Genomic DNA, 66,673 nt, shown 5'->3' with positions numbered 1-66,673 from the left:
CTCAATTCTATGGGACCCTGACACCAGTAAAAATCACCCTCTTAATGGAGATAGCATTTTGGACCAATTCTGAGAGCAGCTCCATCTCTGATGTAAGTGGTCTAGGTAGCCAATAAGAATTTATTTAGAGGTTGTTTCTACCCAGGGAACACTGCAGGGAAGTGCCCTCATTTCTTCTTAGGTCACAGCCCACAAATACAATTGTGTTCTATAGCGCTGTTCCAGAAAAACCTTTCTAGAAGAAAAGATGGAAGCCTATAACAAACCCTATATTATGATGTGTAGACCACATTTGTCATTGCTATGGAACTTCTGAATAAGCATGTATCTGACGTATATTAGAGTTGTAAGGAAGTCCACTACTCATCTCAGAGCTACAATTAGCAGAAAGGTTTAGCAATCAGTCCCTCTTCACAGGGAACTCTGGGAACTGCAGCTCTGTGAGGGGAATAGGGTCTCCTCACAAGTCTCAGCACTCTTAACAAACTGCTTCCTAGAATTCTTTGGGGGGAAGCATGACTCTTAAAGTGACATAATAGTCACTTTATGTCTGGTGTGGATGTGGTTGAGAATCATGCTATTTTCCTGAATATTCCTGCATGTGACTGAATCCCACCCGAAAATAGTGACACCCCCCCCTCACCTTGGCCCCCAACCTGCCCAACCTGCTGCTAATCCCATCAGACCACTTTAAAATATTATGTTTCATAACAGACTTGTGAGGAAATGGAGCTTACTTCTCTATAGCTATCCCCAGGAATGATAAATGTGCACCAGAGACAATGAACAAAGGACAAACTGTATCGGTCTTTTTGCAAACCAACATAATTGAGCTCTACAGGGCTGGTGGTATTTCACTGAAAGATGTTGGTGTCCAAATTGGTGGGAGAGAACAAATGAGCAGAGGAAAAGACAGTGGTGGTGGCAGAACCACCCCCCCTTCTTCAGTCCCCCCCCCACATGGGGCTACCAGGTTTGTTCTTGTCTTCTATCCTCCTAAGAAACATATGGAAAGACTGGGAGACATCAGGGCACTCTTGGTAAACAAGAAAAGGGGCCCCCATATTTTTTTAAATTGGAAATTGCAGAAAAGAGTCCTTCATTTCATTGACAGCCTGATTTTGTTTTCTGCTATGCTTCTGCAGTATGAGAGCAAGGGAACGGAATAAGAAAGTTTCTACCATCCAGGGATTTGGAACCTGCAGTCCTCTAGATATTGTTTGACTAAGCCCACAGTCACCCCATAGGAGCTGGAGTCCAATAACATCTGAGGGCCACCGGCTCCACCAGCCCAGCACTGCATCATGGGTTCCACGTTTGACGTTTGCTCCTGCTCTGGAAAACTGTGAAATGTTTATTTGGCAGCAGGCAGGACACGGGTGGCGCTGTGGGTTAAACCACAGAGCCTAGGACTTACCGATCAGAAGGTCGGCGGTTCGAATCCCCGCGACGAGGTGATCTCCCGTTCCTCGGTCCCTGCTCCTGCCCACCTAGCAGTTCGAAAGCACGTCAGAGTACAAGTAGATAAATAGGTACTACTCTGGTGGGAAGGTAAACGGCGTTTCCGTGCACTGCTCTGGTTCGCCAGAAGCAGCTTAGTCATGCTGGCCACATGACCCGGAAGCTGTATTCCGGCTCCCTCGGCCAATAAAGTGAGATGAACACCGCAACCCCAGAGTCGGTCACGACTGGACCTAATGGTCAGGGGTCCCTTTACCTTTACCTATAGAGTACAGAAACAGGGACTGCAGAGGTGCTGGTGGTGTCATTTTATTTATCTATGTGGCAGTACTTAAGGACTGCTTTTCCAGTGGAACCCAGAAAAGCTGCAGCAGTGCTGGAAAACAGAGAAACCCAGAATTAGTAGGCAAGGAGCAGGTCACTAAAGGAATTACATAATAGATCAGGGATGGGGAACCTATGGTCTTTCAGATGTTGTTGGACTTCTTAAACAGAGTTGATTTCTTACTAGCTATAGTTATGCAATCTGAATGTGCCGGTTTGTGGTTAAATTCCTCCCTGAAACAGCAACACTCTGGATGCACCTTGTGTTCTGTTTTGGGTATGTTTCCATCAGGTCAAGACCCCTTATCCAGATGCAGAATAAACTTTTTGTATACGCCACAGCTGTTAATGCCTTGACCTCCCCCCACTGCAAATCTGAAATGGTTAAAACATTAGGTTTTAACTTACGTTGCCTTGGGCTTACTTCTCACCCTGTTCCGAAATGTCAAACATTAACTGCGACTTCTCATGTATTCTGGAAGCAGTGCAGGGTGAGGTTAATTCCCAAGGTCAAAGCTTGGTGACTTTCCCTACCCTTTTAATTTTCCGTAGCCACGGCATCCTCATTTGAATGATCAGTTTCACCCAACAGGACTTTGCCTAGGAATTTCGAAAGAGTGGAGAGCATAAAGGAGTAATTAAAGCAGTCTGTTTCTCCAGCACGTTCTGTCTGTTTCTTCTTTTCATTATTAGATGTGATGACACATTTGCCTGTGTGGCTTCCTGCAGATGGCACAGAAATTTTGCGATCAACTGGTAAACCAACTGTCATCTCGGATCACAGCTTTTCATATTGTTTCCCCTGTGTAATGGGTCTTTCTTTAATGAAGGCGCCTGTAAATCACGCCCCCCCCCGCCCAGTTCTTCAAGTGATACTGTAACAGACTAATAAGCAACGCTAGAAAAATTAAAGTTTATCACATTTAACCGGAAATATTCAGCACAACATGATACCCTGGGCTAGATGAGATGAGCAGAACGCTGTCTTTGGGGGAGAAAGCTCTCAGAGCAGGCAAGGGCCCAGGGTAGTCTCCAGACATTTTGAAGGTGACCAGCTGTCAGGAGCTGGAGTCAAGTGCAGGTCAGCAATAAAACAATAAAGCCTTCGATGGCAGTGAAGTTAACTCTTTATTCAAAGAAACAAAACACTTGTCATTGTCCCACCACCAATCCCCTGGCTCTGAACCTTCTTCTCCCTATCCTCTACATCCAGCCAGTCCATTACATCACCCTCATTGTAGCAAGAGATTTGCACTGCCCACCCCAATTATCCCACAATGCGCCCCCTTCCACACAAACGAGAAGCAGTTGGTGGGACATGGTGGTGGCACATACCTGGCCTCCTGTCACCAGTGTCGCTGCGGCTTACCAGGAGGGGTGAGATGGTGGGGAGATTAGCTGCACTGTAAGTAAGAACCCATCCTGTGTTCCTGCTGGCGTCCTTGCACCATGCTGACCTCGCGCCTCCACCTTCTCTCTCAGTGATGCCAGTGATGGGAGGTCAGGTAAGTGCTACTCTACTGACCATCACTGATACAAATACAGCCATGCTGCAGTGAGACTGACCATGTGTCCTACTTTACAGAGAACAGTCCTCTGTATGAAAGGAGTCTTCTCTTGGAAGGACTGTCCAGTCTGAATCCTGTTTACAGACAAAGAACTCTAAGGAGGGAGGGCAACAGGGGACTGAGAATGGCCTTCTGACAGCTGTCCAGCAGACTCAGCAGGCATAAAGGTGACTGGTCACAGCCTTCTCCGCTATGGTGAGATGCATTATTTTCTATTCATAATTTCTAATTTTGCACCTATATGTACAGGAAGTGCAGACGTGAGCTAGCTCAAGCCTGATCCCCTCTCCTGCTCTCTTCCACCCTTCATGGCAGCAGTAATAGTGACCAGTGGTCAATCTACAAAGCCTTTGTCTCAGGCTTCTCCTTGAGAACTGGAACATGGAAGCTGCCTTATACGGAGTCAGATCATTGGTCCATCTTGCCCAGTATTGTCAATTCCGACTGGGAGCAGCTTTTGGGGGGTTCAGGCAAAGTTCTCTCTTAGTCCAGCCTGGAGATGTCGGGGATTGAACTTGGGATGTTCTGCTCACAAGGCAGATGCTCTACCACTGAGCCGTGACCCCTCACTGACTATGTACATAAATATGTAAGAGAAGCAAATTCCATCCATTCCTGATCAATGTCTGACCAGTCAGACATTTTCCTTGTTATTCCAAGAACAGAGTGGAGCTTGGCAAACTTGTTAAAGCAAGTGATTCATGCTGTGATATAATTCTCCTCCACTCCCCCACCTCTACAAATGATCCAGGGATAGACTCCGCGTTTGACAAATGTGTTTGATATTTAAAATGGCGCTCCCTCCACCCAAGCTGTGTTTCTGCCTTTTGTTTGCCAACTATTCTCTTCAGAAAACTGCACTTTGCAAATGATCGCCTAACACCAGCGACTCTGTTCAAGTCCATTAGCTTTCCTTGTGGCAAGGAGTGTCACCGGTCTCTTGCGTTTGATCCCTCACTGTTTAAATGTTTGTTAAAACACAGGGTGTGATAGGCCTCAGTAAGAGTTGCCCGCATCTCCCTGTAGTAGCTTGAGTGCCTGGGATTCTTGGGAATGAGAATCAGGATACAGAATAAGCTTAATAATATATAGTGTGGATCTACCCTCAGGGATGTGGGCGGCACAGTAATCGAAACCACTGAGCCTCTTGGGCTTGCCGATCGTAAGGTCGGCAGTTCGAATCTGTGTGACAGGGTAAGCTCCCGTTTCTTCGTCCCAGCTCCTGCCAACCTAGTAATAATAATAATAATAATAATAATAATAATAATAATAATTTATTATTTATACCCCGCCCATCTGACTGGGCTTCTCCAGCCACTCTGGGTGGCTTCCAACAAAATATTAAAATACAGTAATGCATCAAACATTAAAAGCTTCCCTAAACAGTTCCCTAGCAGTTCGAAAGCACACCAGTGCAAGTAGATAAATAGGTATCACTGTGGCAGGAAGGAAAATGGTGTTTCCATGTGCTCTTGCATTTGTCACTGTGTTCCGTTGCTCCAGAAGCGGTTCAGTCATATTGGTCACATGACCTGGAAAGCTGTCTGCAGACAAACACCGGTTCCCTTGGCCTGAAAGCAGAGATGAGCACAGCACCCCATACTCAAATTCAACTGGACTTAACTATCCAAGGGTCCTTTACCAACTTTTACCTTGCACTCGTGGTTTACAATGTTAAGGAAGGGTTAAGGAATAATTTTCATAACGTAGATGGCATACCCTCCAACATTTCTCCAGTGAAAAAAGGAACATCCTAAGGAAAAGCGGGACATTCTGGGATCAAATCAGAAACAGGTACGGCTTCTCCAAATTAGGGACATCCCTGGAAAATATGGGCACTTGGAGAGTCTGAGATGGACACATTATGTTTTGCCTGTGATGTTAATAATTCATTATTAAAAATTGACACCAGAGGATGCTGCAGAGCAACCAGGAACTAGCAATTGGGAAACTGTGTTGTAATGGACCAAACATGGTAAAGAAGGTTTTTAATTTACCATCATGCCCTGTGACATTTTAGAACAATATATCTAATATCATTCTAATAATGTTTAAAAGGTGTTAAAGTGTGTATTGGGGTGTGAGGAATTCAAATCTGCTATTATTGTTGTGACTGGACAGCATTTAGCTTGGTAAGCCCATGTTTAATGAAGAAGCACATAACCTGCTTTTGGAAAACTAAAGATTTTTAATTTTACCTTCTGAAAATGTCAGGTAATGCTAAATAATAGCAATAATAATAATATAACTGCAAGTACTTGACAAAATTTCTGTGCAATTTTGCAGACATTTTACTTGCAAAGCAAAATTAAATTATATTAATTTAACCAAATTATATTTTGAATTCCCAAGTCATGTTACAACTTTTTAGCACCCTTCATTTTTGCAATTTGAAAGCTGAAAAATTCAGCATGCTCTACTGCTGAAGTAAGAAGATGTGATACACACATACCTTAGTCCACGAAAGCAGAGCAAGATTAAACTCAGGGGTAGGGTGGAAATGTTGCGAAAATTAAATATCCACTCTATAATCTGACACAGTTCTCTTGTTTCTTTAATACGTTGAAATAAACAGTTTGCTCCAAAATCAAATATGTTTCCTTGGGGTCTTGTTAAATAGCTGAATGTAAATTGCAATTGGAACTGACTATTAAAGATCTTGGTGGAGTAGGTTAAACATCTGCTCAATTTATTACAATTTTATTTGTACTTTAGCTGTAACTGGTGCAATTAAGCCAATCAGAGCAAGTGAATCAAATCTAATTTGCTCTCTAATGGAGTAAAAAGGAATGAATAAACACAGTTCTACTAGATCCAAATGATTAAATATGTCTCTGAGGGTCTTCCCTCCTCCCTTCATCTCAGTCTACAAAAATCAGGGCGCTCGTGCTATAATTAACCACTTAGGAGTGAGGCAAACTAGTCTGAACAGAGATTCATTTTTCATAGGTTTTCACAAGGAAGCTAAGCATAGTGCTGGGGATTTAATGAATTGGGTTCTTGTCAGAAAACGGATAAGTTTACGCTTCTTGTAAAATCATTTGCTTGCTATCCAAATTTGTTATGCGACTGGGAAGAAAATGAGGGCTCTGTTAATATAGATTCCATTTTTTAAAAAGGGGAAATTGTGACGATTTTGGTTTTTTTTCCATAACCAAACAATGAAATAACTGGTGACACAATCCTAGGTCCCTCTGCTGAGTTCAGTGGGGAGAACATAGTGGACACACATAGGGCAGCGCTGTAAATCTGGTTCTTTTATAACTACTTCTTTTAGACTATGAATTGGGAACCTGGGGTCTTCCAGATGTTGGTCTACAGCTCCCAAAATCCCTGCTGGCTAGAGCTGATGAGAGAGAGAGTCCGAAAACCATCTTGAAGGTACCAGGGCTGCCAACCCTATTTAAGACCGCCACATGGTAAACGGAAATGAGAAACAAACTTGGAATGGTAAAGGGACTGAGTTATAATTCCTCATTCATTACATTTTGCTCTGAGAAAGCGCTTCACTATTTCTCTCTACTTTCCCACATCCCTGTAAGAAAAATAAAATCAGACATTGCGTAAGTGCGTGTATTAGTTTGGCTCTCGGGGAGAAGTCTAGGCTCAGCCTTTCTCTCTGAGATGATCGCTATGTGCGGAAATTATTTTTTATATGGTTGTTGTATGTTCAGGTTATTTATGTATTCATGTAAATGGTTTGCATTCCGCCGACAGCTGGCTCAGCCATTCGGTAGAGTGGGGCAGCTGCCTCAGGTAGCCGATTTAGGGGGTCCTGAAAGGACAGAAAGCTAATAGCTATTTAATTTAATATTATTATTATTGTAATGTTTACTTCTAAGGAGAGGTGAGTCTGGAATTTTCTGACTCAGGTACCAATATTACTTTGCCAGCCTTGGATACAACAATCCTTGATCTAGAGAAAGAGGCATTATCTGCTGCTGTGCATCTGGCATGGTTCTTGGCATGGGCAAAAATGTCAATTTCGATTTCTCATTTTTCCAGTACAGTCGTATCTTGGTTCTCGAACGCCTTGCAACTCAAACGTTTTGGCTCCTGCAAACGCCGCAAGCCTGGAAGTGAGTGTTCCAGTTTGCGAATGATCTTTGGAACTGTTATGTACTGAGTTGAATAGGATCCAACTGTAGCAGTCTGATTGGTCCTAGAACAATAGGATCCAAAAGGCAGCAGTCTGATTGGTCCTAGAACAATAGGATTCAGAATGCAGCAGTCTGATTGGTCCTAGAACAATGCAGCAGTATGATTGGTTGGCAGGAACCACCCAATCCTGCTCCAGATAGAAGTGAATCCACAACCTGATTGGCTTACAGTAGAATTCCAGAATTAGCCAATCATGTGCAGCCCATTGTGTAAATAATGTATATAAAGCAGATACTGTGAGGGGACATTTATTCATTCCTCCTCACCACTATGAGCTGAATAAAGAGCATGAAATCACTTTGCGACTCTGAGTATATTTCACTGGCGACGAGGGTGGGATCCCGCTGAGCTGACTGCCACACACAGCACCGCAGCACCGCCAACTGCCGCACCGCTGCCTCGCACCGTGTATCCAGGCTTCAGCTCCGGGGCACAAGGAACTCAGAATGGCAGCCAACAGCAGCTTCTCGCCATTCAACCCAGCATCTGGAGACTGGGAAGCGTACGCCTCCCGTTTCACCTTCCTCCTAGAAGCCAAAGGGGTCACCGACGAAGAAGACTCCAAGAAGAGGGCGATATTCTTCAGCGTCTGCGGAGAGGAGACGTTTGAAATCGCCCGGGCTCTCCTTGCGCCTGAAGACGTCGCTACTGTTCCATACAAAACAATAATGGAACAGCTGAAGGGGCACTTTTCGCCGCAGCCCTCAGTGGTGGCTCGTCGAAATGCCTTCTACGCAAAGCGGCAAGCCCCTGGGGAAACCATAACTGGGTTTGTGACCTCTCTCCGCCAAGCCGCCCGGTTCTGCAACTTCTCAGAGCTGGAGAACATGCTTCGTGACCGCCTCGTCGGTGGCCTGAAGGATGAGAAGCTGCAACGGCGCCTCTACGCTAAGAAGGACCTAACGTTCCAGGTCGCTCTGGAGGAGGCCCTGGCAACAGAAGCTGCCGAGAGGTCGACCCAAGAGGCACGGCCGAGCCTGCCATCCCAACCGAGGGTCCACCATGAAGACCTCACCGACGACTCAGGATCCGACAGGGAGGAGGTGCACCGAGTACAGCAGCGCACTCAAGCAGCGCACAGACCACAGCTGCCTCGACGAGAAGGAGGGAACTGCGCAAGCTGCGGGGAGAGTCACGAGAGGAGGACCTGCCGTTTCTGCAACGCAGAGTGCAGGCAGTGCAGAAAATCGGGACACATCGCCCGGGTGTGTCGGGCTCGGCCCACCCGACACCAGGCATCAGATGACCAATCCAAGAGCCCCAGGTCCCGGGGCCCAACGCACCAAGGCAACTCGACGGAGCTCACGGACTTCCAGGTATACCAGTTGCCCCACCCCAACGTAGAGAAAATTTATGTAGAGGTACAGATAGAGGGGGCCCCATGCCGCATGGAGCTTGACACGGGTTCAACTCTATCCATAATCTCGGCAAGGACCTTAAGGAAACTGTGTCCCACTGGGGGTCCCAAACTCAGGCCGGCCCCATTCACCCTCCGGGACTTCCAGAAACGTAAGGTCCCCACAATGGGGGTGGGGACCTTCAGGGTGCAATACCGAGGGCGGACGCGGCAACTGGACTTGCTTGTGGTCAAGGGCCCCTACATTAGCTTACTGGGATTGGCATGGTTTGGACCACTGGGGCTAGCTGTCACCGGGGTGAACCACACTAGCTTACAAGTGGACGTGGACGCCATATGCAAGGAATTTCCAGGGGTTTTCGATGGGAAATTGGGACAGTATACGGGCCCCCCCATTGCGCTACAGCTTGACCCCGCAGTACGACCGGTCAGGCTCAAGGCCCGCCGGGTCCCGTTCGCCTTGAAACCCCGTATAGACGAGGAATTGGACCGACTCGTAGAGCAAGGAGTGCTGGAGCCGGTGCCTAATGCTCCCTGGGAAACCGCAATCGTCACACCCGTCAAGCCTAATGGTTCGGTCCGCATCTGCGCAGACTACAAATGTACCATAAACAAGGCCCTCACGGCCCACGCATACCCAGTGCCAGTGGTCAGCCATGTCCTTGCCACCCTGGCTGGGTCGAAAATTTTTGGCAAGCTGGACTTGGCCCAAGCATATCAACAGCTGCCAGTAGATGAGGCCACAGCAGAGGCACAGACGATTGTGACGCACAGAGGAGCGTTCAGGGTAAAGCGGCTGCAATTCGGTGTCAGCGTGGCACCAGGCATATTCCAGAATATAATGGACTCTCTCCTTAAAGGGATTCCTGGCGTCACCCCCTTCTTCGATGATGTGTTGATTGCCGGCCCCACACCAGAGGAGTTTGAGGACCGCCTCCGCACCGTTCTGCACCGTTTCCAGACGGCGGGTCTCAAGGTGAAGCGGGAAAAATGTCTACTAGGAGTGCCTCAGGTGGACTTTCTGGGATTTATGGTGGACGCAGAAGGGGTCCACCCGACTGGGGACAAGGTACGGGCCATTTGTGATGCCCCAGCGCCCAAGAGCAAGACTGAACTTCAGGCCTTCTTGGGACTATTGAACTTTTACCATTCCTTCCTTCCCCACAAGGCGGCGGTAGCGGAGCCCCTACACAGACTCCTGGACAAGCGGGCCCCTTGGGTGTGGGGCCAGCGCCAGGAGGCCGCATTCCAGGCAGTCAAGGACTTGCTTGTCTCAAACTCGGTCTTGGCACACTTCGACGAGAGGCTGCCGGTGGTGCTAGCATGCGACGCCTCACCCTATGGCATTGGAGCTGTCCTGGGGCACCAACTCCCGGATGGAAGAGAGGTACCGGTGGCGTACTTTTCCCAGACACTCAACACAACCGAGCGGAACTACTCGCAAATCGACAAGGAGGGTCTGGCAATCGTAAAGGGAGTAAAAAAATTCCATGATTTCTTGTACGGGCGGCCCTTCACCGTGGTGACTGACCACAAGCCGTTGCTTGGCTTGTTTGCCCCCGAAAAGCAGACCCCCCAAGTGCTGTCTCCTCGCGTCCTCAGGTGGTCAATTTTCCTTGCCAGCTACCAGTATGCACTGATTCACCGACCTGGGAAGGCGATGGGCCATGCGGACGCCCTCAGCAGGCTACCACTACCGGAAACAGGCCCTGACCCAGCACCTGCACAAGAGGTTATGAGCCTGGAGCTGCTTCCCGACCGCCCCATTCAGGCACAAGAAGTTGCACACCATTCCAAGAAAGATAGGGTCATCTCCCGGGTCCTGGACTGGGTGTGGAGGGGATGGCCCAGCAGCAGCCCCGGGCCAGAATTCGCCGGCTACACAACCCGCAAACATGAACTGTCGGCCCACAAGGGGTGCCTGTTATGGGGAAGCAGAGTCGTTGTTCCCCAGCCCCTCTGCAAAAGGGTCCTCACAGCCCTACACGAGACACATCCAGGGGTAGTAAGAATGAAGGCCCTTGCCAGGAGTTATGTGTGGTGGCCGGGGATCGATGGAGAGATAGAGGCCTGGGTCAAACACTGCCAGGCCTGCCAAGAATCCCGCCCAGATCCCCCAAGGGCCCCAGTCCAGTCCTGGGAGTCCGCCCGAGCACCATGGTCACGCCTGCATGTGGATTTCGCTGGCCCCTTTCAGGGGAAAACATTCTTCATAGTGGTGGACTCCTACACCAAATGGCTGGAAGTCGCACTGGTACCGTCCACTTCCACGTCCGCAGCCATCCGGGTACTACGCAGGCTGTTTGCAACCCACGGGCTCCCTGACACTCTCGTCTCAGACAACGGGACTGCATTTACGTCAGGAGAATTCCAAACCTTCACAGCGCAGAACGCCATCCGCCACATCCGTTCGGCGCCGTTCCACCCTGCCACCAATGGCCAAGCAGAACGCATGGTGCGGACCACCAAGGACACCCTTCGCCGCATGACGCAAGGGGACTGGGAGTACCGCCTTGCCACATTCCTTCTAGCACAGCACAGCACCCCCAGCTCAACGACTGGCCGGAGCCCCGCTGAACTACTAATGGGTCGGCGCCTTGCAATCAGATTGGACCGCCTTCACCCCGATAGAGCTCAGGATGAGGTAGTGGTGGGGGAAGGCAGGAACCCCCGGACCTTCGAGGCCCAGGACCCAGTGTACGCAAAGAATTTTGGGGCAGGCCCAGCATGGGTACCCGCCACAATCACCAGGGTCACTGGCCCCGTGTCGTACGAGGTGCTAACGGATGGGGGGCAATGCTGGCGCCGCCACTGCGACCAGATACGGCGACGATTCCCGGGAGAAAACCAGGAGGAGGACAGGTCAGAGGAGTCCCAAGGGAACAGCGGGGCAGTGAGGCCCATAGAGCAGGAGGGGCCAGCAGGAGAGGCAGAATCAGTAAATACAGAGAGGACCCGTGAGGCCGAAAGGACACCGGAACCAGAACCACGACTGAGCGAGCCGGTTGCACCAGACCAAACAGCCGCATCACAGCCAGCATCCTTGGAACACGAGCCAGAACCCGGAGCCCGGACCAGGGAACACCCCAGGCCACAACGCACACGTAGGCCGCCGGCATACCTTGAGGACTATGAATGCGACCTCCCGGGCAGGACTGGAACTTAGAGGGGAGGGGTGTTATGTACTGAGTTGAATAGGATCCAACTGTAGCAGTCTGATTGGTCCTAGAACAATAGGATCCAAAAGGCAGCAGTCTGATTGGTCCTAGAACAATAGGATTCAGAATGCAGCAGTCTGATTGGTCCTAGAACAATGCAGCAGTATGATTGGTTGGCAGGAACCACCCAATCCTGCTCCAGATAGAAGTGAATCCACAACCTGATTGGCTTACAGTAGAATTCCAGAATTAGCCAATCATGTGCAGCCCATTGTGTAAATAATGTATATAAAGCAGATACTGTGAGGGGACATTTATTCATTCCTCCTCACCACTATGAGCTGAATAAAGAGCATGAAATCACTTTGCGACTCTGAGTATATTTCAGGAACCAAACGTCCAACGCGACTTCCACAGCTTCTGATTGGCTGCAGGAGCTTCCTGCAGCCAATTGGAAGCCGCGCTTTGGTTTCTAAACGTTTTGGAAGTAGAACGGACTTCCGGAATGGATTCTGTTAGACTTCTGAGGCCTGACGGTATAAAGTTTGGTTCTCCACAGTTTTACATCAGTGTGTGTGTGTGTGTGTGTGTGTGTGTGTGTGTGTGCTTTAAATCCTTATGAAAATTACCAGCATTTTAGTGCAAATTTCTGCAAATATACACATTTTTGTAGGCAATTTATTTTTGCTAACATATGCATTTATATATGCACACTTTACCATAGTATATGGCCTTTCCCCCCCCCCCCCCACATCACTTGATTGGAGGATTGCATTGCAAAACTGAGAGAATTTTGAATTTGAAGGGTGGTTGTGTTTCAGAAACTGTGAAGTAGGCAAGCTCGCTTTTAAATGAGAACTGAATCCCATTTCTCCATCATCTCTACTGGGACCTGAACTGATGGGATCCTGATGGGATTTCATCTTCAAAACCACTATTTTCATTCCACCCAGAGCTGGCTCAACCATTAGGTGGCTCAACCACTATTTTTTTTTTTTTTAAAAAAAGCAGTGATATACCTGAAAGTCTTTTGAAAACATGAATGTGCTAAGAGCCACTTAAACAACTGAACTCCCACAGATGGCTAAAAGTCAGTAACTTCCAGGAAAGCAGACACACATCCCCTGCCCCACAGAAGAGGTAAAGGTAAAGGGACTCCTGACCATTAGGTCCGGTTGTGACCGACTCTGGGGTTGCTGCGCTCATCTCGCTTTATTGGCTGAGGGAGCTGGCATACAGCTTCTGGGTCATGTGGCCAGCATGACTAAGCCGCTTCTGGTGAACCAGAGCAGCGCACGGAAACACTGTTTACCTTCCTGCCGGAGCAGTACCTATTTATCTACTGGCACTTTGACGTGCTTTCAAACTGCTAGGTGGGCAGGAGCAGGGACTGAGCAACGGGAGCTCACCCCGTTGCAGGGATTCGAACCGCCGACCTTCTGATCGGCAAGTCCTAGGCTCTGTAGGTTAACCCACAGTGCCACCCACGTCCCACCTAAGTGGTACAGCCCCACAAACGGGCAACCACTTGATCGTGTTGCTTGTGTGAACTGGCTTCAATAGATTTTAAACCTATGTGTAGTATGTAAAATGCAGGGTGATTCTGTGTCTCTTGAAAGCCACATGCTCATAAATGTGAATTTAGAGTGCCATATGAATTCTCTTTCCTCGTTAGCTTAATTATTCGTCGTGACTTCAAATTAGTTTGCAACTTTGAAAAATAAACATCTCGGCTTTGCCTTGGCAAGTTGTCCAAGTATATTGCTCAACTCCCCACTCTAGATTAAAAAGGTGAAGAAAAACTGTAGGCAAAAATGCTGAAGTTAAATTTCTGCTCAGGTCCTGAAGGGTAGACTATATGCCTACAGATTTCATTTTCTTCAACGTGATTCAGCCTCTAACAAATGCTTCAGCTTTGCATTGACATTTATCATTTAGTTGCAGTGCCACAATCTATAATCCCTTTGGAGCTACTCTTCACAGCCTTCTTAAGAAAATATTTCCTGGAAGCCAAGAGGGAACTGACACTCTTTTTTGTTAAGATGAAAACCAGGTCGCAAAAGGAAGTAAGGAAGGGATCAGAGCCGGTATCAAACCGCTGCTCTTTAAGAATTAGGATACTGGAAGAGGCAATACGTACTCGTATGGAGATTTTAAATAAGAACCAAACGGCAAAGTGTATATTCTCACTATATCAAGGAAACAGGTTGTGCATTTGGTCACAGGCTGCAGGGTGTTTATCCCATAATGAAATTGGGTTTTGGTTTGCTTTGAAGGCAACAAGCAGGAAGGCGGGGCTTATCTCTTTCTCTGTCCATTGTGGTTGGAATGGAAATGAACCCTTCCTAGCAAGCTGGAGACTTCCCCCCTCAGATTCCTAGCACTGTGGGTGGGTGTCTAATCGCCACTCCATTCTAAGGGTGTGTGTCTGTGTGTGTGGAGATAAGTCTGTCCTTCCCATGAACTGCTTTCACAGTGAGAATTGGCCTATAACAAAATAATTAAAAAAAGTTTAAAATAACTTTTGCTAAAAAAACCCACCCCAGAAGCTTTCTTATTAGGAATTACAGATACTGACATCCCAAAGGAACAGAAAAGACTTTTTAATGTATGGAACAACAGCCGCAGGGATGTTACTAGCCCAGAGATGGAAAGAAGAGAGGAATGGCAAACCAAGCTGATGGACTAGGCCGAAATGGCAAAACTGACTGGAAAACTCAGAAAGCAAAAGGACAAATACTTTATCAAAGAATGGGAAATATTTACAAGTTATTTAAGAGACCACTGTAAGCAGATGGAAACATTGGCAGGATTTTAATTTCGCTTGTAGTGTAATAATTACCATGGATAATATGGATTGATACAATTGTTAGAATTTGGAAGAATATGCAGTTTTAAATGTTTAATATGGGGCCCCATGGAGGGGGTGGGGGGAGGTCCTGAGATTCGGAGTAATCTCTGTTTATGGATCTATATTTCGTGCTTTTTTTACATATAACTTTGTATTTGTAAAATCAAATAAAAATGTTTTGTATTTTTTAAAAAGAGAGAGAGAGAATTGGCTTTCCTCACTCCTGTAAATACCGTATTTTTTGCTCTATAGGATGCACCTTTTCCCCTCCCAAAATTAAGGGGAAATGTGTATGTGTCTTATGGAGTGAATGCAGGCTCCTTGGCTTCAGCGATAGCAATGCGAAGCCTCCAAAGCGCAGAGGGAGCGCTCCCTCCGCGCTCCGGAGGCTTCGCATTGCTTTCGCTGAAGCCTGGAGAGTGAGAGGGGTCAGTGCGCACCAACCCCTCTCGCTCTCCAGGCTTCAGGGATAGCCGCCTGAAGCCTCCGGAACACAGCGGGAGGTCCCGCTGCGCTCCGGAGGCTTGGGGTTCCTTTTGCTGAAGCCGGGAAAGCAAGACTCTCCTGGCTGCAGCAGAGAGGGAGAGCTGCACAGCGACCCTTCAGCCAAGCGGGAGGAGAAATGGAAGGGGCTCCGTTTCTCCTGCCGCTTCGCTGAAGGGGTGCTGAGCAGAGAGTGGGATAATTTTTTTTTCTTGTTCTCCCCCTCTAAAACAAGGTGCGTCCTATGGTCGGGTGCTTCCTATAGAGCAAAAAATACGGTAGTTAAGAAAAAGCAAGATACATACCTGCACACTTCTAATTTGGCTCTCATGTCCGATTTTTCTGCAACCTGAAGGCAGACAGTGCATGATTCTGTATGTGGGAAGGTTGTACAGTTTTGAAGGGCAGTTTTAAGTGCATAAGAGTATTGGAAAAGTCATGCTGGATCAGTTCATCAAGCCCAGCATCCTGTTACAACACTGAGCAGCCAGACACTTGTGTGATGGTGCTTAATACCCTGTGTCAGGTGTGTTGTTAAATCACATGGAAGTATTGATCACAGTGCTATCAAGCTCAACATGCATGCATGTGAAAAGCTGGCTAAAATGTTCAACACACTCATATTTTATTGCGAAAGAGGAAACTTTAAAAAAATGAGGAGATTGGTTAAAGGGAATAGTCAGGTGGCTCTGATCTTTTCTGGGTGTCTTGCAGCCGTTTAAAAATCACGTTAAGAGATGCTCAGTGAGAACGTATACTAAAGAATAGCAAAGTTGGGGAGTGGGGCACACACTCATAGATGCAATTGAATGCCAACATGGTTAAAGAGCAGAGTCAATAAAGCTACAGAAGGCAAGAAGGGTTCTTTTTATAAAAGTAAAAGTCTTGCCCAAATGAGGAAAATAAAAAGAGTTTGGAGTTTGGATTTGATATTCCACTTTATCACTCCCCTTCAGGAGTCTCAAAGCAGCTAACATTCTCCTTTCCCTTCCTTCCCCACAACAAACACTCTGTGAGGTGAGTGAGGCTGAGAGACTTCAAGAAGTGTGACTGGCCCAAGGTCACCCAGCAGCTGCATGTGGAGGAGCGGAGACGCGAACCCAGTTCCCCAGATTACGAGTCCACTGCTCTTAACCACTACACCACACTGGCTCTCAAAAAAAAAAGGAACATGAACTTCAGGAAAACAAATGAAAGTTGATAGAAAGGTGAGAGAGAGCGAATAGGAAAAAGAATGGAGAATGTACTGTAAACATTAAAGCAGACAATAATTAAAATACATCTGAAAAATGAAACCAAATCAGACAAGGCAGTGTTGTGACCATTAGATGACAAGAGTGTGAAGGGATTGCTGAAAGAGGATAGGGAGACAGCAGAAAAGCTGAATCAATTATTTGGATTTGTCTTCACTGTGGAGGAGGTTGAATAAGATATTCACACCACTTATTTTCCGGGAGGGTGTCTGAAGAACTGTCATCTGCCTATCCACTGTTGGAAACAGGGTCCTGCCCTAAACGGACCTCTGGCTCGATCCAGGATAGCTGATCTTATGTTCAAGGTTTCTGTGACTGAACACTGTGACTGAACACTATCACCTAAGTGGCGGTTTTTTAAATGTTACAGCATGGGCAAATTTGTGCTCCATATGGCTTATGTAAAAGAGATGTTCTGCTTTTAGTAACACATTGTTTATTTCATTTGCTCAGCACCCACTGCTACGTGCTCCTTAAAACAATCTGTTGCATTTCACGACCAGGGTTCACTGATGAAGCTCTGTACATTTATGCTTCTTAAAAAAAAAAAATTAAAAAGGAAAAAAGCAACCCAAAGCAACAACAACAATGAAACAAGCTGCAAAACCTGCCATCAGCTTCAACATATTTTTACCTTGGGTTAGTAACACCCTACGCTGTTTTTCATTTTTGTGTGTTACTCTCTCCTTCTACCATTCAAAATGTCATGGTTCCCTCTGAATGAATGAACAGCCTGGCTTGCTGAGCAGACTCTCTTTTCTAGCTGTACCTGTAAAGTTGCAATTAATTAATGCTGTATTCATTTCAATGAGATTTCAGTATAATTTGCTTTTCTTTGGGTCTGGGCCAACATCTGCAATAAATGGGATTGTATGGATAGCACTGGGAGTTGCATCTTGACCAGTTTTTGTAGCTGCCCATCCTCTCATTGAATCTTCAGCATTTGTAGATCTTCCTCAATGTCACTTTGTTCAACACTCCCTCTGTGTATTCTGAAAAAATATACATTAGCAGATCAAGCATATGATCAAAGGCAATGGGAAGTATGTTTCCGAGCACAATTCAAAGTGTTGGTGCTGACCTTTAAAGCCCTAAACGGCCTCGGTCCTGTATACCTGAAGGAGCGTCTCCACCCCCATTGTTCAGCCCGGACACTGAGGTCTAGCGCCGAGGGCCTTCTGGCAGTTCCCTCATTGAGAGAAGTGAGGTTACATGGAACCAGGCAGAGGGCCTTCTCGGTAGGAAATAAGCAGCTATATTATCTTTAAAGGACATCTGAAGGCAGCCCTGTTTAGGGAAGTTTTTAATATTTAATGCTGTATTGTTTTTAACATTTGATTGGAAGCCACCCAAAGTGGCTAGGGAAACTCAGCCAGATGGGCAGGGTATAAATAATCATTATAAGTGCCAACACAGGAAGGTCTGCAAAACTTTCCTTCATCTTAGTTGGAGAACCATTTATGCTGACCAGTCGATGAGCAAAGCCACTCCTCTCTCTCTTCTAATGGAAGACTATAAGGACATTCCTCCTGCCTTGCTGGGAACAGTCATTCTGTCACTCAGAACATTTGGAGCGCCAAGTGATGGATTTGTCTCTTCTTCGCAAGGCAGTTGATTCACTTGGGAGTCTTTAGTGATGGATTGGCTTTTTCCAGGGCAGCAGCTGCTCCAGAGATACTGTACAAATTAGGAACAATCTCTGCTCCATCTTAAAACGTGTGGGTTGGGAGGTCTGGTGGCCAGAAGCAGTTCAAAGGGGACGGCATCTGCATCATGGTCACAAACAAACCAGGTCAGCATTTCAAATGAGAATTTGAAGGGTGGTTGTGTTTCAGAAAGTGTGAAGTAGGCAAGCTTCTCCAAATCCAAAATCCAGAGAGCAGAATGGCAGAGCAAAAGCTATAAAGCCCCAGAGAAAAGTAGCTATAGGTAAGGACAGGATAGCTTGGTGTTGCATAAAAAAATTGTCACATAATGAGTACTGAAAGAATTTGTCTGGAAGATGCAGGGTCACGGTTTTCTTTTTCTCAAATAATTCTAAGCTTTCATTTAGGACAGTGTCTCTCAGATTGCCAGGGGAGGGAGGAGGTTTAGGGAGCTGTTGGAAGGCAGGGACATTCAGGCTCCACAACTGCCTCATAGGAACAAGACCTACTGAAAAGAGTTGCCTGGCTCATTAGGCCTGGCTCCCTTGAGCAGGCCCTGCTTCTTTTAATAAAGAGTTAACTTTACTTACTCCATGTGATTTATGGCTAACTGGATCCCTGACAGATTGTGGAGACCAAAGGTCCTCACCTTCCCACAGCTTCCTAAATCTAGTCCTTCCTTAGGTCCTTCCCAAGCAATCTGAGGCTCTGCTGACTTGCCTGTCTCTGCTCCTCCCTCTTCATACCTCTTCTGGTCCTTGGAGACCAGGGGGGAGGGGAGCTTGTCACAGAAGGAGGGCAAGACACCTTGCCTTCTTCACCAGCCTGACTCATCTCTGCCTCTTGGCCTCTTTTTTCTCCTGCTTCAGCTTCTGATCCTGGACTTCTCTCTGCCAGAGACTCTTCCCACTCACTAAAGCCTGTTACCTCTTCAGCTTCCGACAGCTTCTTTTGGGCTTCTCCCTCTGCCCACTCATTATCATCGCACCACCGATCCCCAGGCTCTGAGCCTTCTTCCCTTGGGGGTTCCCCCTGCTGGAGCCTCCCCCCACCCCTCTGTGTCCAGCCAGCCCGCTGACAGCTTCTGGGGTTCTGGACACTCCCTGTGGCCCTCTCAGCCTCTCTGTCTGTCCTGCAGAACTCCCTCAACGCCAACTCTTTTCCTAGATTGCACACACCCAACTCTAGAATCACCACTCTTCCACAGTTTCCCTCCAGCAATTGTTATTCAGAGGAATGCTGCCTCTAATAATTGAGGAGGTAATATATAGCCACTATGAGTCGTAGCTATTGATAGCCTTATCCTCATGAATTTCTCTCTCCCCCCCCCCACAACACACTCATGAATTTCTCTCTCGCCCCCCACAACATACTCACTCACTCTCTTTCACACACACACACACACACACACACACACACACCAGCTGCCTATCCCTATGGAGAGGCAAGTCCGTCTTTCCACCATGCCCAGTAAGTTGGTTCCCCATTTATTGTTTATTTTATTCTTCATTCAGGTCCTAAGCCACCCTCCATCCAACCAACCAGGATCCCAGGGCAGTTTACAACATACTAATTAAAAGAACCACCACTAAAATGCTTTGAACAAGAGGAAGCAATAAAATGCCAACCGGAATTTACAAAATCAATACGCAAGTATAAATACAGCAGCAGTTAATAAATGAACTAGGACCTTGAGCAATCAATTTCCTCCGAACGCCTCAGGTTGTTGTTGTTGTTGTTGTTGTTGTTGTTTTGCATTACATTGGAAGCTCTGTAATGCAGGCTCCATCTGCATTTTCAGAGGAAGGAGTTCCACTGGTGGAATTACCACCACAGGGAAGGTCCTACGCTCGCCCGCCCCCCTGCATAATGAGCTAGACCTACTGGTGGATCAGCAAGAAGAACACCCCCCCCCATCCATCTCAAGGATCCAATTATGTTATTCAAGCTGTGTAGTACACACAGCAATACTTTAAACTGGTTTTGATTCTTACCTGTGATGTGTTCTTTACTTACAGCTATGAATTCTTCTTCCCTGTTTTATTATCATCTGCCACACTATATCCCTGTACCAGGGACGCGGGTGGCACTGTGGTCTAAACCAATTCTAAAGCATGCCAGTGCAAGTAGATAAATAGGTACCGCTGTGGTGGGAAAGTAAATATCAGGGACTCTGCTGAGGAGGGCTGCACTGAGGAGGAATGGTGGGAGCCTCCCCCTCTCCCTGCTCCTGATCCAGATCCTGAATCTTCCCAGGAGCAGGAAGACAGTATAGATTTAGAACAGTGGTTTGCAGAGGGGCATAGTTCAGAAGGCAGAAGCTGGGAAATCCCAGATAGGGAACAGCTAGAAGAAGAAACACTGGGAGAGAGAGAGGGTTAACAGATTCACAGTCTCTGGACAGCATTGACCCCCTCCCTTCTCCAAAGTCACGGAGAGCTCAGAAAGTGGCAGAACAGAAAGCACAGAGGGTATAAGCTCTGATTACAAGAGGTAGGAGTGACGTAGATTAATAGGGACCAAAAGGGATGGACTCCTTAACTGGGAGCACCACCATTCTATGAGATGTGTTCTTTGTTCTCTCGCTGTGATTATTAAAGTTTCTAACTGGTAAGAAGACTCCTTTTCCTTTGTTCTGCTTATCTACTGCCACGGGATGGGGTGGGGTGGAGGAAGTCGATTCCCTGAAACCTGACAGTAAATGCCGTTTCCATGTGCTCTGGTTCCCGTCACGGTGTTCTGTTGCACCAGAAGTGGTTTAGTCATGCTGGCCACATGACCCGGAAAAGCTGTCTGCGGACAAATGCTGGCTCCCTCGGCCTGAAAGCGGCGATGAGTGCCACAACCCCAGAGTCGAGTTGCCCCTTTCACATCAGATTCCTGCATTGCAGGGGGTTGGAGTAGATGATCCTTAGAGGGGTCCTTCCAGCTCTACAATTCTATGATTCTATGAACTACTGTGTGGGATGTGCTGGCAGAGCATCAGAGACACCACAACTCACCAGAGCAGATGTCCATAGATGTTGGACCACTCACAACGGGTAAAACCAGCATTCTAAGTCTCATTTTCAAATACCAGCTATACTGGCACGATTCATTTTACATGTCTAATCCTCATGAAACGTTGGTGGATTTGATGAAATGAAACCCAAAGGTGGTTCAACAAAGGGATCCTTTGAACCATTAGATCTGCGGTACTTTTGCTTTTTTAAAAAACTGAAATTGACATGACTCACCCTGTGCCAGTTTAAAAAAGTCGAATCCACTCCATTAGTTCTTCCATGCTCTGGAGATGGCAGCATGACTTTCGCTAATATTTAATAGTTTTTTGTTTATGCTCTTTCATCAAAGTGCTACCAAGTAACCATTGACAACCAGGGTTTCATACATCCTGTCATGCTTGAATGTGTAGGCTCAGGAAGAGAGATTGTCCGGGCAGGAATATCTCTAGCTTGTCTAATTAATTCATTGGTATGAATAGCAAATTGCTTCCTGCTTTCCAAACCTGTGGACAATGCAACCAAGATTTAAAGGAGGTAAGCTCTGTGTGTGGATATAAGAAGTGGCAATTATTCTTTACAGCAAGAATGGCGAACCTGCCCTGCCCTAGACGTTGTTCAACTTCAACTCCCATCAACCCTGACCAGCACTGTCAATGGTCAGGATAGAAGAGATTTGTAGTCCAAGAACATATAAAGCACCAAGTTTGTCATGCCCCCAACTATTTCTTAGCCCAAAGGAGGGGCTTGCTTTTTTCTATACAGTAGTACCTCGGGTTACATACGCTTCAGGTTACATACGCTTCAGGTTACAGACTCCACTAACCCAGAAATAGTGCTTCAGGTTAAGAACTTTGCTTCAGGATGAGAACAGAAATCGTGCTCTGGTGGTGCAGCGGCAGCGAGAGGCCCCATTAGCTAAAGTGGTGCTTCAGGTTAAGAACAGTTTCAGGTTAAGTACGGACCTCCGGAACGAATTAAGTACTTAACCTGAGGTACCACTGTACTGCACAGATATATATTGGAAGTCACTGTTTGTGAGATAAGATCACCAAAACCAGACAAACAGAATGGTACAGGGATAAAAAAGGTAAAGGACCCCTGGACAGTTAAATCCAGTCAAAGGTGACTATAGGGTTGCGACGCTCATCTTGCTTTTCAGGCTAAAGGTGGCCAAGGGAGTCAGCGTTTGTCCACAGACAGCTTTCCGGGTCATGTGGCCAGTATGACTAAACTGCTTCTGGTGCAATGGAACACCATGATGGAAGCCAGAGTGCATGGAAACGCCATTTACCTTCCCGCCACAGCCATACCTATTTATCTATTGGCACTAGTGTGCTTTAAAACTGCTAGGTTGGCAGGAGCTGGGACAGAGCAATGGGAGTTCATCATTTCATGGGGATTCGAACTGCCAACCTTATGATTGGCAAGCCAAAGAGGCTCTCTAGGTAGGGCTTGGAGAGACTCCTGCCTGAGGCCCTGGAGAGCTACTGCCAGTCTGTGTGGGCAATATTGAGCAAGATGGATACTCCATGGATGGATACTGTGTTCTTAATTCCCTGCTCAAGGGTCATTGCAGAAGGAGCAGCACTGGCAGAGTATATCCTTTACATGAACTAAGTCCAATCACCCATCTCTCAAAGACACAGTCCTAGGGAAGCCTTCTCCAAAAGTTGCCTGGGAGCCATTACTGATCGGAACAGATTCTCTGAGTTGAGTGAACCAATGGTCTGGCTCCATATAAAGCAGCTTCCCATATTATGCCATTCCTTATAAAATAATCATCTCTGAAAGTGGTGTTGCTTTGAGTGTTAAAAGGCTCTCTGAAGAATTAGTTTGAACAGCTGTGTGAGGCGCATGGATCCAAAATGTTCCCGGAGGGTAAACTAGTGACTCTTTCTCAAATGCCAAAAAGTAGCAAACAACACCCTTTACAGAGCTGGGGTGGCTGATCATCTGGCTACCCCAGCTGTGAAGCTGCTGTTTTGATTTTCTTTTTGTATAAAAAAGAAAAGAGAGAGAGAGAGTTGTTTAATAGGAAACATTTTCTTATTGAAGATGCAGCCAAATGAATAGCAGCTAGAAATTTCTCGTGCAGATGTTAAAAGTAGCAGTGAGAAATTCATAGAATTTTGGCCGTGATTCTGAAATCACTCCTTTTAATTAACTTCAGAGACTAGCAGAGGAACAGATGAAAAGGAAGGAAGGGAATTATTGCAGCTCTCGGTGCTTTCCTTTTTTAAGTGTAATCTCTTTATTACAGCTCTAATTGCTTGGATAAAACGTTGAAAATCAAGAGAATGATGAGCCCTATGTTTCAGTTTCCTGTTGCAATGCAATGCTGTACAAACATGGGGGGTGGGTGGATACTCACTGGATTAAGTCTGTTTGTACCTATGAAATGCCAAGACAGCATGGAACCGCAGAAGCTAAGACAGTTGGTAGATCATGAGACTCTTAATTTCAGAGTTGCAGTTTTGAGCTCCATGTTGGACAAAAGAGCCTTCATTGCAGGGAGTTCAACTAGATGACTCTCAGTGTCCCTTTCAACTGTACATTTCTATGATTCTATGAATGTGCTTGTTGTACTTCAGAATTGGAATGTGCTTGTTGTACTTCAGATTTGGGGCCCAGGGACAACTTCACCATGCTGTAATTACTTGGGGCTTCAGATTATGTTAGGGGAACCATTTTCTGCTTCCAGTTTCCATCTATGTGTGAATGTTGTTTGTTTACACAAAAAAACCCAACAACTTCAGTTCAAAATACTGGTGCCATTTTGACTTTTCTCTTAAAAAAAAAAAGGCACTTCTGGAGCATCCCAAATGATCACCCTCTAGACCAGGGTTTCTCAACCTGTGGGTCCCGAGATGTTGTTGGACTACAACTCCCATCATTCCTAGCCAGCATGGCCAGTGGTCAGAGATGATGGGAGTTGTAGTCCAACAACATCTGGGGACCCACAGGTTGAGAACCGCTGCTCTAGACTATGCTCTTTCTTGGACTATGCAGCTGCCCATGATCATCAAAGCCAAATCTGTGATGAGATTTGAGTAAATGTAGGAACGTAGATCATTCACTCTAGTTTTTATGTCTTTCTTCCCTGTGGTTCAGCCAGACCAAAAGTCACAGAGTCGACCAGACTAACAGCATAAGGCAAATTTATGTGAGGAGGCATTTTGAGGGCATTTTGGTCTTTCAATCTTCATTCCAAAATCTTCACAAGATGGTTCAGAAAGAGAAATCACCTTGAGTCTCCTTTCCCTGATAGCTTGTCTTAAACTCTCCCATAATAGCTTACTTTAAAGAACTCATCCCCATGCTCCAGACCTGGATGAAATCTGATCTGGAATAATGTTTACTGTGAAAAGAGTCACTTGCGCAAACTTGCCTAGGACGGTCCACTGCTTCATCATTTGCAGCTGCAGAGCAGGAATCAAATAGCATGGCTTCCAGGTGGAAAAATCAAAATTGGAAACAGAACTGTTAGAACCCAAAACTAAGATTTTGTCAAAAATGTATAACTTGCTGTTGAAATGGAATACTCAGGATGAAACGGTGAAATCTGCTATGATTAAATGGGCACAAGATCTTGGACATAATATTATGTTTGCTGACTGGGAACAGTTGTGGACCACAGGTATGAAATTTACGGCATGTAATGCCCTAAGAGAGAATATTATGAAAATGATTTACAGGTGGTACATGACACCAGTCAAGCTTGCAAAAATCTACCATTTGCCCGATAATAAATGTTGGAAATGTAAAGAAAACGAAGATACATTCTTTCACCTTTGGTGGACGTGCCCAAGGATTAAGGCTTTCTGGGAGATGATATATAATGAATTGAAAAAGGTATTTAAATATACCTTCTTGAAGAAACCAGAGGCCTTTCTCCTAGGCATAGTCGGCCAATTGCTGCCAAAGAAGGACAGAACTTTTTTTATGTATGCCACAACAGCAGCAAGAATTCTCATTGCAAAGTATTGGAAGACACAAGATCTACCCACCTTGGAAGAATGGCAGATGAAGGTGATGGACTATATGGAATTGGCGGAAATGACTGGCAGAATCCGAGACCAGGGAGAAGAGTCGATGGAAGAAGATTGGAAAAAGTTTAAAGACTATTTACAGAAATATTGCAAAATTAATGAATGTTAGAATGATGTTGGATAGAAACTAAGTGGTCTTTAGCTGAAATGTTATAAGGGAATATGAAAAAATGGTTTATTAATAGGTTAAAATCTAAAACTACAATATTTTATGATTAATGATTAGGATACATAAAGAGGGGAGGGATTTGTTGAACTAATAATTGAATTGGAATACAAAAAAGGGAGGTGTGAGGAGGTCCTGGAAATAAGCAAATGAAGGATAAGTAATGGAAGGAAGGAAGTGTTTTTACCTATTTTTACTTTGTATTTTTTCTTTTTTCTTCTTTTTGTCTTGTAATATTCTGAAAATCTTAATAAATATCTTATAAAAAAAACAAATAGCATGACGCAGTGTCATGCAAATGAAAAACAAGTCATTAGTTACTTAAAAGTATCTTGCTTTGGAGATATAATGAATGCTCACAGTTATAATTGGCACATTGATGGTGGCTAGCACCATTTCTGTTGTTGTCTCTGATAATAGGATTCTTCATGAAAAAGCCACTGTTGCAGTATTTTGTACTACAGACATTTATGTGCGTTCATGTACATAATGTTAGCGTGCCCTTTGAAGCATTGTAGACTTCTGACCCCAGAAGGTTATTGCCAACTAATTTTCCGGGTATTACTAGCCTTGGATGCAACTGTTGGAGACGGGAAACATAAATGCCTAGGCTAGGGTGATAAACTAGAAACTAAATACACTGCAAGGGAAAGAACACATTTTGAACAAGCATCAACCTATCAATGTGTAACAATCTTAGTACATTTCATTTCATAGGCAAAGCCTTTTCTTGTCAATCATAGAATCCACATCCTTCCAATGTCACATCTGATCCTTTTTCTAATGACCAGGAGGCGGAGTGCTGTGTATTTAATTACCTGTAATGAACCAGCAAAAAGGGACGCGGGTGGCGCTGTGGGTTCAGAAGGTCGGCGGTTCGAACCCCTGCGACGGGGTGAGCTCCCGTTGCTCGGTCCCTGCTCCTGCCAACCTAGCAGTTTGAAAGCACGTCAAAGTGCAAGTAGATAAATAGGTATCGCTCTGGCGAGAAGGTAAACGGCGTTTCCGTGCGCTGCTCTGGTTTGCCAGAAGTGGCTTAGTCATGCTGGCCACATGACCCGGAAGCTGTACGCCAGCTCCCTCGGCCAATAAAGCGAGATGAGCACCGCAACTCCAGAATCTGCCACGACTGGACCTAGTGGTCAGGGTTCCCTTTACCTTTACCTTTAATGAACCAGCATATAAAATTGTCCATCGGTCTAAGTAAAGTGTAGGTGGATTGCCACAAGGCAAGACACAGTGATAAAAGCAAGAACCTTTATTGAACTAACAGAACTGGGCGACAAGGGCAAAGCAACTGCTTATATACATTTCTGAAGGCCTGGGCCACTCCCAACATGATTGGCTGTCTAAACCTCCAAGCTGCGAATCATAACTCAGAGTTTAAGGGCCAATGACAGAGGCCCAAATCCTGAAATGTTCTGTGATTGGATATGATGTATCGAATCAGAACGCAGGGGCTCATAATCCTTAGTCCAGACTCAAGCTCAGGCAAACACAGACCACTGAATACATAACACTAAACCAGGACAACCCAACTTTTCACACCTAGTGGGCCACAAGAGCACTTTGACACGGGACTCTTGGGCCTCATTCTGCTTTATCGTGCGGGGCCCAAAATTTGACACACCCACACACACCCTGGGAAAGCACTAACCAGGCTTTGGGAAGGAGGCATGAGGACTCCAGGACTGTGTCAGAGCCCTCATGTCTCCTCCCAAAGCCCAGCGCCTTGTTACTTGGCTTTGGGAAGGTGCGGGGCATCAAATGTTGCTGAGGGCCACCAAAAAAGGCCTTGACACAGGCCATGCACAGAAACGAAAGCAGAGTGAAATTATTTAGCACATATTTATACAGGTGACTCAACAGCCTGCTGTTTCCTCCCCACTTCCCATTTTTCTGGCACTGACAAAACTCTGCATAGTTGTTAGAAAAAGCCAGTTCTGTGGGTTTCAATCCACCCCCTAAGCTCAACATTTGTGTTGGGTAAAGAGGCCTAGAAATTAGGAACCCGCCCAGCAAAAATGCTCAGCTGTCCCCACAGCTCATGCAACAGGAAGCCAATTTTCTCATCACTGTAAACAAACAGACCAGCTCAGAGTTTTTCAGCTGTTTTAATGCCATGTCCCCCGACCACCACAGGATATATTTCTAAAATTTGAAAGTGATTTTCTCTTCATGGAATAGTCCGCTTGTTTTCATTTTATTATTTTCTTCCATCTTACTGTGCTTTTTATTTCTCTCTGTGTGTGTCTCTTTATCTCACACACACAACACTCCAGCAACAGGATTTGAAGTCAGAGATGTACCAAATATTTTTTTTTCCGTTCCAGAGACAATGTTCACAAACTATTACATGGGAAAGGCTGAGATTACCTTGTAAGAGACAACGCACAAAACTCAGCAGCATGCAGAGAACTTCACAAAGCATACATTCATTATGGACACCGCTTAGAGAGTTCAGTGATTCTGTGGTCTAGAAATATTTCTAAAAAGAAACAAAATACCAGAGCCTTGTTGTTGCCTGCCCCCCAACTCTAAAATCCATGCAGACACTAATGATTGTGAGACTTCCTTCCAGCTGAACGCACATGGGATTGTACTGACAGGCGAAGAATGCAAGCTGTAATAGGCTGTAATCTTAAGGGTGTGCATGTGTAAAACACAAAGTTGTTTCCAGTGCTGCTTTTCTAGAAAAAGAGGTGCTGGAACTCACCATGAGCAACTGCCTTGTTCTCTTCTAATGTCAATGGCGCCCACCTGAGACATGTCAGGAGGGCCGTCTTTACCCGGGGGTGCAAGGGGTGCGGGGCACCAGGGCGCCAAATTCTGGGGGGCACTGGGCGCCTGCCGCTGAAGCCACCTAAGCTCTTAACTATCTACCTGTTATGAAATAATAAATAATTCTGATCAAGCTGGCATCCAAAGCCAGCTGCCGGTGCTACCTCCACCCTGGCCGCTTTCTCCTCCCCAGAGTCCCGCCTTGCATGGAGAGGCGTTGCTCTCTCGCCCACCGTCGGCACAGCTGCTGCATCCCTCTTATTCTCCTCCCTCCTCCCGGGGAGCTTTTAAAAGTGCCTGGATGTGAAGCTTAAGTATGTAAGAGGCTTGTTTATAATTATACTTTGGGAATGATTCCTTTTCTTGTGTAGCTGCATTTCCCCCCCCCCCCGACTTTCTGGATGTCCCATGATCATATCATGTAGTTATGTTCTGTGTTATAAATCAAGTACTGCTAGGAGTTGTTTGTTTTCCAAAGCGTTTCTTATCAATAATAATAATAATAATACAAAAATTGGTATGGCACAAGCAAATTGTTATTCTGGAAGAGTGGCCCAGAAAATGAAGTTGGAGAGCCACTGTCTCCTACAGCACGAGAGAGAGAGAGAGAGAGAGAGAGAGAGAGAGAGAGAGAGAGAGAGAGAGACTGGATCTCCCTCTCCTATGTCAGAGCTCCATCTGTGGCACTGGAGGTACAGATCTGATCTGATCCAATCTCCATGCCCCCCAGGATACATTTGTGGAAGGCTACTTGTCTATGCTTCTAATTGGTTTTGGAAATGAATATTCTCCAGTCCGTCTCTTTTTTATTAATATTTAAAAAGAAAAAGAAAACCTTCCAGCTTCAGAGCAGCAGTCTCTGATGCAGTGTTAGAGATGGTACAAATGCTTGCAGAGCCAGAGAGAACTGTTAAAAAATGTCCGTGATTCATGCGCATGGAACGCTCACTACATGAAGCACATCTATATCCCACTGCCAAATGTATTAGGAGCGTTGGGGAAGGGGCGGGGGGAATCAATTAATGGTTTGTGATTAAATGTGGAACAAAGGATCACATTTTTGGTAATTAACACAAAGTAATATTAACATTAATAATGTCTGCAGGCGTTTGAACCTCCGTTGTCACCCACTCAGTTTGGAACCATTTCATCCATGGGAAGAAAAAAAAACTTGTGCCATTTGAGTTAACAATCTCTTCCCATATTCCCACGGCAGGCTTAACTTTCAATTTGTCATCCGGTAACATTCGCAGATCATCTGTTTGTCAATCCTTTAATTTTTCTCTCCAAAGTAAGAAAATGTAGTGCTTCTGGAACAGCTCAGAGTCAAGCTGCACACACTGTGTAGCATCAAATGGTGGACTGCGGTGGGAAAATCCTGGACCATATCACTTCACACTACAAGGCTGGAGCATAATTTCAAGTGACCCACCTGCACCCTTCATGTAGCAACCTAGCTCATCTGGCAGAGGAATGCATTTAATTCCCCCAACCCCGTCTCTCCAGTGAGTTACAGTGGTACCTCGGGTTAAGTACTTAATTTGTTCCGGAGGTCCATACTTAACCTGAAACTGTTCTCAACCTGAAGCACCACTTTAGAGAATGGGGCCTCCCACTGCCGACGCACCACTGCTGTGCGATTTCTGTTCCCATCCTGAAGCAAAGTTCTTAACCTGAGGTACTATTTCTGGGTTAGTGGAGTCTGTAACCTGAAGCGTATGTATCCTGAAGCGTATGTTACCCAAGGTACCACTGTGCTTAGCTACACAAAGGGAGCTTCTCACATGGGGGAGCATTTATATTGGGGTGACTTCTCACCTGAGTCAGAAGTGGTTTGATCCACATTTCTATCGCTTTTTTCTACTACCTCATTCAGTATACAGTGGTGCCTCGCAAGACGAAATTAATCCGTTCCGCGAGTATCTTCCTCTAGCGGTTATTTCGTCTTGCGAAGCAACCCTATTAGCGGCTTAGCGGATTAGCGCTATTAGCGGTTTAGCGGCTATTAAAGGCTTAGCGGCTTAGCGGCTTAGCTGCTAAAAGGCTATTAAAGGCTTAGCAGCTTAGAAAAAAGGGGGGGAAGCGAAAAAAAAATCTCAAGACTCGCAAGACATTTTCGTCTTGCGAAGCAAGCCCATAGGGAAATTCGTCCTGCGAAGTGCATTGAAAAATGGAAAACCCTTTCGTCTAGCGGGTTTTCCGCCTTGCGAGGCATTCGTCTTGCGGGGCACCACTGTAACGGGGGTGGGGATATTTTTCCACCCCAGAGGCCGCATTCTCTCATGGGCAGCCATCTGAGGTCCACATGCCAGTAGTTTGGTCAGAGGTTAAAGGGGGTGAAACAACAGGTGTGTGACTCTGACCTCTGTGCAGTAGACTATGATTCCACCAGGAACACCATTTGGGGCCCATCAACCCCCATCTGGGCAACTAAACAAACTTCCCCTCCAGGTCCCCTTTAATGAGGTACCCATTTCTTGTAGTGGAGAAGGGCGGACCCTGAGACCCCCCTCCCCTTTTGCAAAGGCTAATGATCCAGCGCGATGCCTTATCTGCCAACAAAATTGTGATGATTGCTATGAGACAGGCTCCCTTACATTTGGACAGCACCAAAGTCTATTGCATGGCAATGGGGAATCCAGCTCTGAATAAGCTGGCTGGCTTCGGCATGGCTATTTTCTTATATATAGAAAACAGGTGGACCTGAGTGAAGACTCTGGGTTCCAGGTCCGGCGATGTGGCTACACCCCCTTGGCTGCCTGTGATTGGCCAATTCAAATGAGCAGACTTCTAGCATCCTGCATGGCTGTGGGAGGAGCCATTGACATCCTCCAACGGTTGTGCAGGGGAAGATAATGGTCCGCGGCCTCAGCTGAAGTCACGCCAGGCTGCAAATTGCCGCTTCTGGATGCGGTAAGCAGCCATTTTCAATAAAAATTAGCAGGAGTCATATCTGAATGAATGATCCTGAGGGGAACGATTGCAGAGATATTCACTCAGTTTTTATGCCTCTAACAGAATTAGTAACTCTTGCCATACAAAACTTTTCTGAGCGTGGGAGAGTGTGAATCTTTCCAGCTCTTAGAAATGAATGTTTTTGGCACAGATCACTATAATGAAATCTTCCGAAAAATTCAACTTCCCACAGCTTATGACTGAACTCAGATCTCATTTTCATAGAATAGCAAACGTAACATAGGGGAATCTGTCCATGTGAAAATTTCACACATGTACCGGACACAAATGGTAGCCCTTTTTAAAAAAAACAACAACACCCACACCCACAAAATAGAATAAGATGCCCAAACAATAAATGGACCTCAAAATGTCATTGCTTTTTTTCCAATGACCAATGAGATTAAGGGACATCCTGTACATTCAGTTATATCTGTGGCCAGCACAGTGCAAAAATAATAACATTAAATTAAAACCCTAATCAGTGAAAGATCTCAAATAATGGCTTGCAACCTGCACTGTAATTAGGCTACAAGCAGAGCATTCTTGCAAATAATATAGTACATACTAAAACTGAATGGCTCTAGAATGTTAATTGTGCTCTCTCCTATGTTACAAAGAAAGAGCTAATGTCAGGGATCTGAAACAAATAGTACTTAACCTTCTGAGCCCCAGATGAAAAGGGAGATGGATGTTTGCTTTTGATTGTCCTGGTCTTTTCATGAGCTGAATCAATAAGTACCCCTTTATAGCTTTGAGTCATGATTCTAATTAGTCAGCCTCTTGGGCCCAGTTTACAAAGTAAAATCTAAGTCCAACGTGCGTTTGGAAATTTCAACAAGTAATCTGAACCCATGCCAGCTCAATAAAATAATTAAAATGCCATCAGCCTGTTAACATGCTTTCCACTCTGCCAAAACACACACACACACATACACACACATCTACACAAACATACATATATATATATATACTCTCAAATGTCAAACTGCACTTGAAATTATGAGGGGGGAAATGTATTTTGAAGTTCTTCTGGCTGAGAGAAATTGTCAGATTTGAAATACAGATGGAGACTCATGGGAAGGCTTGCGAACAGTTCTGCAGACATGAGATTGTTATTCTTCTGGAGTCACGATGTCACAAACCTACCTCTAAGGCAGGGATGAGGAACCTGTGGCCTTGGCAGATGCTGACGGACTCCAACTCCCATCAGCGCCAGTCTGTGAGACCAATGGGTAGGAACAATGGGAACTGGAGTCCAAAAACATCAGAAGGGCCACAGGCTCCCCATCTCTTATTGTGGCCATGCCAGCTGCGGCTGGTGGGGATCATAATCCAAAATGTCTGGTGAGCACCAGATTGGCAAAGGTTGCTCTGTGTATCCCAGGACAGTGAAGCAGGGGTGGCTGAACTATCATTTGCAGAGTCAGGCATTTCAGTCGAGGACAGCTAATGGAACAGACAGTCACTGGAGCAAAGCAGCACCCTCAGACGGGAGATGAGGAAGGGCCACTAAACCCATATGTGCATATGTTCAATCAAAAATAAAATAAATACAAGAGATTTCAATTGTTTTATTCCAGTTTTTCACCGTTGGCTTCCAAAGGGCCATTTTGCCTCAGGAGAAGGGAAAAGAAGCAGTCTGATGAGCCTTCATCATCCAGCTCCCAGTAGCAGCCCTACAACGGCCCCGCAGAGGCTTCTGAGGTACCATCTTTCCCTCAGAGGAGGGAAGAAGAAAGAAATAACCTGGTGAGTTGGTGCCATCCAACTCTCAGGGGTGTTTTTTCTCTCCTCCAAGAGCCACCAGAGAACCATCTTGCTATGAGGGGAACAAACAAAAGAGCGAGCAAATCAACTATCACAGACTGCTAAACCCTTAATACCTTTGGCAATTAGGAATGATTCCCCTTCAAAATGAGATTCATCCCCCCCCCCCCACCATGTAAACATATACATAAAATATCAGCAACCTTTCCTAGTCCCTTTCCAGAGTTCTCAAAGAGCTGCATCATTTTATTTTGGCCAGAACTGCAGTTTGGTCATTGCTGTATCAATCAATATATGCAGATAAATATGAGTGACCCAGTTTGATGTACTAGCAGCTAAACTTAAGAAAAGATTTTGTGGACAATTGTGCAGAGGGTGGAAAGATATCTGGAATATCCAGGTCATTTTCCCCCTCCTCCCCTCCTACTACACCACCATCTTCCTCTGACACCAAGCTGCCATTATTGTGGTTTTATGTGCTTATCCATTTATCTCTCAGATTGTGAAGGCATAGCACTTTATTGTAATATAAAATGCCTAACAATACAGAATCTTTAAATAGACCATCTATCTACTGTATACTGAGAGAGACAAGAATAGTCTACCTGCGGATTTTACTCAAATGCAAAATTTGCATAAACCTGGAATAAGAATTATAGTCCCTATAAAATCTTGTTATTCAGCTCTATAAAGTTTTGATGAGAATAGACTTAAGCCCAGGCATAACTTGGGCACACAAATGCACAGATTATTTGGTCTAAAATTGTGCATTGCGTACACAAGATACACTGTGGCACCTGTCTATAGGACTGCAGCTGGAAATGCATCTTAAAGGTGTCATATATTCAGGTCCTTATTTTGCGGGGGGGGGGGGTAGCATCCCTGCTGCTATGCAGGGACTCTGTGTGCATTTTTGTCCTGTGAACCCTGACCCCCTTCTCAGATAACCACCTGAGAGACCACAGCAAACTTCTGTTCAGTGTTGCACCAGCACATCACACAAACACTTCAAAGGTTCAAGGTCAATAGCGACTGCTGTCCTACTACAAGCTTTTCAATCTTCCGCTTGGGAATTCACCTATTAAGCTTCCCTAGCCCATAAATTGTCCTTGTTGTTAGGATGCCAGACAAGCACCCAGGAGTCAACCTGCAACGAGGGCAATCCAAATTGCAAACCGGGGGGGGGGGGGAATTAAGCAAAAGGAGGCTCTTAATGCTAGAATTCTGCATCATGCCCCCATCCCCCACCCCAAAACCCTGATTGGATCTGGAGAAGCTTCGGTGCTTGGTGTTTTGAAATAATTATAGAGACCTGGTGTGTAAATGTCAAAATGAATGAAATTTAGCAGAAAATGTAGGAGAAATGGCCAGATCTCCCTATTAGCCCTTGCTGTACATCTCACAAGACAGCTGATTCCCAGCTCCGTATGGGTTCCAGCATCCAGTGATTTATTGGGTAATTCAGCATTTGCCAGTATGTCTTGTGCTAATTAAATGCATCGCACTCCATTCAGAAATGTCACAATTGATTTGTCTTCTGCAAGCACTGACTTTATTTCAATCTTCTAAAAAAGATTTTATGAGCCCCAGATAACTTATCCTGGCACATTCATCTCCCCGGGGCAGCTTCTGTGTGTGAGGCCAGGATGAGACAAAACCAAACAGCCAATGCAGACGTCTTTTTGGACAGCTTGTTTATCCGTTAGATGTTGCACACCCAGGCCGATATATACCATATATGCATTGCAACTTTTTAATGTATTTATAAATATATAATAACCCTTAAAAACTGTCAAACGGGACAGAAGTTAACACACGCTATCAACGGATTTTATTGGCTGGCGGAGTTGGCAAACAGGGCAGCTTGCAATCTGTACAAAATGTGTTTTATTTATTAACTGTGTTAGGATTTAATCTGGCTGTTAATTAAACAATACAAATTCCGACGCTGGCAGAAATCCACTGGGAAGCTTCCCATTCCAAGACCCGTTGCAAGAACATGCAAGAACATTGTTTGACCTGTGCGAGAACATTGTTTGAAGAACCATCTGTGCTAATATGAATCTGTCCATGATTTAAGATTGCCATCAGAGGACTGGCATGTTGGTGTTCCTTTAAGATTCTGTCAAGCTATTGGCAGGAGAGCAGGAGGGGGGAGAGGCCTGAGACTGCAAAGCTTCTATATTTGCTGGGCTGAGAGACCAGCTCTATCAAGCTCCTCCCTCAACTTCCATCATTAGCCACTCCCTCAGGCCAGTAGTGGTTGGTGGAGCAGGGCAGATGGGGCGGCATTGATCATCTGCCTTCTGAGCATTAATCTTCGGCTGGTTCCTGAAGGGTGGGGAGAAGTAGGGAGTCAGGCATGGTGCTGGTGCGGCCGGAGAGTCAGATTAGCTCTGCTGCCGCCCTTGCACTGCGCTTCCTGTCCCTCCCAGGAACTGGGACTCATGCTCAGTGTTTGGAAGTCAGGTGAGCAACACAGCCCTGTCTGCACCACCCCATCGACTGCTACTGCATCAGATTACTGGAGAGGGAAAGCGGTGGGATTTCAGGGCATCTCCATCAAATTCAATCCATCGCCATCTGCTCTGCTAAAAGACGAGCAGCTTTTGGCCCCACCTCTTGCTGAAATCTTTCCATTTCAGCTGCCGATTGCCAAGATATAATGTCTGAATGTGCTTCCCCCCTCCCAATTCCTTTTCCTTTTATGTCATTTCTTTATTGTAAGCCTAAGGACAGGGACTCCCACATCATTGGCATTTGTAACCACTCTGGGAGCTTTTTTTTTTAACGGAAGGGTGGGACAAAATGTTTTTAATGAATGCCTTTATAAGATCAGTTAGATTGGCAGGCTCTGGGGACAGGGCCTTCTCAGTAATAGGTCCTAATTTACAGAATTCTCTCTCAAGGGATGTGAGGTTGGTTCCCTCTTTTGCAATATTTAAACAGGCTTTAAAAACCTACCCATTTCACATGGCTTTTAATTGATGTGTGATTGTGATAGGCCCAGAGAAGTGGATTTAAAAAAAAAAAAAAGAAATAAAAGAAATAAAAAGAAATAAAGAACTCCCTTGAGTGTTATGCAGCTCCCATTCATTTCAATTGAGTTTGCACAGGGGGTTCTGCTCCATAAGAATGGCAAACCTCAAAATCCAATGGCCAAGCACATTCAGCATTTTGTTTGTTCTATTTGTTAGTGAAATAGCCTGTAGGTTCAGAAACAGGGTGTCATTTTAGATTTTAAGGTAGAGGGAGACACCACAAGACATCATTCAAGGTTGCATTGCAACCCTCCCCCAGAAATAATTTTTAAAATCCCCAAATCCCAAATTTTAAGACCATTTGTTGTGGTTATATTTTATGACATAAGTCATAAAACACTGGGTTGGATTCAGATTAGTAGTTTCACTTAGTTCCCTGTGAAATCAATGGGTGTTAAGCTAGTCATGGTTACTTTTTCAATGGGACCTAAGTGCAACTAAATTATTATGGATCCAGTCCATTTCAACACAGGACAAACAATCACACACACACACACACACACACACACACACACACACACACAAACACACACACACACACACACACACACACACACTGCTCTTTAATAAACTAGAATAAAAGAAACGCTGCAGGATTAGTCTTTGCTTACCTGGTAGAGAAGAGAAGGCCCATGCAATTGCTTATAAGAAAGGTCACTTGGGGTCAAAATGCACATGGCAATGGAGATTTGTGATCAGATCTCACAATATCTTTTACTTAACTGAGTTCAGTGGAGCTTACACCCAGGGAAGTATACTCCTAAATTGCTGAAACTGCTCTCTCTGTCCCCACCCCCAATGAATGGGGTGGTGAATGTGAGTGTGAGATGGTGATGATATGGGCATCTTAAACTTATGCACATGAAAAAGGATCTCTGGATTGAAGGTGTAGATTCATGCTGAAGATTCAAAATTTGGTGTGGATGAGATATACAATCATGCTTTCTAAAAATTTGTGGCATGGAAATGACAATCGAAGCATGCTTGTTTGATCCATAGGAAATTTCGATTTTTCTTTGGTCTTTCATTGTGAAAACAATTGTGTCCCCATTGGGTAGCATGCTCCTTAACATTTCCATAGAAAGACCATGAAATCGCTGTATGTTTCATCAAGCAGAATGTGCTAGTTAGGCATTGCGTTTCAGTGAGGGTATATACATTTGCAGCAAAGCTCATGGTCAGTTCTGAAGCAGAGGCTGGTTTACTGTTAAATGTTGCTTTTAGCATGGTTTAGCTTATGCAAAAGACATGTAAGGTCACTGGCAGTGACAGAGGACAAGGCGAGTGGTTCAGCAGGAATAAACCCCGCAGGTTGTTTTCAGTCCACAGAACAACAACAACAAATCCTGCTCTTGCAAACTGGACTGGTAGAAATCCATTGGTGAGGGTATTGGGAGAGAGAACCAAGCTTGTCTTTAATAGCAGCCTTAGGAAACAAAAGCAATATTTGTACAATTCATTTAGGCTTGAGAGATCCTGATTTCCACCACCATGAGCTACGTGCAAAAGACATACACTTAAGACCCTTTTAGATGCCACCATTGGTAGCCCATGAAGGGGGAATGGGGACAAGCACACTGGTTCCATTTAAATCACCCTCCAATTTGTGGAAGGCAATCATCTGAAATGGGCAGGGACTTCTGTATGTGTGCATTCTTGTTCTCTCTTGTATAATTGACTCAGCGATGCTGAGATGAGCAAAGGAGAGGTTCAGTGGTACCTTGGGCAGCGATCCTCTAGACAGCCCCGTGCAGAGCTCAGACTGGATCCACCAAAGGAGTGGTGCTCATATGATGTCTCGGCAGCAGCCAGCCTCAGAATGAGCCTTAAATAGAAGCTGCAGCGCTACCTCGTTTGCCCTTGCCTTCATCGAGAAGAACCTCTTCATCTAAAGGGCCTACTTGAGCAACTGTTGACTCTAATGGACCAGAGCAGACTGTGATTCCATTAACATTTCTGGAGTCCTTTGAGTCAGAGGAGGGCAAGACAATGTCCTTGGGCTGGAGCCTCCTCTAACACAAGTGGTTATGGTTCATTATGTACTTCCGGGGCTGGCTCCAAGAGTAATTCTCTCCCCCACTCCAAATCCCCAGCTTCGTCCTCTAAGGAGGAGACAGATTCAGTGTGATGACAGTTTCCACTGATGCATTTCCTCTCTGTTTTTTGTGTGTTGTTGTTGTTGTTGTTTTGCAGATCTGTAACTAAGCCTCCTAGAAGGTGCCTATAATTTTGAAGGCTCTGAAGCACCAGAGTTGTGTCACTGCATTTTCCCTTTCCATTCAGGCAGGAGCCTTCTTGTTCACTTCCCCTGACCGGCATACCTTAAATTTTGCACTACAGAAGTCAGAGAAGGAGGTGGGCTATAAGCTGGAGGAACCACCTGAAGTTTCACCTTGTTCCTCAGGGCATAAAATACTGTAGAACGTGAGACACTTAATCTCAGGGTTGTGGGTTCCAACTTCATACTGGGCAAAAGATTCTTGCATTGCAGAGGATTGGACTAGGATCAGGGTTTCTCAAAGTTGGGTCTCCAGCTGTTTTGGGGCTGCAACTCCCATCATCCCTAGCTTGTAGGATCAGTGGTCAGAGATGATGAGCTAGATGACCCTTGTGGTCCCTTCCAACTCTACGATCCTATGATTCTGCCTGTAGATACATTTTCTGGGTGAAGACCTGCTATTCTTTTATTCAACTGGTTAGCATAGCATAAATGCAGAATAAATACTCTTAGCCAATTACTTGCTTTTCTAAAGTTCTGGAGCTTTTCCTACCAGCTGTCATTTTGAGTAAGCCTGTGCTGGGCAGGAAAAAGGAGGTGGCACTTATAAGCTTCAAGCCTATTGCCTTTGATAAAGGCCACGGAATCTATGGAACTATAGAAGTTCAAACAGATAAGCCTTCGTGTGTGCCAGATTCCCCTTAAACCATGGGGAATATTAATAGCAATAGCCTCTTGCCTATGCATGAAGCTGCTAGCAAGGATCTCATTAAAGAAGCAGCTCACATGACTACTTTGGTTGTTCCAACACTGTCCTCCAGATATGGTACCAATTTTATTCTTGCCAGGGAACTGTTGCCTTTAACTGCTTCATGACACAAGCAGAAAATCAAGAGGAAGAGCTTTGCCGTTGCTGTGTCACAACGATACTGAGGTTATGTGCCAAAATCTGTCCTCCAATTTCTTCCCCTGTGAAAAAAACTTCAATTTTTCTACCTCATTCTCAGGGTACTTCAGATTTTCTTTAGGATGTTGATAGGTGTGGAGTTTTGAACTTACCTAACATCAAAAGGGGGCTAAGGCTGGTGGGTGGGTGGGATTTTCTTTACACGAAACATCTTCATGTGGTGTCATGAAGCCAGTGTGGTGTAGTGATTAAGAGTGGTAGCCTCGTAATATGGTGAACCGGGTTCGCGTCTCCGCTCCTCCACATGCAGCTGCTGGGTGACCTTGGGCTAGTCACACTTCTCTCAGCCCCATTCACCTAACAGAGTGTTTGTTGTGGGGGAGGAAGGGAAAGGAGAATGTTAGCCACTTTGAGACTCCTTCGGGTAGTGATAAAGCGGGGTATCAAATCCAAACTACTCCTCCTCCTCCTCCTCCTCCTCCTCCTCCTCCTCCTCCTCTTCTTCTTCTTCTTCTTCTTCTTCTTCTTCTTCTTCTTCTTCTTCTTCTTCATTATTTTGCAGCCCACACTGCCTGATCTAGATTTGATTGCTAGGGCAAATGGGCAGAGCAACTCAAAATCATGGGTGGTCACCTGCAATCTTTTAAAAGGCTTCTTGTGTTTTATTCTCGAATATATCTTTGTATTATACTGCACCACTTTATTTTGTAAGCCACCTAGGCACAAGTTGCATAAGGCAATGAATAAATAGAAGTAATAAGGAAGAATACTGAAATGCCACCACCACCTTTTGGCTTAACCTGCCTCTCTTGTAATACAGCCTGGTCTCATCCAAAGAATGAGGCTGAATGCTTGGAGATTCAGGAAGGAGAAATGGACGTACTTCGCACCACACACAGTTAAAACTATGGAATTCATAATCAGAGCATAAAAGGGTGGCCACCAACTCAGATGGCTTTAAATGGGGATTAGACAAATGAATGGAGAATAAAGCTATCAGTGGCTTCTAGCGGTGCTGGCTGTTTATTACCTCCAATACTGGAGGCAGCATGTATTTCAGCTTCTGGGGAGCACAGACAGTAGAGTGCTGTTATCACACTCCTGTCCTGCTTGTGGGCTTCCTGAAGCATCTTGTTGACCACTGTGCAAAACAGGACACTGGACTGAGTAGGCCTCTTCTTGTGTTCTCGGTGTCCAATGGGGAGGAATGGATCAACATGAGAAGGAAGTGTGAACCAGGAAGTCCTCCTCCCCATGGCATAGCCTGGTACAAACTGGGAGGCCACACACCTGCTCTTACAAGGAGAAATTGAATTGGGAGCTCCCAAGATAGTGTACTGAATAAATCCGCTTTTATTGTGTCAAAAACAGAGACCCTTGGTTCATTGGTCCATGTGGCTCAGTACTGTCTACACTGATCATCAGAGGATCTTTGGGGCTTTAAACAGGGATCTCACTGGAGAGTGAACATATCTCTGAGCTATGGGCCTCTCCTGCCCGCCCACCACCAAATATTCATGGGTAAATTCATTATGTAGAGCTATCGTCACTGTTATCTGTTCCTATGAAATGATGCTTCTTGCCACGAGAGAGGTTTGGGTTCTCCCCTCATTGTCAGCACTTGCCTGGCAGAAGTAGAAATGAGAATTAACCCCTCCAGCCTGCCCAGCTGGGGGAAAAGAGTCAGAATTCCTTGGCAGGCAAGCCACTTGTTTTCCACCTGTTTCTCTTGCAGGGAGTGCTGTGGCAAACAGGATGAATGGAAAATATTGTGGGAGGTTACTCAGAAATTCCCACCCACCCACCAATTTCAACAGGAAATGCAGAGGCGTGAATCAGAATATGGAGAAAGAGGAAGAATGAGCTAACAGGCCGCATGCACTGGGGGGGGGGGGGAGCTCTGGGTCTGAGAAGGAGAAACACACACACATCTGAACGAAAGAGAAAGGGAATAAAAATGAAACATATCTGAGGTAAAATGAAGATTCAGTAAGGCTGAGATCTGATCACACTTTTCCTGTACTATGGAATGTAAATTCCATAGTACAGTGGGACTTACTTATGCGTTGCACAGAGGTTGCATTTAATGGCTGCAGACAGTTATGCACCTGAATAAGCAAGCAGAATCTGAGTCCAATGACATAGTCCAGTCAAGCAAAATCACATGAGGGTGCAAAGCAGTAAGGAGTGTGGGCTGGGGAGGGTGTTTGGCCAGATAGAGAGGTTTGGATTTGGCATTTGGCCCCTGGGGATGAGGTTTCCCATGTAAAATGTGCCCTGTGTACCTCAGCTGTTGAGGGGAGTTGAGGGAGAGTTGAGGGGAGTGTGGGGCAGGAGCTGAATTTGGCAGCTGTGGTGGTCCAGAGCTGGGAAGTCTGTGGCAGACTTCAGCAAAGGCCTGTGAGGACTGTCCACCTGCACTTCAAGAAATTGTCCCTGGCCTGACAGAAGCAAGCAGCAGTAAATCACATTGAACAATTTGGCGTTAACTCTTTATTAGCAAGAACAGTGTCTGCACAGGAATATCATGCCGAATGAGTACACCAGTTCATGTCTGACAGGTCTTGCCCCCATGAAGCAGTTGCTGACGCTGAAGATCCCCGCCTCCCCACAGCTGCCTAGGTCCAAGTAATCTGAGACTGTACCTGCTTGAAGGCACTTCTCCTCTGCCCTCTTGATGCCTCTCCTGGTTCTGGGAGACAAGTGAGGAGGGGAGCTCATCGCAGCAGGAGGCAGAGACACCAGTAACTCTTCACCAGCCAGACTCTTCTCTTCATCTTATCCTTCCTCCTATCCAGCTTCAGTGTCTGCCCCTCATTCTAGACTGCTTTCTGCCACAGACTCCTCCCTGCTCACTAAGCCCTGTTACTTCTTCAGCTTCTGACACCTCCTCCCAGTCTTCTTCTCCCTCAGACCACTCATCACTGTCCCACCACCAATCCCTGGGCTCTGAGCCTTCTTCACTTGGTAGTTCCCCAGTTGGTGCCTTCTACCATTCTTGTGTGTCCAATCAGTCCATCACACAACCCTACCATTGGACAGAGTGAGGCAACCATCTGAGGTGGTGGGTGCTTGGTGTTGAGGATCAACAGCAAGGTGTCGGAGGACAGAGCAGTGTATGCCATGTGGGCCACAACATGCCCTAACTTTCCTTATCCTTGTCCTACTTTTGCCCTGCACTACACTGGCTCATTTGATGAGATGGGAGATGAAGGATTATAGTTGTAAACACAGGGAAGAAAAGTTAGAGCAAAATGTGCATTCACCACTAGGAATACTCACTGATTTTGTTTGGTCTGCAATCCACACTTCCACTCATCCCGCTGCTTTCCTCCAGGAACACCACTAAATCAGAACAAACATCAATCAGGTTTTCTGTGGATTTTCGTTTGTTCCGATTCAGCAGTAAAGAGCAAGCTTTCCCGGAGCAAACGATAAACCCTGCACCTAGGAAGCACAGGACAAGTGGAAGTGTGGATAAGCCCTTAGTAAACCAACCTGATTCACGTTTTAATACAAAGATGGGAATGCACTTGTCCTTTGCTTTTCATATTTCTCTGCCTTTTGCAGTGCAATTCCCACCTTTATTTGTCATATAAATGTGTAGGGTAAAATGCCCCACAAAATGTGTATTTTAATGAAAAGGCATGTGTATTCTAAATGCTGACACAGATTTATTTCATGTCAGAATGGTAAAACTCCACGTAAAAGCATTTGGAAAGCAGCGTTGGAGGCCATATATAACTTTTGTTAAAATATATTTCTATGGAAGGATGCATAACAGTAAGGCACTGCAATAACAGCAATTCATGATGTTCCCCTTTAAAATTAGGTATTTATTATCAGAGAAACTTACCAGGAGGATGCCAATATGATTTCCCTATTATGCCTTTCTCTAGTAGGATCCGTTTATGACGGAATGTGAATTGTGTCGTCTAAACTGGGGGAGAACGTAGCAGAATGAAGAGGAAACAGGATAGAACAGACATATGAATGAACACATGTGGAACTGACGCAGACCAGAAGAAGACCGATCTGTGTATCTCCCCCCACTGTACACTTTGGAAACCCTTCAAATGTGGTATTTCCAGGATGAAAAAAAAGCCCTGTATGTTAAAGCACACCAGCAGTTGGAAACAGTCCACATCTTTGCTTGCTGGGCCTTCTTTCCTTACCTCTCCCAGCCCAAACTTACTCTCAGCAGTGATTGCCCAGCATGCAGAAGACATTTGCATGCAGGCGAGGGAGGAGGGAGGGGGAGAGAGAGAGAAAGCAATTGAGGTGGGGTGGGGAATTGTCTCCGAAGACAATCAAGAGAGAAAAATCATTTCTTCATTCTCATTGAAAGTCTACCCCCTCGGTAAGGTCAGGGGATGACTGATAGACCTGTATGACAGTCAGGACACGGGCTAGCAGTCAGATTGCCTCTCCTGGGAAGTTCACACAATCAGTCCTGCGTCCTTTACACAGCCCTAATGAGCTTAGCATGAAACTCGCTGAACCCAAGCATGCAGCAGTTTCACAATTAGGAGCTGGAAATGTCGAAGTCGCATACATATTGTCACACTTTAATTTTCAGAATTCGGAGCATCGCCTTCATTCTCATTTTTGGCTGCCCAAGGACTCCTTTCTTTTAGGCTGGGGGGGGGGGGGGAGAAGATGATTAACTGACAGGCAACATGTCAAAAAAGGCCCCTAATCATGATTAATTAATTTGGTGTTGCATAATTTCTTAAACACACGATGCATTAATTTAGCCTAATTATGGATCTAATGCAAAAGTCCCCAGATGGCAGCTATAATTGAGCATTAATTAATTTGCTTGCTATACTTGCAGTTCACAAAATCTCGCAGAAAAGAAGTGCTGTGGTGAAACTTGAAAACACCCACCAAAACACCCTCTCTGTCAACGACAACAAAAGCCACAATTAAAAAAAGGAGAAACAGAAAGAACGGAAAGCCTTCTTGCAATAAACGTTGCGATTATCCACTCTTGTCTCATAAAGGTAAAACAATTTAAAAACACACCCACAACTCTAAATGGAAGCATTGCTATAACTCTTCCATCTTCCTTCAGCTGGCAGAGTTCTGGGAATGTATATATATTTTCCTGTTTATAATAAAAACATTCAAGTAGAACATAGAATTTACAAATCTCCTTAGGGCTCCCTCCAGATGACCTTTCTATTGCACATTCACAACGAATTGCGCTCATGATGCTGTTGGAGCAGTCACACACAATCTCATTTTCATTACCATTTGTGCCTGCAAAAGTTTTAGGGTGGACACATTGCTTCATTGCCAATCAGTCCAATCCTGCAGCAACTGGATGAAATCCCATTAATTTTAAACGACAATTGTTCTGGTTTGTGTTTGTTTCACTTTTGTTGTGCTTTAGCTCCTACACACAGCAATAATGTGGTAGTATTGGGGAAGCACTGCAGAACAGAATAAATGGGATCCTCATAACAGAGGGTCCTGGTTGCGCGGGGGACCCAAGAGCTCACCTGATAGGGTTAAAATGGGGGGGAGGAGCAAGAAGTCCTGGCCATCCCCCTGGGATCATACCAGGCGATTTTAGCCAATAGCCAGTGGGTGGTGTGATCCCAGGGGCTTTAAAAACAGCAGTGTGATGCAAGGAGGGGCACTTGCTTTGCACTGTTGAACACTTGCCCACCCTCCCTAGTTTAGTTAGAGTCACTTGGCCTTGCTTTGGTTTGGGTCGCCTGTTTTGGAACAGGGGCTGGGGAGGAATTTTTCCATTTGGCAGATTAGCTTTAGCCATTTGGTTTTCGCCTGCCCCTTAGCAAATCATCACAACTTGTAAGGTGGTGGTTAAGCATTGGCTCAGTTGGATTGTGGGGAGGGGAGGTGCGGCCATCACCTGCCCCTCCAGGAACTGGGTATTCCGTTAAAGGAATCTGGGGGTCCTGGATCTCGTCCGAAGTCTGCTTGAGGGGCTAGGGCCATGCCAGGACCACAGGAACACCGGGGTGAGCTGGTTGGTCCTCATTGACCTAGCTCCCTCGTTTGGTTTACCCCATTTGACGATCACCATGGGAGGTGGAGCCAGTTATAGTGGGGAGTCAATGCCTAAGCCAATACCACTCACGTGATTGTATTTCAATAAAGTTGTGGCCAAAATTGTTGCCCAGAAATTTAAACTAATATAAGTGTCCGTGTGTATTTATTTTGGGGGTGGGTTTTGGGACCTCGAGACGCAAACCCACTTTTGGTGTGTGTGTTTTTTAAAAACCATGTTGCAGAAAAACACCTGCAATAAAACACCAGTCTGGAGGGACTGAGTCAGACCGTTGGTCCATCTAGCTCAATACTGTCTACAAGGATTAGCAGAGGATTTTGGGGGTTTCAGACAGTGATCTCACCCCGCCTTATCAGAAGAGGCTGGGGATTGGTGGGCCCAGAGGTAAAGGTGCGTGGAACAACAGATCTGACTCTTAGCTTTGTATAGTAAGCTACATCCCAGTCAGGCAAACTTCAGAGGTTTCTACACACATGTCTCTTCATCCAGCCAAGCAAGAGGCATGAACCTAGTTCAAGGATACATCCCAGCCAGGCAGAAGCATTCAAGGAGGGCATACTGCTGGGCAGGTAAAGGGGGAAGGTTAGTGTGGTTTGGGAGACAGCATGGCCTAGGGCAGTGGTCTTCAACTGGCCCAAACACACCTCTGACTCCCATTCTGCAGCATGGGACCCACATTTTTATTTTTTATTCATATTCAATAGTGAAAATAATGCATGTTATTTAATCCTAAAATGGCAATTCACAGAGCAAAATACCGAGTGTCACTGTAGCACCCTGCTTGTGGTTAACGCTTAGCTGGAATGAAATATTCAACGCAGCAATAGAGAAATTAAAATAATAATTTATTTGTCAGACAAATAAATGAGAAACACAGTGGTATATGGTTACCAAAGCTCTGCCCACTCCAGCCCTGATGGCCAGCACTTATATTTCCTCAGCCCAGCCCCCTTGCTCCTCCTTTGGCTGCCTCTGTCCAATCAGCCTGGTTGAAATTCCTATTGGCTGTTTGCTAGAACCAATCATAAAAGATACACCCATTTCCTATTACCTTTTATGGGAGACAAAGAGCTATATTTCCTTCTATCCATAAATGGCAGACAAGTAGCCATATATCTTATATTTGCCTCGACCAGGCACCTTAATTACCAGATAACCTTTTTGCCCTATTGCCCTATTACCCTATTGCCCCTTCACTCCAAAACAGATGGCTAAAACAGATGGCTCATTGTATTAAATTTTGTCTAAACAGAGATCTTGGGTTCACCTTCTCACACACCATCAATGGAATAAGAATCTAACATAAGAATCTAACATTTCTTACTTTCTAAATCCTTTGCATAATTACATTTAAGCCAATATATTTCATACATAACATAGATAGCTTTTTAGAAGAAAATGCCTTTGCAAAGTAAAAAAGGAACTCAGTAGAAAACAGCTTCAGAAGCAGCCTCTTTAGTTTACAACCCCCCTTTCCCAGCCAGTTGCTGTTCCTATTAGCTCTTGCCCTTTAACCTTATGAAAATATGGCTCAAGTCTAATGGGAGGCACATAGTATTATTTTCTGTTAAACAATAAATTTTACTATTTACCAACTCTTAATTGGTGTTTTTGCAGCTTGATTGTCAGTATGGTCAATGTAACCTTTGCTCCGAGCCTGTATTTCCCTTTTACAACTTTGAGGGGCTGCTATAAATCAGGGGGGCCCTGTTCAAGGAGATAAACAACTGCCAAAGTACTTAGCCAGCTGCTTTATGCCTGGCATAAAACATACAAACATTTACAAATATATTTTTTTAAGCTCATTTTAAAATGCAGGCCTTGATCTGATGCCTCATTACCTCAGGATTACTACTAATTGAAAACTAGTCCTGCAATGTGGCAGGATAAAAACATGTGGTGGCTAGAAATAACTATTTTATGGGGGGAAATGGGTCATGTCTTTTTCCTGTCGCATTGCAGTGGGATTTGACAAAATGAACATCTCACCAGAGGAATGTGTCCTAGTCCACACACACACTTCTAGTGCTCCTTTGGTCTAGTCAACCTAAGCTGGAATCCAAGATGGTTGCAACAGCTTTGCTGCAACCCGCCTGGCTTGACTTAATGAAAGTCTTGAGGGCCAGAGACAGACAGACAGAGAGCGCTGTAGGGGTGTATTTGTCCCCTGGGCCTGAGGTTCCCCACTCCTGATTTGGGCCAAGAATGTCATGTTCACAATCCAGTTCAAATTAGGGAAGTGGGGAAGGATACTAGTCTATCCCATGCTTACAGGCGTTTGTGGAAGCTCACGTGCAGGAGCTTCTTCAACAACAAAAGGGGGCCATGATGTAGCAAATCAGCCTCCGAAATGATTCATTTAATTGCCCTCTCACTAGTCACTTGCACGGGTAGGAGCAAAGGCCCCAGATCAGTCAGCCATCGCAATGATTCATGTGGAGAGATGGCCATTTGTGTGTGCAAGTGACAGTGGAAACGAGCACAACAAATGGCACATGTTGAGTGACATTTCATTGCGCAGCAGGGCTCGCTGCTGGGAAACAAAGAGAAGAGAAAGAAGAGCTTATGCTACTCAAATGAAAGGCAGGCCCCTGCCGGCTTAGCCCAAAGAAGGGTGTCAAAGGCAGACAGTCAGGCATTTGCTCATCTCTCAGGTATCTCTCTAGGTCAGCCCTGTAGCGTGTAGTATCAAGGCCCAGTGCATTGATGATCAGCAGGCACCCAAGCTGTTGCTCAAGTGTATTTGCAGACATGGAGGCTGATGCAATTACACTGGTGCATCTGTGCTGTGCATTTATTTAGTTAGTTAAACATTAAATAACTTTTATCCCACTCTTTAACACTCCCCTTCCCCAAAAGGCTCCCTGAATGGCATTGCAGATCAGTAAAAACAAGACAGTTAAATGGATGAACATGTGATTGATATGAAAGCGCTACCTGTGGCCTTTGATCTGGGGTGGCTCATTCACATAAGGACGCCGTCGCTTTGATACCACAAATGAGCATGCCGGTGTGAATCAGTGCTCAGCACAAGCCTATCCTGAGTCATCAAAAGCTCCAAAAGGAATATTGCCAAACTGGGAAAAGTGCAGAAAAGGTTAACCAAATTATCAACCCCTATGTTTGCAGCTTTTTAATGTAGGGGGGAAATGGAGAACGAGACTGTATAAAATCATGTGTGGTTTGGGGAGAGACATTTCCCTCCTTATAATAGTAGAACTCAAGGTCATCCCCCAAAGTTTAATGATGGGCGATTCGGGACAGACACAAAGAAAGCACATCTTCACATAGCACCTGTTTTAAAATACTGTACCAGATTTGCAGGCAAGGGATGTTGTGATGGGCAGTGATGATGCTCGGTCCTTTCTTAGAACCCAGGCAAGGTGAGGCAGGGAAATGGAGACAGGCAGCCCTCTGGCTACTGTCGATGGGAGCTGAGCTAGGCTGCCATTTCAAAGCTGCACTTATGCACTGACACCACTAACACACACTGGGCCCAGGGCCTGGCAGTGGGATTGTGAGTGTGAGGCTGGGTCAGACTGGTGAGGGGCCCTTTGAGCCCTGGGGCCTCAGCCAGGGCCCATACCTGCCAGCTGCTGCGTTGATGAGAATAAAATGCTGAGCTTTGTATTAAGCCCTACAGGCTTCATATGGGATACTGTTGTCAAACCACAAGAGATGTAAAAGAACATGCCAAATCTTGAATAAAAGAAGCACAGTGAGCTGCTTGCTTGCTTGCTTGCTTGCTTGCTTGCCATTCATTCCTCTAATTCCCAAGGAGAAAGTGTTGCAAAATAATGTACCCTGAAGCCCACTTAGTGGACAGCCTCTAATTTGAGCCACTTCAGGGCTCCATTAGGTGGGTGTCCATTAGGAGGACTAACAAACCTCGTGTCCCCTTGCCCTTTTGGCTAGCGTTATTTCATTACGGCAAACCAATCAAGCTGCTGTTTCCATCCTGAAAGATTAGCATCACTTTGCTTACATCCATCAGATGTAAGCAGGTGATTCTGCAGCAAGTGACTTAATTATGTAATGGTTTCACCTGTCTATCTGTTCGGCCACCTGCTTCTGGCATCTTCAGCTGGGGAGATGCTTCTATGCTACGCATCTGAACTCTTAACACTATCAACCCTATGAAAGAAGCACAGGAGGCTAAATAATTTATATTGAGCCAAACGACTCAGACTTATGACAACTTTAGCATGGCTTGGGCTGTGTACACACTATACCTTTAAAGGTAAAAAGGTAGAAGCACATTTGATGCACGTTTCCCCCCCCCCCTTGATTAATTCTGGGCACCGTACTTGGTTAAGTTGGTTGCAAAGAATTATAAGTCTGTGAGCCGAAACAGAATCCAGAATCCACAGTTTCTAGGCTAGCAGTTTGCCTCTGCTATAGATCCATATACGATGCTTTCACAGGGTCCCGAAATACTCAGATCATCTGTGGGGAACTGTGGGAAGATTAATGTTGTGTGATCACAGCGCTTACCACCACAGAAGGTGGCTGGGGGGCTGCCTCTGAAAGTTCAGTATTGCTGCCACATATGCTCACATTTAACCAGATACTTAGCTACTTGCTTGATACAGATGCCTTGAAAACTACTGTGTGCTCTTGCTTAAATGTATGCATCACTTTTCAGAAAATGAATTGCTGAAAAGGCAGAGAGGGAGTGGGGAGGAACTGGGCTCATTCAGCTGACTGATATAATTTGTACGAAACTATATAAAAACAGAGCCTGTCTCGTCTACTGGGGACGAGACTGCTGAAATGTATCTGTTAAAAATTCATGTCTACTCATGTCAGGATTCCTCTCAAGAAAGGAAAGTTAATAATAAGGAATGAACAAAAAGCACAGGCTTGTGTTGCAGTGTCATAGTAACAAACCTTTGAGCAATGCCTGCATCTCTGAAGGTTGTGCGGAAGGTAAGTAAATATACAAAGCTTATTTCCCTCTTGTGCAGGCACTGTGGAAACCTTCCTATTAAATGGGACCCAGTTGGTTTGAACAGTTTGTTTTCTAAGGAGGAAGGCTCACCCTTCTGTCCAAGCCTCTCATTCAGTACTACTGAGAATCAAATTATCTAGCAAGATCAACATATCAAAGACAAATTACATGTTCAGACATGGAGATTATTGCATTAGTTTTCCTGGTTATAAAGCTAGCACTACTGTCCCGGTGCTTTAATGTTCCTTTCACACTGCATTACCTGTTGCGTTGTGGGACTCTGTTGTTGTTTTGGTCAATATACTGCCAGCCGCACTAAATTTAATTCATACCAGTGGGCATGGTGTGACACAACAGCAAATATCATTGGTCATCTTCACCCCCTTTAGGTGCATGTGTTCTCCGTTCCTCCACTGCATGGATAGCTCAGTTTGTTAGAACATGGTGCTGATAACGCCAAGGTTGCAGGTTCGATTCCCGTATGGGACAGCTGCATATTCTTGCATTGTAAGGGATTGAACTAGATGATCCTCAGCGTCCCAACTCTACAGTTCTATGATTCTATGATGATTCACCCATAAAAACGGCCAGGAAAATCTCTATGCTAGAATACCACCCAAATCTCATCATATGGCATGATCCATGAAAACCGTGGGGAAATTATAGTACAAAACTCCCACAAAACTCTAGGTTAACAGGCTTGCATTTTTCTTTTCTTTTCGGGACGTGATTAACATGGATATGGGCACTAAGCTTCTACTAGATTCCACTAGATTTCCAGAAGCGGCTTTTACATTGAGTGAAATATAATATAAAACATAGAAATTATCTGGTAAGGTATAGTCTGAATGAAGCCAGAAGCCACCCATGTATGTGATGATGATGATGATGATGATGATGATGATGATGATGATATTATTATTATTGCAGCAGCACTTAGGAGACTGCCATATAGCAGGTTGGACTATTTTTCCATCCAGCCCAGTGTTATATACTCTGACTGGCAGCAGCTTCTGATTCTTCTCAATGGAGATGCCAGGGGTCTTCTGGCAGAGGTGTGGAGCAGGCTGTGAGTGTCCCACCCCTGATCTACAGTCCCTTTGCTAGGAATTAAAGCTTTGCAGCATCACATCAGGGATGTGTTGTACCCTGATAGATATAGGTATGCTCTAAGTCAGTGTTTCTCAACCTTGGGTCCCCAGATGTTGTTGGACTACAACTCCCACCATCCCTGAACTCTGGCCTTGCTAGCTAGGGATGATGGGAGTTGTAGGCCAAAAACATCTGGGGACCCAAGGTTGAGAAAGGCTGCTCTAAGTATTCTTATGATCTTTTCTAATTATAATTCTCCAAGGTGGCTATTCTCTATCCACTTTGGAGTGAGCTCCATTGGAAACAAATACATTTGGAACTGAGCAGCAAGAATGTGATGAAGTAAGACTTGCCTCCTGTCCCTCCCAAGAGCTGCAAGGGGTTTCCTAACAACTCTCAGCACCCTTAAGAAACTACAGTTCCCAGAATTGGGGGAAGCTGTTAAAGTGCTATAAGAGAGCCAGTGTGGTGTAGTGGTTAAGAGCGGTAGTCTCGTAATCTGGTGAACCGGGTTCGCTTCCCTGCTCCTCCACATGCAGCTGCTGGGTGACCTTGGGCCAGTCACACTTCTCTGAAGTCTCTCAGCCTCACTCACCTCACAGAGTGTTTGTTGTGGGGGAGGAAGGGAAAGGAGAATGTTAGCTGCTTTGAGACTCCTTCGGGTAGTGATAAAGCGGGATATCAAATCCAAACTACTCTCCTTCTTCTTCGTCTTCTTCGTCTTCTTCTTCTTCTTCTTCTTCTTCTTCTTCTTCTTCTTCTTCTTCTATAAAAGCACTTTAAATGGTATGGTGTGGCAGTGGCCCCTGTGATCCTTGCCAAGTATTATTGGGTATAAACTTATGTGAGGTGGGGGGCAACACCACTGTATATCTTCAAGATTGACCCAAGGCATTCTGGGTAGAGTCGCCATTACTTGCCTGTGCACATTCTCCTTGCACTACTGACCTCATGGCTCTGAGGTACATATGTTATATATATGCATCATTGTTGTTGTTTAGTCGTTTAGTCGTGTCCGACTCTTCGTGACTCCATGGACCAGAGCACGCCAGGCACTCCTGTCTTCCACTGCCTCCTGCAGTTTGGTCAAACTCATGCTGGTAGCTTCGAGAACACTGTCCAACCATCTCATCCTCTGTCATCCCCTTCTGCTTGTGCCCTCCATCTTTCCCAACATCAGGGTCTTTTCCAGGGAGTCTTCTCTTCTCATGAGGTGGCCAAAGTACTGGAGCCTCAGCTTCACAATCTGTCCTTCTAGTGAGCACTCAGGGCTGATTTTCCCCAGAGGACAGGATCACACTTCAAAACGACCTTGACAGATTAGAGAACTGGCCCAAAACAAACAAGATGAATTTTAACAGGGAGAAATGTAAAGTATTGCACTTGGGCAAAAAAAATGAGAGGCACAAATACAAGATGGGTGACACCTGGCTTGAGAGCAGTACATGTGAAAAGGATCTAGGAGTCTTGGTTGACCACAAACTTGACATGAGCCAACAGTGTGATGCAGCAGCTAAAAAAGCCAATGCAATTCTGGGCTGCATCAATAGGAGTATAGCATCTAGATCAAGGGAAGTAATAGTGCCACTGTATTCTGCTCTGGTCAGACCTCACCTGGAGTACTGTGTCCAGTTCTGGGCACCACAGTTCAGGAAGGACACTGACAAACTGGAATGTGTCCAGAGGAGGGCAACCAAAATGGTCAAAGGCCTGGAAACGATGCCTTATGAGGAACGGCTAAGGGAGCTGGGCATGTTTAGCCTGGAGAAGAGGAGGTTAAGGGGTGATATGATAGGCATGTTCAAATATATAAAAGGATGTCACATAGAGGAGGGAGAAAGGTTGTTTTCTGCTGCTCCAGAGAAGCGGACACGGAGCAATGGATCCAAACTACAAGAAAGAAGATTCCACCTAAACATTAGGAAGAACTTCCTGACAGTAAGAGCTGTTCGACAGTGGAATTTGCTGCCAAGGAGTGTGGTGGAGTCTCCTTCTTTGGAAGTCTTTAAGCAGAGGCTTGACAACCATATGTCAGGAGTGCTCTGATGGTGTTTCCTGCTTGGCAGGGGGTTGGACTTGATGGCCCTTGTGGTCTCTTCCAACTCTATGATTCTATGATTCCTTAAGAATCGATAGGTTTGATCTTTTTGCAGTCCATGGGACTCTCAAGAGTCTCCTCCAGCACCATAATTCAAAAGCATCAATTCTTCGGCAATCAGCCTTCTTTATGGTCCAGCTCTCACTTCCATACATCACTACTGGGAAAACCATAGCTTTTACTATACGGACCTTTGTTGGCAATACGCATAACTATACGCATAGTTAGATTGATACTAGTTTTCTGATCCTGAGAACGTTTGTCTTCTGGTCCCAGCCTTTCAGCAAGAGCCATTCAAGGAAAGCATCATCTGTCTCCAGCACGACCCATAAATCCAACTGTAAACATTAGAGCTGCCTTTTCCATTCCTGGCCTTTTGACACACCCAACTTCTGAAATCTGTTCAGTATTCATTTGATACCTTTTCCCCAAAGGCACGGCCATCGTCTTCAAGCAAAGTTGCCATCCGAAATCCTTTTCGGAAATCAAATATAGATGGTGACATTTAACTTAAGCAATTAATCATTATTAATTGCTTTGGTATTCACAGGAACAATAATAATTAGCTCATCTGAATGTAAGGCATCCCTTCACTGAAGATAGGACAGACTTGATGATGAAGCAAGTTGAACCTGCTAGATCAAGAACTACATTTGCATTGGGTTTTGTTTTTTTTAAGTCATGGCTAACTCCATGTTCAAGCTGAAATGCAATTCAAATATAAAAAATTTAAATCGAAGAGTTCCATTTTTGAAAAATACATTTTATAATTTTGTCATGTTATTTGGGCAAAAGCAGCTATTTCTTGTTTGGCTTTAAATCCATTTAAATATGAAAAAGTGACACATTATGAATATAGACAATGTTTAATTCTATTTAGTCACTATTACGGTTTGTGAACCTTCTTGGCTCAGCTTAGGTGAATAACTCACTTTAACCAGAAATCCTATTTTTGTGTGGTTCTGCCCCTATTGCTTGCCATAGTGAGCACAGGGTTGTAGCCACCAAAGTCCTACACATGGTAGACCAATTGAAATTAATGGGCCTAAACGCTGTCATGACCATTAATTTCAATGGGTCTAAGCTGAGTAGTATCAATATTGGCTACAACCCATAAGGAGAAACAACTTTTAGCACTGCTTCATTCTCTAATCTCTCCTACATATGCTTTGCCCCTTGAAGTGATGATGCCAATGACAAATAACAGAGCATTATTATTACAGTATTATTATTACTATTACTATTATTATATATTATTATATTTATTATTTATACCCCACCCAACTGGCTGGGTGGCTTCCAACACACATAAAAACACAATAACATCAAACATTTAAAACTTCCCAATACATGGCTGTCATGTTATAGTTATGTTGTAGAGTTATTTATCTTCTTGACATCTGATGGGAGGGTGTTCCACAGGGAGCAATATGCAGTAGATCCACTGAAATCCATGCAGTTTGTCATGACTAATTTAAGACCACTGAAGCCAATGATTACTTTGAACATGACTAGGTAATAACCTGGGAAGACGATGTTAATCACTAATAGTAGTAGTGCAAGATGTTGCTTGCGTATTGTCAGGCGTACTCTTGTTCAGGGTTCCAGTCAGCGGTGCCCTCTGCCATGTTACCATAAGTCACAAGGGCCAAAAACAGGCTCTCTACTCCCCCTGTATTCCCACTCCACATTCTGTTTTTCCTTTCCATTCACATTCAACCACCTGTGGCAACTTAGCATAGCCAGTCTTCCTTAGGCTCTCATTGGGGGTTTGCTCTCTCGAACACACATGATACGTGAGAATCAGGCCACTCTCGCCTAGTCCAGCATAGTGTTCTCAAAGTGGCCACCCAGAGGTTTTTTAATAGCCTGCAAACAGGACCTGAGTGCAAGAGCACTCACTCCTGCTGCAGTTTCCTGCAAGCTGGTATTCAGAAGCATACTGCCTCCAACAGAGACATCATGGTTAGCAGCCACCTCTTCTTTGTCCTTAGTGTTCCTTTCCATTCCAGTCCTGCTGGTTTGCCAACTGAGTTAACTGTTTGGCAGTGATTATGATGAATTTATTGGGGGGGGGAGTCAATAAAAAGTTGCAAGGTTGCCTGTTGGATACCTTTCCTGCACCAATTCCCCTCCTCCTCCTCCGCCACCGCCCATGCTGTTTCTTGTTTCTTCCCTCCCTGTTCCCAGTTATACATAAATCAGAATAGAGAGATATGGGGATCTTCTTTTGAGCCCATGGAGATGAACAGCTGCAAATAAGACACACAGATAAGAGAAACCCCCAGTAAGAAGGGAGAATAAAAACTGGGAGGGAGAAGATACGGGAAATATTTGTTTTTGAAATATAAACACATATTATTCGGGGGAGAAAAGTATAACTGGTTTTCTTCCTTTTACCGTAATTCTTGGAATCCTGTGTTGGTTCATTCCCATGAATTTGAATTAGGCATTTACCTTTTGCAGCACATTTTATTCCTTCTGGGCTTATGGGTTGCGATCATAACCTAATGAAACTCGGGTAACAAATACTAATGAACTATGAGTTAAAAGCGAATGTTTTCTGGGAGATAATAAAGCTATTTGGGCTATCAATTTATATTCCCATTTCTGATTTATTTATAAGTAAGAGTGGAAATGCTTCTACTTCACCTGGCCTGTGGGAAAAAAATCTCTGATTTTGTACTGCATATCTAGTCACAGCTCAGACAGAGAGTTTGGGGTGATGATACTGTGCAAATGCATTTTCTCTGTCATATTTCAAAGCATAGGTTTGCAAACACTCTCTTTCCAGTTTGGGAAGTTTAAATTGAAATAGCCTTCAGCTGCCCTCACCTGGGATAAAAATAGTTCTCTCTTTCACACACACACACACACACACACACACACACACACACAGGCAGAGAGAGAGAGAGAGATGTGAGCAGGTTTTTTTAAAATCCAGGCGTCCAGCTGACAAAATGGTCCTGGTTGCCAAAGAGGTCATAAAGCATGTTACTTCTCCTCCTGTATGAGCCGCTGTATGCGGGAGCTGGCCACTTCTTCATCTTAAACCTTGCTGCTTAGGGAGAGAGGAGAGGGTGACAAATCAGACACTCTCCCGCTGTTGTTCATGCAACTTAGCATGTGCAAGGAACATGGGGGAAGCTATGCATGTCAGTAGTGATGTATGGAAGTGAAAGCTGGACCATAAAGAAGGCTGATCGCCAAAGAATTGATGTTTTGAGTTATGGTGCTGGAGGAGACTCTTGAGAGTCCCATGGACTGCAAAAAGATCAAACCTATCCATTCTGAAGGAAATCAGCCCTGAGGGCTCACTGGAAGGACAGATCCTGAAGCTGAGGCTCCAATACTTTGGCCACCTCATGAGAAGAGACGACTCCCTGGAAAAGACCTTGATGTTGGGAAAGATGGAGGGCAGAAGGAGAAGGGGACAACAGAGGACGAGATGGTTGGACAGTGTTCTCGAAGCTACAAACATGAGCCTGACCAAACTGCGGGAGGCGGTGGAAGACAGGAGTGCCTGGTGTGCTCTGGTCCAGGGGGTCACAAAGAGTCGGACACGACTAAATGACTAAACAACAACAATGCATGTCAGAACTGAGCCCAAGTGGACCCACCCTGTCTAGGGATAGGAAAATATGTAAATTTTGATTTCTCTCTAGCTCTCATTTTTCCAATCCTAAATTCAGTCCTATACATTTTCACATCAGTCTGTGAAGGAAAACTTCATCAAAATCCATCAACACTTTACTGTGAATTTCTCATTGGTCATACAGTGGTGCCTCGCAAGACGAAATTAATTCGTTCCGCGAGTTTTTTCGTCTAGCGAATTTTTCGTCTTGCGAAGCACGAAATCCCATAGGAATGCATTGAAATTCAATTAATGCGTTCCTATGGTCAAAAAAAGTCCAAACAAAGCCAAATTTGGTACAACAAGAGTTTATTAAGTGCTCTTTAAAGTCACACATACTGTAAAAAGCATTTCAAAAATTGAAGGAACAATAAATTAAGTTTCTAAACATGACAGAAAAACATTTAAAAATCAACAAAGTGTACAGTACATTTTCTAAGACTCTGGGGGACCACTCGAAGAAGGTTCCTCTTCCACTCTTTGCTTCTTGCTGAAGAACCTGTCCATGGTCTGCTGCTTCATCCGCCTTTTCAGCACCTCCCTGAAAGGCGACATGACCCTCGTATCAAAAGTGTTCACAAGGTCATGTGCCACGTGCTTGTCAGGGTGGTGCCGCTGTGCAAAAGCCTGCACATCCTTCCACTTCAGGCAAATGTCCCTCAGTTCTTTGGAGGACAGCCGTTCCTCAGTTGCTTCCTCCTCTTCCAGCGAGGCCTGCTCCTGCGCAGCCTCTGCCTGCAGTTCGACCAGCTCCTGGGTGGTCAGCTCATGGTCGTGCTCCTCCACCAGCTCGCTGATGTCCTCCTCTGTGACCTCCAGGCCCATGGTCCTCCCCAAGGCAACAATGTCCTGCACCACTGTTGACTCTGGTGCATCAGAGTCACTTGGTGCCACACAGTCCAGCCACAGGCTGCGCCAAGCGCAATTCAAATTTCTCTGGCTGATCCCGTTCCAGGCCGTGGTGATCATCTTCAAGCAGGTGACGATGTCGAAGTGGTCCTTCCAGAATTCCCGCAGGGTGATGGTGGTGCAATCAGTCACCTCGAAGCATCGCCTGAAAAGCTCCTTGGTGTAGAGTTTTTTGAAATTGGCGATGACCTGCTGATCCATCGGCTGGAGCAGTGGCGTGGTGTTAGGCGGCAGGAACATGATTCTGATGAAGCTGAACTCCTCCAACAAGTCCAACTCAAGGCCTTTAGGATGAGCAGGAGCATTGTCCATCAGAAGCAAAGCCTTCAGCGGCAGGTCGTTGTCCAGCAGGTACTGTTTGACAGCAGGGCCAAAAGCAAGATTGACCCAGTCCACAAACAGCACACGTGTGACCCAAGCCTTACTGTTGGATCGCCACATGACACTCAGCTGCTCCTTGTCGACCTTGTGTTTCTTGAAGGCCCGTGGGTTCTCCGAGTGGTACACCAGCAGGGGCTTGATCTTCAGGTCGCCGCTTGCGTTGGCACAGAAGAGCAGGGTCAGACGGTCCTTCATGGGCTTGTGACCAGGCAACTTGGCCTCCTCCTGTGTGATGAAAGTCCTTTTGGGCATCCTCTCCCAAAACAGCCCGGTCTCGTCGCAGTTGAAGACCTGCTGTGGAACGTAGTCCTCCGTCTTCACAGCCTCCAGGAACTCCGCTGCAAAGTCTTCAGCCGCAGGAACATCAGAACTGGCAGCCTCTCCATGCCTGACCACGCTGTGGATTCCAGATCTTGCCTTGAACTGGTCAAACCAACCTCTGCTTGCCTTGAAGACGTCTGGCTCGCCTGAGGTTCCTGGCTGTTCCCGGACGAGGTCTGCGTGCAAGGCCTTGGCCTTCTCACAAATGACGGCCTCAGTCACTGTGTCCCCTGCACGCTGCTTCTCTTCTAACCAGATGAGCAGCAACTTCTCGACCTCCTCCAGAACAGCTGGGCGGTTCTTCACGATCCTGGTGACTCCCTTGGCTGCATCAGTCGCAAGGATCTTCTCCCTCATCTTCAGGATGGTCCCGATGGTCGATGGATTCCTCCCGCACTCCCTGGCGAGGTCTGTCACATGCATTCCACCGTCGTGCTTCCGGATGATCTCCTTCTTCATTTCCAGCGTCACCTTCTCCTTCTTCCCCTTGCCGGCCTCTGCAGCAGCAGTCTTCTTGGGTCCCATGGCAGCACAGCTCCTACCTTCGCAAACTCAAAAAAAAAAAAAAAAAAGAATCAGTGCTTCACATCCAAAAAATTCAAAAGCACCCAGCCACCCACCACACAGAAATTCAAACCCAGAACCAAGTCCTTGAATTCCAAACACCCAACCCAAAATCCAAAAACCCCCCAAAAAGTTTTAAAAGTTTAATTTACCAAATGGCTGCAAAAGAAGTTTTGGAAAAGCTTCAAAAATCACCAAAGTCTTCAAAAACCTCAACTGTTCCCACCCACCACACAGAAATTGCAAACCCCTCCCCAACCAGTGGCGTAGCGTGGGGGGTGCAGGGGGGCCGGCCGCACCGGGCGCTACATCTGGGGGGGTGCACTCGCACTCGCAGCTGTCTGCCCCTACCTGGCTCACTCACTCTCTCTCACTGCAGTGCTGGCTGTGCGAATCCAATCCGAACCGCTGGGTCGCCACCCACTGTGGAGAGGGTGGGTGCCAGGCGTGCGGTGCGGAGAGAGAGAGAGGGACTATCTGGGGGAGGGACAGTGCAGCGGCCGCCCAGTGCAGCGCTGAGCGCGGGAGAGAACCCCACCAGACCAGACCAGGCAGCAGCAAGAAGAAGCTGGCAGTGGCGGCAGGTTAGGGGTTAGGGGGCGCAAATTACTTGCCTTGCCCTGGGTTAGGGGGCGCAAATTACTTGCCTTGCCCCGGGTGCTGACAACCCACGCTATGCCACTGTCCCCAACTGTTCCCCCAGCCAGCCACCACACAGAAATTCAAATCCAGAATTATTTTTTTTAAAAAAAAACAACATGGGCCAATGGTCACAGAAAATCATAAAAATTCAAACAAAAAAACAAAAAAAAACACAAGCTCCCAGATTCTTGCAAACCAGGCAACTGTTCCCCCAGCCAGCCACCACACAGAAATTGAAACCCAGAATTTTTTTAAAAAAAAACACAACATGGCCCAATGGTCACAGAAAATCATAAAAATTCAAAAAAAACCCACACAAGCTCCCAGATTCTTGCAAACCCCTCCCCAACTGTTCCCCCAGCCAGCCACCACACAGAAATTCAAACCCAGAATTTTTTTTAAAAAAACAACATGGCCCAATGGTCACAGAAAATCATAAAAATTTAAAAAAAAACCACACAAGCTCCCAGATTCTTGCAAACCCCTCCTCAACTGTTCCCCCAGCCACCCACCACACAGAAATTCAAACCCAGATTTTTTTTTAAAAAAAAAACAGCAGAGTGGCCCAATGGTCACAAAAAATCATAAAAATGCAGAAAAAAACCACACAAGCTTCCAGATTCTTGCAAACCCCTCCCCAACACCAAGTCCTTGAATTCCAAACACCCCAACCCAAAATCCAAAAACCCCCAAAAAAGTTTTAAAAGTTTAACTTACCAAATGGCTGCAAAAGAAGTTTTGGAAAAGCTTCAAAAATCAGCAAAGTCTTCAAAAACCTCAAAAAAGGCTACCACAGCGCGTGCTATGAGTTGCTCCTTGAAGTCAAGTCGCAACTGCACCTCTTCAAGCAATGCGCCCTGGGTATTAACGGTTTTATGAAAAAGGAAACAAACTTGCAAGACGTTTTCGTCTTGCGAAGCAAGCCCATAGGGAAATTCGTCTTGCGAAGCAGCTCAAAAACTCAAAACCCTTTCGTCTAGCGAGTTTTTCGTCTTGCGAGGCATTCGTCTTGCGGGGCACCACTGTACGTTTTTCTATGCAATTTTGCCTCATATACACATTTTGGCAAATTTATGTACGTTATTTTCACTAATACATGGATATGTGCACACCTTCCACTAGTATATGCCCTTTTGTACACATTATTTGACTGGATAATTGCGTTCAAAATTTGGAGAACTGCAAATTTCGAAGAATGGCTCTGTACACACACACACACACACACACACACACACACACACAAAATATTGTTTGGAAAGTGCAAATTAGGAAGGGTTGCCTTTAAATATAAACTGAATTGAATTGCTTGCCCCACGTCCCTAATTTCATTAGAGGTTGTAAAAAGGACTCTCAGTACATACAAACTATATAGGCTTTGTATGTGGAGTCTAGAACCTCGTAAAAAACAAAATCCCTAAATGTGCAGGCAAGCCTACTGTCACAGAGTTGTACTTCAACAGAGTCTGTTGTCAAGCTCTTTTGAACATATGTAAGTTGGGGACAGGGCCAATCCTGTAGCATGAACAGCTGTTGGTGCTATCAGGTCTCTGCTATTTCCTCTTTCCAATCTAGCTCCTGGAAACTCTATCTGGTTCCTAATTTCTAAACAAATAATCAGACCATTGATACATTTATTCAGGTCCAAAATAAATTACCCGTGTCATTTTGCTATTTTGAAAGCACAGCTGGAATTCCACAACCAGCACCCAAGAGCAGAAGAATCTCACGTGATTCTGTAACAAGCAGAAACAGCTTCAAGAACATCCTAGCAACATTGTAAAATGTACTGCTAGGGAAATAATAAAAGTCTAAATTTAACCTTAAAAAAGGACATTCAAAGCCTTTAAAAATTGATTATGGAGTGACACTGAAAAATGATTCCAAGCTTGCAACTCGAGGGGGGGGGGAGGAAGTGAAGAAATTTAGAAGTGGAATATTAGAGGACAAAAAGAGGGGAAGGAAAATTAGACTGCAACCATGCCTACTTAAGATGCAGAAGCCCCATTGAATTCAATGGGGCTTACTCTAGTTTAAGCGGGGTTGGGATTGCTATGCAGCTCTTTTTCCTGAAATATTTTTTCCTTGTTTCTTCTCCCTATTCTTTGAGAATGACAGTGGGTATATGGATACAGGTCATTTGAGCTATATATTGTACTTGGGTTATCAGAAACCCTTTCATAATGGAGGTGATAGCTTTAATAATGAATGCACCAGCGACTGATTTAAAGGAGGAGAGTTGCTAGGAAGACAAAGCGCACAATTCAGTGGTAATTTTACTTCTCCCTCTGTGCTCTTGTGCACCTCCCATTCCTTAATATGGCCCAGTTGACTGTACTTGGATTTGAAGTAGTCCATAAATGTGATATGCAGCAAAATGGACAGAAAACAATGCAAACAGTACAATAAAACACTGTCAGTTCTGTGCATTATGTGCAATTCTGATCAGTGCTTTAAAAGTTTTTTAAAACAAAGCAAGGCCCATGCTGATGAAATGCATACTGACCAGCACAGGCCAGCATGCATAATGATCAAATGAAATGCTTTCATAAAGTAAATGTAAAAGACTAGGACATTTCCTCTTAAAGTGGCATTCTTGGATGGGATTAGGACAGGTCTACAGATGACAGTATTCAGTCCCAGAAATTTATAAGCATAATAATAATAATAATTTATTTCTACTCCGCCCATCTGGCTGGGTTTCCCCAGCCACTCTGGGTTGCTTCCAACAAAAGATTAAAAATACATTAAAACATCAGTCATTAAAATTTCCGTAAACAGGGCTGCCTTCAGATGTCTTCTAAATGTAATATAGTTGTTTATTTCTTTGACATCTGATGGGAGGGCGTTCCACAGCGTGGGTGCCACTACCGAGAAGGCCCTCTGCCTGGTTCCCTGTAACTTCACTTCTCACAGTGGGGAAACAGTCAGAAGGCCCTTGGCGCTGGACCTCAGTGGGGAAAGAGTTAGTGTTTGCTTGGCACAATGATCTGACATGGATGCCGTTGCAATTAAGGTTTTTGTGTAGCATACACTACCAGCATCCACAACCATTGTTTGGCAACTCACACACAAGGTTTCTGTGGAATACTGATGGGCTCCAATCTATCATTTGGAGATGGTACTCAATCCTATCTTCAAAGACAAGAACTAGGGGACATCTGCTGGCAATACTAGAAGGGGGGTGCGGTGGATGCAGTCTGCCCCAGGTGTCACCACTAAGGGGGGTGACAAAATGCCAGGTGGCACTCATCGCGGGGCCTGCAGTGTGCCAGAGCCACATGTCTCTCCTGGGGGAGACGCAGTGGCTTAGGCACTGTTATGTACTGAGTTGAATAGGATCCAAACTGTAGCAGTCTGATTGGTCCTAGAACAATAGGATCCAAAAGGCAGCAGTCTGATTGGTCCTAGAACAATAGGATTCAGAATGCAGCAGTCTGATTGGTCCTAGAACAATGCAGCAGTATGATTGGTTGGCAGGAACCACCCAATCCTGCTCCAGATAGAAGTGAATCCACAACCTGATAGGCTTACAGTAGAATTCCAGAATTAGCCAATCATGTGCAGCCCATTGTGTAAATAATGTATATAAAGCAGATACTGTGAGGGGACATTTATTCATTCCTCCTCACCACTATGAGCTGAATAAAGAGCATGAAATCACTTTGCGACTCTGAGTATATTTCACTGGCGACGAAGGTGGGATCCCGCTGAGCTGACTGCCACACACAGCACCGCAGCACCGCCAACTGCCGCACCGCTGCCTCGCACCGTGTATCCAGGCTTCAGCTCCGGGGCACAAGGAACTCAGAATGGCAGCCAACAGCAGCTTCTCGCCATTCAACCCAGCATCTGGAGACTGGGAAGCGTACGCCTCCCGTTTCACCTTCCTCCTAGAAGCCAAAGGGGTCACCGACGAAGAAGACGCCAAGAAGAGGGCGATATTCTTCAGCGTCTGCGGAGAGGAGACGTTTGAAATCGCCCGGGCTCTCCTTGCGCCTGAAGACGTCGCTACTGTTCCATACAAAACAATAATGGAACAGCTGAAGGGGCACTTTTCGCCGCAGCCCTCAGTGGTGGCTCGTCGAAATGCCTTCTACGCAAAGCGGCAAGCCCCTGGGGAAACCATAACTGGGTTTGTGACCTCTCTCCGCCAAGCCGCCCGGTTCTGCAACTTCTCAGAGCTGGAGAACATGCTTCGTGACCGCCTCGTCGGTGGCCTGAAGGATGAGAAGCTGCAACGGCGCCTCTACGCTAAGAAGGACCTAACGTTCCAGGTCGCTCTGGAGGAGGCCCTGGCAACAGAAGCTGCCGAGAGGTCGACCCAAGAGGCACGGCCGAGCCTGCCATCCCAACCGAGGGTCCACCATGAAGACCTCACCGACGACTCAGGATCCGACAGGGAGGAGGTGCACCGAGTACAGCAGCGCACTCAAGCAGCGCACAGACCACAGCTGCCTCGACGAGAAGGAGGGAACTGCGCAAGCTGCGGGGAGAGTCACGAGAGGAGGACCTGCCGTTTCCGCAACGCAGAGTGCAGGCAGTGCAGAAAATCGGGACACATCGCCCGGGTGTGTCGGGCTCGGCCCACCCGACACCAGGCATCAGATGACCAATCCAAGAGCCCCAGGTCCCGGGGCCCAACGCACCAAGGCAACTCGACGGAGCTCACGGACTTCCAGGTATACCAGTTGCCCCACCCCAACGTAGAGAAAATTTATGTAGAGGTACAGATAGAGGGGGCCCCATGCCGCATGGAGCTTGACACGGGTTCAACTCTATCCATAATCTCGGCAAGGACCTTTGGGACTGGGGGTCCCAAACTCAGGCCGGCCCCATTCACCCTCCGGGACTTCCAGAAACGTAAGGTCCCCACAATGGGGGTGGGGACCTTCAGGGTGCAATACCGAGGGCGGACGCGGCAACTGGACTTGCTTGTGGTCAAGGGCCCCTACATTAGCTTACTGGGATTGGCATGGTTTGGACCACTGGGGCTAGCTGTCACCGGGGTGAACCACACTAGCTTACAAGTGGACGTGGACGCCATATGCAAGGAATTTCCAGGGGTTTTCGATGGGAAATTGGGACAGTATACGGGCCCCCCCATTGCGCTACAGCTTGACCCCGCAGTACGACCGGTCAGGCTCAAGGCCCGCCGGGTCCCGTTCGCCTTGAAACCCCGTATAGACGAGGAATTGGACCGACTCGTAGAGCAAGGAGTGCTGGAGCCGGTGCCTAATGCTCCCTGGGAAACCCCAATCGTCACACCCGTCAAGCCTAATGGTTCGGTCCGCATCTGCGCAGACTACAAATGTACCATAAACAAGGCCCTCACGGCCCACGCATACCCAGTGCCAGTGGTCAGCCATGTCCTTGCCACCCTGGCTGGGTCGAAAATTTTTGGCAAGCTGGACTTGGCCCAAGCATATCAACAGCTGCCAGTAGATGAGGCCACAGCAGAGGCACAGACGATTGTGACGCACAGAGGAGCGTTCAGGGTAAAGCGGCTGCAATTCGGTGTCAGCGTGGCACCAGGCATATTCCAGAATATAATGGACTCTCTCCTTAAAGGGATTCCTGGCGTCACCCCCTTCTTCGATGATGTGTTGATTGCCGGCCCCACACCAGAGGAGTTTGAGGACCGCCTCCGCACCGTTCTGCACCGTTTCCAGACGGCGGGTCTCAAGGTGAAGCGGGAAAAATGTCTACTAGGAGTGCCTCAGGTGGACTTTCTGGGATTTATGGTGGACGCAGAAGGGGTCCACCCGACTGGGGACAAGGTACGGGCCATTTGTGATGCCCCAGCGCCCAAGAGCAAGACTGAACTTCAGGCCTTCTTGGGACTATTGAACTTTTACCATTCCTTCCTTCCCCACAAGGCGGCGGTAGCGGAGCCCCTACACAGACTCCTGGACAAGCGGGCCCCTTGGGTGTGGGGCCAGCGCCAGGAGGCCGCATTCCAGGCAGTCAAGGACTTGCTTGTCTCAAACTCGGTCTTGGCACACTTCGACGAGAGGCTGCCGGTGGTGCTAGCATGCGACGCCTCACCCTATGGCATTGGAGCTGTCCTGGGGCACCAACTCCCGGATGGAAGAGAGGTACCGGTGGCGTACTTTTCCCAGACACTCAACACAACCGAGCGGAACTACTCGCAAATCGACAAGGAGGGTCTGGCAATCGTAAAGGGAGTAAAAAAATTCCATGATTTCTTGTACGGGCGGCCCTTCACCGTGGTGACTGACCACAAGCCGTTGCTTGGCTTGTTTGCCCCCGAAAAGCAGACCCCCCAAGTGCTGTCTCCTCGCGTCCTCAGGTGGTCAATTTTCCTTGCCAGCTACCAGTATGCACTGATTCACCGACCTGGGAAGGCGATGGGCCATGCGGACGCCCTCAGCAGGCTACCACTACCGGAAACAGGCCCTGACCCAGCACCTGCACAAGAGGTTATGAGCCTGGAGCTGCTTCCCGACCGCCCCATTCAGGCACAAGAAGTTGCACACCATTCCAAGAAAGATAGGGTCATCTCCCGGGTCCTGGACTGGGTGTGGAGGGGATGGCCCAGCAGCAGCCCCGGGCCAGAATTCGCCGGCTACACAACCCGCAAACATGAACTGTCGGCCCACAAGGGGTGCCTGTTATGGGGAAGCAGAGTCGTTGTTCCCCAGCCCCTCTGCAAAAGGGTCCTCACAGCCCTACACGAGACACATCCAGGGGTAGTAAGAATGAAGGCCCTTGCCAGGAGTTATGTGTGGTGGCCGGGGATCGATGGAGAGATAGAGGCCTGGGTCAAACACTGCCAGGCCTGCCAAGAATCCCGCCCAGATCCCCCAAGGGCCCCAGTCCAGTCCTGGGAGTCCGCCCGAGCACCATGGTCACGCCTGCATGTGGAT

At 45.9% G+C, this 66,673-nt stretch overlaps 1 long non-coding RNA gene across 1 annotated transcript; it reads left to right on the top strand.

Moving 5' to 3' along the window:
• The first annotated feature begins 31,073 nt into the window (after positions 1 to 31,073).
• On the top strand, positions 31,074 to 43,293 carry LOC308460101. Its single transcript, XR_013978481.1, has 3 exons — positions 31,074 to 31,173; positions 32,799 to 32,967; positions 43,051 to 43,293. It is a non-coding gene; the product is annotated as an uncharacterized lncRNA (long non-coding RNA).
• The last annotated feature ends 23,380 nt before the right edge of the window (positions 43,294 to 66,673 follow it).

The sequence above is a fragment of the Podarcis pityusensis genome, assembly GCF_964106645.2.
Source record: "Podarcis pityusensis genome assembly, chromosome: 12".
NCBI lineage: Eukaryota > Metazoa > Chordata > Lepidosauria > Squamata > Lacertidae > Podarcis > Podarcis pityusensis.
This window is presented reverse-complemented; position numbering and strand designations above follow the sequence as displayed.